Genomic DNA, 72,089 nt, shown 5'->3' on the forward strand with positions numbered 1-72,089 from the left:
GGTACTGTTATATAGTGGTTACCATAGTGGCTGTAAGAACTAGAAATTCTTTCCATAAGATCTCTTTCCCATCCCATATCTACAGATAGCTGACTTACCATTCCACTGGGTTTTTTTCCTCTCAGTTTTTGTTTCTTTATCTTAAAGAGTTACTATCAGAATGTCTCACATCATAAACCTGTTTTCATTTTTGAATGATGCCTTTATGTAATGTGCTGAAACTGCCATAGTCAAGGAGAGAAGCAGAACTCAGTTACTAGCTGCTGCCTGTTTTCTCAGAGGCAGAAAGAAGAAAGGGCTGCCCTTGGGCTTCCACCTGTGTTCTTTATTCTTTTTCCGTGATTCCTCCCTACCAAGACTCCTAGATTCCTTTACTTAACAGAAGGACCATGGGCCTATCCTTATCAGCTCTTAATCTGAGTCCCCTCAAACTTCTCATCACACAGCTGGAGCCTGATCCTGTATTTGTCAACTGGATCATCAAGCGTTTTCAAGAGGTGCACTTATGTTTATCATAGTTTGAAATGAAGTGTCTGGCTTTTGATAGGAACAGAAGAGAATCTGCATCTCTGAAACTTTCTGAGAAAAAGCCCTGCTGGATTGTGCGTGGGTGCTTAGTTGCTCAGTTGCGTCCGACTCTTTGAGACCCCATGGACTGTAGCCCGCCAGGTTCCTCTGTCCATGGGGACGTTCTCCAGGCAGGAATGCTGGAGTGGGTTGCTATGCCCGCCTCCAGGGGCTCTTCCCTGAGGCAATGGGAATGGTCAAATGGGTGTCTCATACTTCCCTCGCCTGGTGAAATGTGGGGACTGCGGGGAGGAGGGAAAAATAAACAGGTCAATTTTGTTTGTATCTACTCAACATTTTTCATTTTTTTTTGTTTTTTATTGAAGTATAGTTGTATTGTGTTAGTTTCAGGTGTACAGCAAAGTGAATCAATTATACATGAACATTTATGTGTATATAGTCTTTTTAAGATTCTTTTCCTTATAGGTAATTACAAGATACTGAGTATTTCAATAATTCTCTCTGCTATACAATACTTGTTTCTGCCTATTTTATATATAGTAGTGTGTATCTGTTAGTCCCATACTCCTAATTTATCCTCCTTCCCCCTTTAGTAACCATAAGTTTGTTTTCTGTATCGTCAAGTCTTTCTGTTGTGAAGTTCACTTGTATCATCTTTTAGATTCCACATGTAAGTGATATCCTACATTTGTCTTTGTCTGACTTGAGAAAACCAAGTGGATTTCTCTAGAACCATCCATGTTGCTGCAAATGGAAATATTTCCTTCTTTCTTGTGGCTAAGTAGCAGTCCCTTGAATATATATATATATATATATATATATATATAAAAGCTTATCCCCATGAACAGAGGAGCATGGTGGGCTACAGTCCATCGGGTCGCAAAGAGTCAGACACGACTGAGCGACTAAGCACACACAGACATTCTGGCAGGGCTTTTTCTCAGAACGTTTCAGAGAGATGCAGATTCCCTTTTCTGTACCTATCAAGTGTAGTGTCTACCAGTGGATGAATGGGTAGAGACGACGGAGTATGTATATACAATGGAAAGTTATTCAGCCTTAATAAAGAAGAAAACGCAGCCATAGGGGACAACATGGAATAAATCTGGAGAGTATTATGCTAAGTGAAATAAGCTAGTCACAGAAGGATATATGCTACTTGATACTACTTGTATGTAGAATTTAAAGGGTCAACACCATCACCTATGTTCTTTCCCAAACTCAATGAATTGAAAAAAAAAGAATCTAGTTCTTCAGCAAATTTAAAATTATACCTACACTGTGGCTTAGACATTTCTTAGAATCATTTAAACTCTAGTTCCCCCAGTAATCTCCTCGAGCATCATGACATTAAGTTCCCTCTGTAAACTGGTGATCCCCACATGTCCATCTCTGGCCTAGGCTCTCCAATAAATTCCAGACCCTATGTATCCTACTTCACATCATTGCTAGGATTTCTAACAGACGCCTCAGGACAGAATTTCTGATCTTCCCTCACAAAAGCCAACCCTCCAAAAGATATGTCCATGTCCTAACACCTGAAAGGATAAATGTGACCTCGTTTGGAAGAAGGGCCTTTGCAGTTGTCGATTGAAAAAAAAATGCACAACCTTAAAGTGGAGAATTCAGTTTTAGTCGGCGAACTTGTTGAAGACTTGAGCCTGAGAAGGCAGCTCTAAGATAGCTCTGAGAAACTGTTCTGAAACGGTAGAGGAGAAGCCGGGATATATAGTTTTGGGGACAACAGACAAAACAAAACCCCCAGGTAGTGGCATATCAAAAAGATTACCATTTATTAAGGAAAAATGAGACATCTCTAGTTACTGAATTTAGCCCTTTTGTTTAGGAAGATGCAAGAGTCTGGGCCCATTGAAATCACTCCCTTGATATGCACCTTAACTATCTAGGGCCAGTATCCTGTTTTCTCCTAAACCCTGAATCCCTTCGGCCTGCACGGTCAGGGGCGCCTGCTGACTAGGTGGCCGCAACACCCTTTGGTTACTGCTATGGCAGGTGACATTCTTTGTCCACACAGATGTGATCATGTTAAGGACCTAGAGATGAGCTCATCCTGGATGAGCCTTAAACCCAAGGAAAACCCTCTCCAGGTAACTTTGACATATCATCACCCCCACTCTCAGCCTGATGAGAACCACTGATCTCTGGCATTTTGTGGTGAAGGTAGTAGGGTAGGGAGGAAGGAAACAAGAAAAAAATAATCACACACTACTTATTCACATTCCTTTAGCTCTGGATTACATTTTCTGCCTCTATCCCATGAAGAGCATGGTCTTCTCTTATGGAAATAATTTAAGGAAAACAGGATAAAGATATTTCTAAGGACACAACTATGCCCTTCATGAACAGTGAAGTGAAGTGAAGTGAAATGAAGTCGCTCAGTCGTGTCCGACTCTTTGCGACTCCATGGACTGTAGCCTACCACACTCCTCCATCCATGGGATTTTCCAGGCAAGAGTACTGGAGTGGATTGCCATTTCCTTCTCCAGAGGACCTTCCCGACCCAGGGATTGAACCTGGGTCTCCTGCATTGTAGGCAGACGCTTTACCGTCTGAGCCACTAATAGTATTCATGAACAGTATGAAAAGGCAAAAAGATAGGACGCTGAAAGATGAACTCCCTGGGTTGGTAGGTGCCCAATATGCTACCGGAGATCAGTGGAGAAATAACTCCAGAAAGAATGAAGGGATGGAGCCAAAGCAAAAACACCACCCAGTTGTGGATGTGACTGGTGATAGAAGCAAGGTCCGATGCCGTAAAGAGCATAGGAACCTGGAATATTAGGTCCATGAATCAAGGCAAACTAGAAGTGGTCAAAACAGGAGATGGCAAGAATGAACGTCGATATTCTAGGAATCAGCGAACTAAAATGGACTGGAACGGGTGAATTTAACTCAGATGACCATTGTATCTACCACTGTGGGCAAGAATCCCTTAGAAGAAATGGAGTAGCCATCATAGTCAACAAGACTCTGAAATACAGTACTTGGATGCAATCTCAAAAACGACAGAATTGTCTCTGTTCGTTTCCAAGGCAAACCATTCAATATCGTGATAATCCAAGTCTATGCCCCGACTAGTAATGCTGAAGAAGCTGAACGGTTCTATAAAGACCTACAAGACCTTCTAGAATTAACATCCAAAAAAGATGTCCTTTTCATTAAAGGAGACTGGAATGCAAAAGTAGGAAGTCAAGAAATACCTGGAGTAACGGGCAAATTTGGCCTTGGAGTACAGAATGAAGCAGGGCAAAGGCTAATAGAGTTTTGCCAAGAGAACGCACTGGTCATAGCAAACACCCTCTTCCCACAACACAAGAGAAGACTCTACACGTGGACATCACCAGATGGCCAACACTGAAATCAGGTTGATTATATTCTTTGCAGCCAAAGATGGAGAAGCTCTATACAATCAGCAAAAACAAGACCAGGAGTGAACTGTGGCTCAGATCATGAATACCTTATTGCCAAATTCAGACTTAAATTGAAGAAAGTGGAGAAAACTACTAGACCATTCAGGTATGACCTAAATAAAATCCCTTATGATTATACAGTGGAAGTGAGAAATAGATTTAAGGGACTAGATCTGATAGACAGAGAGCCTGACGAACTATGGACGGAGGTTCGTGACACTGTATAGAAGACAGGGATCAAGACCATCGCCAAGAAAAAGAAATGCAAAAAAGCAAAATGGCTGTCTGAGGAGGCCTTACAAATAGCTGTGAAAAGAGAAGCGAAAAGCAAAGGAGAAAAGGAAAGATATACCCATTTGAATGCAGAGTTCCAAAGAATAGCAAGGAGAGAAAAGAAAGCCTTCCTCAGCGATCAACCCAAAGAAATAGAGAGAAACAATAGAATGGGAAAGACTAGAGATCTCTTCAAGAAAATTAGAGATACCAAGGGAACATTTCATGCAAAGATGGGCTTGATAAAGGACAGAAATGGTATGGCCCTAACAGAAGCAGAAGATATTAAGAGGTGGCAAGAATACACAGAAGAACTGTACAAAAAAGATCTTCACGACCCAGATAATCACGATGGTGTGATCACTGACCTAGAGCCAGACATCCTGGAATGTGAAGTCAAGTGGGTCTTAGGAAGCACTCACTAGGAATAAAGCTCGTGGAGGTGATGGAATCCCAGTTGAGCTATTCCAAATCCTGAAAGATGATGCTGTGAAAGTGCTGCACTCAATATGTCAGTAAATTTGGAAAACTCAGCAGTGGCCACAGGACTGGAAAAGGTCAATTTTCATTCCAATCCCAAAGAAAGGCAATGCCAAAGAATGCTCAAACTACCGCACACACTAGTAAAGTAATGCTCAAAATTCTCCAAGCCAGGCTTCAGCAATACACAAACTGTGAACTTCCAAATGTTCAAGCTGGTTTTAGAAAAGGCAGAGGAACCAGAGGTCAAATTGCCAACATTTGCTGGATCATTAAAAAAGCAAGAATTCCAGAAAAACATCTATTTCTGCTTTATCGACTATGCCAAAGCCTTTGACTGTGTGGATCACAATAAACTGTGGAAAATTCTGAAAAGATGGGAATACCAGACCACCTGACCTGCCTCTTGAGAAACCTGTATGCAGGTTAGGAAGCAACAGTTAGAACTGGACATGGAACATCAGACTGGTTCCAAATAGGAAAAGGAGTATACATCAAGGCTGTATATTGTCACCCTGCTTATTTAACTTACATGCAGAGTACATCATGAGAAACGCTGGGCTGGATGAAGCACAAGCTGGAATCAAGATTGCTGGGAGAAGTATCAATAACTCAGATAAGCAGATAACACCACCATTATGGCAGAAAGTGAATAACTAAAGAGCCTCTTGATCAAAGTGAAAGAGGAGAGTGAAAAAGTTGGCTTAAAGTTCAACATTCAGAAAACTAAGATCATAGCATCCAGTCCCATCACTTCCTGGCAAATAGATGGGGAAACAGTGGAAACAGTGGCTGACTTTATTTTGGGGGGCCCCAAAATCATTGTAGATGTGATTGCATCCATGAAATTAAAAGATGCTTACTCCTCAGAAGGAAAGTTATGACCAACCTAGACAGCATATTAAAAAGCAGAGACATTATTTTGCCAACAAAGGTCCGTCTAGTCAAAGCTATGGTTTTTTTCCAGTAGTCATGTATGGATGTGAGAGTTGGACTATAAAAGCTGAGCGCCAAAGGATTGATGCTTTTCAACTGTGGTGTTGGAGGAGACTCTTGAGAGTCCCTTGGACTACAAGGAGATCCAACCAGTCCATCCTAAAGGAGATCAGTCCTGGGTATTCATTGGAAGGACTGATGTTGAAGCTGAAACTCCAATACTTTGGCCACCTGATACGAAGAGCTGACTCACTGGAATAAGACCCTGATGCTGGGAAAGATTGAGGGCAGGAGGAAAAGGGGACGACAGAGGATGAGATGGTTGGATGGCATCACCGACTCAATGGACATGAATTCGGGTAGGCTCCAGGAATTGGTGGACAGGGAGGCCTGGCGTGCTGCAGTTCATGGGGTCAGAATCCGACACGACTGAGCAACTGACTGACACTGAAAGGGCACAAGTATAATTAAGTTGTGCGTTGTCATTAGAAGACAAACTTCCTATAAAAATATTCCCGACAAAGAGATTTGGGCTTTATTTTCTGGAAGCCCATTTCTGAAGTCAGCCATAATTAAAACAAGTTGAAGAACTGAGACGATGTGTGGTGTAGAATTTTTTAATCTTTTAGTAGGAACTAGAAACTAAAAGATATTATATGTATGTATATACAAACTCAGCAGGAGACGAATGGATACAATTATCACTTATGGAATTGATTGGATTGAAAAATGTCAAGAGGACTAGGGTAAATTATCAGCCATGAAATGAAGATAAATCAACCAACACAACTTCACACACTTCTTGGGTACTGAATTTGCCCAGGGCTGTCTCCATCTACAGGGAAAAACAGAGAGGGATGCAGGCAACCATTCATATTAGCAAAGGGTTCAACATCTAGTTAAAGAGAAAGATAGTGAGTACCTGTCATGGGCTCAAGGATCTGCATGAGGCATTTCTCCTTGAGAAGTACATGCAGGCAGAGGGGATGGGGGGTGGGGAGAGAAGCTGGTGGGTCAAATGTATTCTTTTTAATGGCTGAGTAATACTCCATTGTGTATATGTACCACAGCTTTCTTATCCATTCATCTGCTGATGGACATCCAGCTACAATACTTGAAAAATCCCCAAATCTGATTAGCTTGGGCATGGAAGAACAGAGGGTTTTCAACATTTTAAGGATTAGTGTTCCACAGAACTGAAGTGAGTGAATTGGACAATTACAAATAACTTCAATATTTCTATTTCAAAGTCCGAGTATCCTGCAGCCATACAATGGGATACAACATCAGGGTTAACGTGAATGGGGGTATTTCTATTATTTAATATGACAGGAAATTAGGTCCAGGGTACATAAAGTGAGAAGAAACAAGTTGCACAATATATCTATGTCAAATTTTAAAAAGCTCCATTACCCGTTTGGTATTTCTCTTAGTTTTAAGCAGACTCCCTCTAAAGGCAACAGGACTAGAAAGACCATCAGAACCCACTGAAAACATCAACTGCATATTCAGAATTGGACATCAAATATTTAAGGACCACGAAACACAGGAACTTGACTCACCCAGTGTTTGCTAACCCACAGCAGGCGGCAGAATATGATTCAGTCAATTCTTGAAATGTGTCTGGAAACCTGTGAATTCCCCATCTTACCAATTATTTCACTGAAGGCCTGCAAATCCACCTGCTCCCATTCTTTCCACACAGACTTAACCAGGGGAAAAATGGTATTTCCATGTTCTACCTTTAAGACCAGGGCTCTGGGTTTTACTGGTGGACCCTGGCATGTGTGGCCCGGCCATACAGGGTGCTATTTAAGGATTCCCTTAATCCCCCACCCCCAAAATTCTGTTGTCAGCCTGGGTTGGAGCCCAATAATTTGACTCTGACAAGCATCACCAGGTGATTCTAATGCAGGTGTGACCTGGACCCACTAAGAAACACTCCTGTAAAGCCTAGTTATTCCTCCTCATTTACATGGACCTCTAAACACCCAGCATTTCCTCTTTATAAAACATGAATATTCACGATCATTTCCTCAGAGCATCATTCGATTAGCTCACTTTCTCAACAGACCTGCCACCAAGGAAACCATCAGCATTCAAGACACGATCAACTCTGAAAGTAGTTCAGATTTAGCCATCACACCAAACCTTAAAGGGAAAAAAAAAAAGCTCAACAGTATGTTCATCTCACTCAGAGGTTTCCAACACATTTTATTTTGCTGACCACCAATTTGCAGCTTCTAAGGACCAACACGGTTATCAGTCCCTACCCAATGTCCAGTTAATTTCAGTTCTGCTGCAGCCCCTTGGTCCTACACACTGAAGTTAATGGCTTGAGTTCCAGTAACATGTGCAAAGAGGCTGCGCTTTGGCTCCTGAAGGAGGACGAGTCCAAGGTAGAGCCTCTTCCAGGGCTTTGCTCCCGCGTGGTGGTTTCCTTTGACAAGAAGTTGAGCCATTCTCGACTTTGGTGCCTGTAGGCAGGAAGCGCTCAGATGCGGGCGGTGGGACATGCGGGGACAGTGTGACACCTGAGGAGAGGAGCCTCTCCTACTGGGTCAGTAGGTGAAAATAAAAGGAAGCCTCTGTTTTTAAGGAACACGGATAAACACCTTTTTAGATCACCTATTTGTTCTAGAACTACAAAATTTAATTCAAGAAAATATAGGTCCCGTGAAAGACTTGAAAGTTTTATAAAACTAAAATCTAGTTTTCCCCCAATAAATTGTATTTTAGCCAAAACCCTCTTGATGCTTCTAAAATAATACTAAACGGGGCATCTGATTATACAAGAGCAATAAAAAAAAATTAAATATTTATTTGAATAACAAGTTGAAGTTCAAGCTGCATGGTTGGCCAATGCAGGTTTCCACACAGATCACAGGAAGCGTGCATGGAAAAGTACTGGCGCAAGGGACAAAATAATGCTAAGAATCAGGCTAAACAGCTGGATTTTAGGGAAACAAAAGGTCTGAAATCACTATACAAAATATAAAATGTATTAAACACGACTATCCACAGAACAGTCTTTATTATTGATTATATTTAAAAATTATTTGTGTAGTTAATTATATGCTGACTTGTAAATGAATATTATACATGAACCCCCTTTCAGAGGCAAATCCTTGCTGTGCTATTGAACATCTAATTACATTGCAAAAAGTGTCCTTTTTTGCTATCAATAAAGAAAACAGTTAATGATACTACTGTAAGTATTAGGAAGGCTACAAAAAAAAGAAAGAACATTTCTTTTTTGTCTTCAAAGTGCTTTCCATGCAGTTAAGCACTTGCCTGGTTTAGCTGAATGCACCCTTGGGTCAAAGAGATGCTCTTGAATTAGAAGACTAGAAGGATTCATGCAACCCTCTTGCTACTGGGACACCATTGTGTCACTCCCTCACCAATCCTGTCTTTCCAGAATACCATTTCAGACACTTCAAAAAGGATCGGGCGGATAATGATAAATACACATAAAATGAAAAGACACAAACTGCTATACACTACGACAGGTAATGTCTGTGCTACGTGAAAGCACCTTTAAAAAGAGCCTACTCGGCGAGAGATAAGTGTCTAAAGATTCAAAATGAATCAACAGTATTGGATAACAATATAATTCTCAACTCAGAAGCTGCCTCAAGATTAGGTGCATCTTCAGTTAATGTAACGGGAAAAAAAGGCAATGGATTTTATTTGATTAATTGCATCCACTCACAAATCGACCTAAGGTCACCAGATGTGTAGACACAATGAGATTTTTCGTTGTTGTTTATAGTCTTTAATTGAAATGATGATAAAGGAAATAGAGCTATTTAAAAACAAAACCACACAGCTGCCTTGGCCTAGATTACGAGGTGGCACCGGGTGTGGGGTTCACATTCTGGGTGGCCACCTGCGGTGCGACCTCAATAATCCGGGGCTTGTCTATGATCCTGGCTGTGCGGTTACCCTTCTCCACGATCCCAATAATCCATGCTTGGTGGCCTTCACCATACTTGGGGGACTTGATCTCTGCACAGAATCGAGCTGCTTGCTCACGCGGTAGACAGATCAGGAGGCCGCCTGGCAAAAGGGAAAGGGAGAAAAAAGGAGCACCGTTAGCGGCGATGCTGTCGTCTCCCCAGAAGAGAGGTCTGCACTGCCTGCGGCTATTCCGCAGACCGCGCTGTGGAGTCGCTGACTGATTCCTCGCTCAACTACTATTCCTCGCTCAACTACTGTATTTCAAAACACACACAACAACAAACTTTTAAGTCATGAAAACACCCTCCTTGTGAATCATCTGATGCTGTGTAGGAGCGAAGTGTCTGAGACGCAGCAACGTATGTGGTGCCAATCTTTCCCAGGCAATGCTTGAAAAGATTAACAAAAGAGAACCTTTCATTTTCAATCTGATTCTCTACATGGAGTCCTCAGTTTATCAAAAAAGGCTTTTCATTTTTTTTTTTTTTTATTTAAAAACTAAGGCCAAATAGGAAAAGGAGTACGTCAAGGGTGTATACTGTCACCCTGCTTATTTAACTTATATGCAGAGTACATCATGAGAAACTCTGGGCTGGAAGAACCACAAGCTGGAATCAAGATTGCCGGGAGAAGTATCAATAACCTCAGATATGCAGATGACACCACCCTTATGGCAGAAAGTGAAGAGGAACTAAAAAGCCTCTTGATGAAAGTGAAAGTGGAGAGTGAAAAAGTTGGCTTAAAGCTCAACATTCAGAAAACGAAGATCATGTGGCATCTGGTCCCATCACTTCATGGGAAATAGATGGGGAAACAGTGGAAACAGTGTCAGACTTTATTTTTGGGGGCTCCAAAATCACTGCAGATGGTGACTGCAGCCATGAAATTAAAAGGCGCTTACTCCTTGGAAGGAAAGTTATGACCAACCTAGACAGCATATTCAAAAGCAGAGACATTACTTTGCCAACTAAGGTCCGTCTAGTCAAGGCTATGGTTTTTCCTGTGGTCATGTATGGATGTGAGAGTTGGACTGTGAAGAAGGCTGAGTGTCGAAGAATTGATGTTTTTGAACTGTGGTGCTAGAGAAGACTCTTGAGAGTCCCTTGGACTGCAAGGAGATCCAACCAGTCCATTCTGAAGATCAGCCCTGGGATTTCTTTGGAAGGACTGATGCTAAAGCTGAAACTCCAGTACTTTGGCCACCTCATGCAAAGAGTTGACTCACTGGAAAAGACTCTGATGCTGGGAGGGATTGGGGGCAGGAGGAGAAGGGGATGACAGAGGATGAGATGGCTGGATGGCATCACTGACTCGATGGACGTGAGTCTCAGTGAACTCTGGGAGTTGGTGATGGACAGGAAGGCCTGGCATGCTGCAATTCATGGGGTCGCAAAGAGTGGGACACGACTGAGCGACTGAACTGAACTGAACTGAAGGCCATAAAAGTGTGTGTGCCTCAAAGTATCTAGGTTCTGTCACGGGCTCTGTCATTAACTTCAAAATAGAAAAATACAAAATATGTGAAAATAAATCTTCATTGGTACCCGAGTAGCTAGGCCAGAATAATTTAATGTATTTATAAGTAGAAGAAACACAATGGGAAAAAAATATATATGACCTTTTACAAAAAATGAGACACTTCTCATTTTTTAATAGAGACAAACTATATTAGTTGGTAGTATTCATTAGTTTATTCACACTGATTCTACACCTGCCAGGCAGCAGGTGCTGCTCTACCAACAGTTCAGCTACCCTCTTGTAGCATACTTCGAGGAAGTGGATTTCGTGATTTTGAGGTCAGGAAGCGGCAGGGTCCTCTCTATGGCTGAGAGGCCCACCTGAGACGACCCCCACCATCCCCATCCCCAGGGCTGGTGCATGGGTCGGGCTTCGTGGTCTTAGCTTCTAGGGGTCAGAATTTCTTATGACCACCAGGCCAACCTCAGACTGACTACCTAGGGGTTCAGTCTAGGCATGGGTACCAGATGTTTCAACTCTTTTACCAGGACAGGGAAACTTCCTGAGTTATAGAGGAAGTATAACAGAAGTAAGAGAGACTAGGGGGAGGAAGGTGCGGGGGGTGGGGGATAGAACTGAAAGGATGAAACAGAGTCCAGGTAAAGAAAAAAAAAAGGGGGGGGGGACAAAAAGAAAAATGGTAATTTGGAGATATCATATACTATTTCATTCTTAAAACACTAATTTTAGACTTTTTCAAGGAAAAAATACAGCCTCGTCAGTGTAACCTATGGATACATTAGCTATTTCTTGAGTTTCCAATGGAAACTAGGGGATGACCTATTTTCCCCTTCTTCCCATCCCATCACCAAACACTGGACTGAAAACAACGCTGCTCATCACAGGAAGGATGGCATGAAGACACTGTGGCAGACGGCAGCAGGCTGAAGATGCTCCCAGCCAAGACCTCACACCTTGGGGCCCTACTGCTGGACCTGGCTTCCTCCTCCTCAGGGAGGTCCCACTGGCCTCACTAGCATTAACCCCTGACCCGGGCCAGGGCCCTGGTACCTGATGTCTCTGGGCAGGTCCCGTGCATGAGCCCAAACATGTTTCCGCAGGCCTTGCTCACAGCTGCCATCTTGGCCAGGACGGGAAGGTTGTGAATCACAAAGGACACCTCGTTCCTCTGCTGTTTGGCCAGGTTCTGTGCGTGGCCCAGAATCCCGAAGCCTGTGATGTCGGTAGCCGCATGGGCGTTGAATGTGTGCATGAGTCCTGCCGCTGCCGGAGGACAGAGAAGCCTTTGTCATCTGGTGTCATGAACAGAGACTCCTAGAAAACACCCCTCCTCAACTCAAAATCTTACGATGCTTTGGTCTCAAAACTGCTAATTCATCAGGAAGATGGCATACAGGAATGATGAAAGCTGGATTTTTAAGATCAGTAAAACCTGGAGTGAAATTCTGAAAGTTGGTTTTGTAGTTCATTTTGAATCACTCAGAACAGCAGCTTCAACCAACAGTAAAGCCCTAGTAAACCAAAATATCTGTAGGGAGGAAATGCTACCTCAATGAAAGATAAATCTGTCATACTCTCCTAAAATCAAAGAACAAGACCTTTTAAGACTGTCTGATCTAAATTCAAGGTACATTCCTGGTATCTGAAAGGTTAATCTTTTATTTTTTAATTAAAAAAATTAGTACATTTTTTAGAATAGTCTTAGGTTTACAGAAAATTTAGCAGAAAGTTGCCATACTGTCCCTACCCCCCAGCCATCTCTCCTACAGTAACAGCCAGCATCAGTGTGCTGCCTTGACAGGTCAGGACTCATACGTTACTGTTAACTCCAGTTCACAGTTTACACTGGGGTTCACTCTTGATGTCTATGCGTGCAGCAGATGTATGAGCTCGTGTATCCAGTCATTAGAGTATCATAGAGTATTTTCACTTCCTTGGAAATCCCAAGTTCCACCTTTTCACCCACTCCTCCAACCCTTGATCTTTCAACTTTCTCCATCATTTTGCCTTTTCCAAAAGGTCAGAGTTGGAATTATACAGAATTTGATCTTTTTGGATTGATATCTTTCACTCAGTAATGTGTTCTTAAGGCTCCTCCATGTCGTGATAATTCTCTTCAGCACCGAGCAATATTCCACTGTTTAGATGGACACAGTTTATTTATATATTTACCAACTACTGAAGGACTTTAATATTTATATTAATTTATATAAATATAAATTTATATATTTACCAACTACTTCCAAGTTTTGGCAATTTTGAATAAACCTACGACAAACATCCATGTGCAGGCTTTTGGGTGGATAGAAGCTTTCAATTCATTTGAGCAAATACCAAGGCACACAACTGCTATATCATATTAGCAGATTTAGTTTTGTATGAAACTGCCAAACTATCTTCCAAAGCAGCTGTACCATTTTGCATTCCCATCAGCAATGGGTTGTCCACACCCTCGCCAGCATTTGGTATTGACTTTAGCTATTCTAGTAGATGTGCAATTCCCTAATGACATATGATGTGGAGCATCTTTTCATATAATTATTTGCCATCAGTATATCTTCTTTGGTGAGGTGTCTGCTCAGCTCTCTCCACCCACCCCCCCCAACCGTTTTTTAATTGGGTTTTCTTATTGTTGGGTCTCAAGAGTTCTTTGCCAATTCTGGATACCAGTCCTCTGTCACATGTGTTTTGTAAAGATTTTCTTCCAGTCTGTGGCTTGTCTTTTCATCCTCAGTCTCTTCTATAGAGAAGTTTTTTATATTAAATAAGTCCAACTTGTCCATTTTTTTTTAATGGATTTGTGCTTCTGGTGTTATCTCAGTAGCTATTATCAAACCCAAGATCACCCAAGTTTTCTCCTATGTCATCTTCTAGGAGTTTAGCATGTTTGCATTTAGGTCTACAATCCATTTTGAGTTTATTTTTATGATGGGTTTAAGACCTGTGTCCAGATTCATTTTTTACCTATGGATGTCTAATTTTTCAAGAACCATTTATTTAAAAGATTTATCCTTTGCTCCTTTGTCAAAAATCAGTTTAACTATACTTATTCAGGCCCATTTCTCAGCTTTCTATTCTATTCCACTGATCTCTCTTTTTTAACCAACAACATACTATCTTGATGTCTGCAGTTTTATATGAAGTCTTGAAGTCAGGAGGTGTCAGTCCTCCAACCTCAACACTGTGTTGGCTGTTCTGGGTCCACTGCTTTTCCATGTAAACTTCAGAATCAGTTTGCTGATACTCACAAAATAACTTGCTAGAACTGCAGTTGGGATTGCATTATACCTATAGTTGGGAAGAACTAACATCTTGACAATACTGAGTTCTATCCACGTGCACGGAATACCTCCATTTATTTACATCTTTAATTTGTATCATCAGTTTTATAGTTTTCCTCATACAGAAATTGGACATGTTTTTAGAGTCGCACCTATGTATTTCATTTTGGGGATGGGGAGAGTAACTGAATTTCTAATTTTTAAAAACTAAGTGTCTTTCTCATGAAATGAAATATGCCGTATGTTTACAGAAGTGTTCTGGGGTAAATGCTTTCTCTTTTTTTGGCTACACTAGGTCTTCGTTGCTGTGCTCGGGCTTCTCACTGCAGTGGCTTCTCGTTGCAGAGCACAGACTGTAGGGCGTGTGGGCTTCAGTATTTGTGGCATGCAGGCTTACTTGCTCCATGGCATGAAGAATCTTCCAGGACTGGGGACTGAACCTGTGTCCCCTGCATTGGCAGGCAAATTCTTATCCACTATACCACTAGCAAAGACCTGCTTTTTGATATACATTTTCTCTCTTTGGGCTTCCCTGGTGGCTCAGAAAGTAAAGAATCCACCTACAATGCAGGAGACCTGGGTTCGATCCCTGGGTCAGAAAGATCCCCTGGAGAAGGGAATGGCTACCCACTCCAGTATTCTTGGCTGGGAAATCCCACAGACAGAGGAGTGTGGCGGGAGGCAGTCCACGGGGTCCCAAAGAGTTGGACGTAACTTAGTGACTAAGCACAAGTTCATCAAATCTCTTGTTTATCTTTCCTTAGACCAGAATCTTTTACTTAGGTATATCCTCAACAACACACGCTGAGAGGAGAATTGACCCCATTCTGGTTCATAGTGCTAGCTAAGCAACAGGCCATCCTATTCACATACCTACACCTGGCACAGTGGGGCAGTCAAGGACATTTAGCAAAGCCATAACCTCCACTTCAGCTCTTCCCGACGCCGTCCTAGACAAGCTCTGAGTACCAGAGTGGACAGGAGGACACACTGAATCCTAAAGTCAGTAAGTGTGTGTCAGGCGCTCAGTCGTGTCCGACTCTGTGACCCTGTGGACTGTAGCCTGCCAGGCTCCTATATATCCACGGAATTCTCCAGCAAGAATGCTGGAGTGGGTAGCCATTCCCTTCTCCCTCCTGACCCAGGGATCGAACCCAGGTCTCTTGCATTGCAGGCAGATTCTTTACCACCTGAGCCACTAGGGAAAAGGGATTCTACTTTTAAGGTATTGGTCACCACTTCTCTTATATAGGGAATGACTGTTGCTAATTTTTATTATAAAAATTTCAGTGAAACACAAAAGCAGAGAGAGGAGCACACCACCATGAATTCCCACATACCTAACAATACCCAGCCTCAAGTGTTACCACCAGTCTGCTGGGGTCTCATCTTTTCCTGCCTGCTTGCTGGGGGATGTGAGAGGTGATATGGAAACTTTGAAGCCAACCCCAGTCATGTCCCTTAGCTATCAGTATTTCTATGTGTGCCTCTAAAAGATAAAAAAACTTGTAACAGCCACAATATCATTATCATACCAACAAAATGAACACTACATTTGATTGCTCTCTCTGAAACGTCACAACAGTTCCCTCTCAGTGTCATTTATTTGTGGAGACTGAGCCACTTTTTCCTACAGCATCTCCTCCATTCTGGATTTGGGGATCTTCTCCGATGCGAGCATGTTCTACCATCTTCCCTATTTCCTGTACTGGTGTTTAGGACTGAGGCTCGAAGAGACTCAGGTTCTTTTTTTCTGGCAAGAATCCTTCATGGGGAATGGGGGGAGAAATATCATCAACATGAACCTTTCACCAAAAGCTTCTAGCAGCCACTGATGTTTTTTTGTGTTGAGGTTCATTTAATCAAGGGACAGCAAAAATGGCAACTCTGTAATTCAACCATTCTTCCTGTATTTATATGATTTCGATAAATTTTTTAGAAAATTCGGTTTCCCTGAAAATCACTCTATACAAGACAGGTAAAATAAAAGGATGACCACTTTTATTTTAGAACAAGTTGGTGACCCAGGTGACCAAAAAGTTTTAATTATCATTTGTTTAGATACTTGATATGGTCACTCTGGTCTTTGATATTCAAACTGTACCCTCCACTCCCATGAAGTGGGAGCCCCCTGAAACTGTGGGGATGTGACACCACACTTCCAGGCACAGGAAATCAAGCTTATCTTCTGTACTTCCTGCCCCAGAGCTGGAACCTGCCATTTCCCCAGGGAGTCCTGGTACTTTTTAGTGGAAAACAGTAACTTTCCGACCAGGGGCAATAAGACTTCACCCTTCACTGCTTCTAGGTCTTTTCAACAGGTTCAGAAATAAACATTTTCAGAGAAAAAAAATAATTCTGAGTTCACACTGATAATTCAAAATTAAAGATGATAGTTTTTAATTAATTTAAAACTGTCTTACTTCTCTTACTTAGATCGTCTTACTTCTCTCTAAAAGTCTTTGTTCCTAATTACATTCACTTATTTATCTCAATATACAACATTCTCACAAACACAAACCCACTGACAACAATGAAATATTTTTGTGGATTTTTGTCTTAAGGATGTACACAGAAAATACCAGGCTCAAAGAGATCTGAAATAATTCTTCTTCATGTCATTTTGCCACTAGCTTAGACGTACGTTGGACAAGCTTAAAAAATTTGGTTTGGATTCATAAAATATGCTCTTTTCATTTAATTTTTAAGTATAGAAAACTACATAAAACATTTGTTTCCAAGTTGAACTTATGAAACAAAGCATGTTCAGAGGGTCTGCTTCCTCCCTGTTCTCTTGTATATGTAATAATTGTTGTTAATGACTTATTTTTCCAGTTTCTTTTTGAAAGTATAAAATACACATTATTACTTCGTATTTATTTATGAACACACAAAACGTAGCATACTACATATATGCTCTGTCCTTCGCTTTTTTCACTGGCCATATCCTACAGATAGCTTCCTGGTAATAAAGCTCTCTCATTCCTTTTTCTAGGGAATAGAATTCCACTGTGCATGGAGACTAGACAATCCCAGTCAGTCACCCAGTGATGGACCTTTAGAGTGCACCCTTCTTTTGCGTGTTGTACACATGTTATTTCATATTTTGGCCACTGTAGCTTTGGGATAGACTCACGGAAGTGGGAATTCTGGGTCAAAATAAACGTACACTTAATTTTGCTGCATACGACCAAAGTGTTCTGCCATATCCCTATCAAGAATGTCTAAAACTTAAGGATAGAGGACTCTTGAGTGCACAAATATAAGTAAACTAATAATCTATATAAGTAAAACTAAATCCATTACAAATCACTTTCTAAGTGTTAAACTACTTAATTTGAAGGACAAAAAAAAAAAAACTTCTTAAACATGGCACAGTAAAAGAAGTAGGAATGAAAAACCTTTAAGTGATGAGAATATCAGAGAACAAAGAATTAAATAATTACAATTCAACTTAATTTGGAATAAAGCTAAAGACATACTCTTGGAATGCAGGAAAAAAAAATTACAGAAAAATTTTATCTCAAAATAAATTGTTCAAAAGTAGGCAAAAGGCAAATTAGTTACAGCATATTGTTTTGATAGAACATCTAGCCATTAAAAATCATGTGTATTAGAATATATAATATGGAAAAAAGAATTTAGTAATATTAAGAATAAAAGCAAATTCCAGGGACTTTCCTGGTGGTCCAGTGGGTAAGACTATGCAATTCCACTACAGGGGGCATGGGTTCGGTCCCTCCCTGGGTGGGGAACTAAGATCTGGCATGCCGCTCCATGACCTGCTCCCACCAAATTCCAAATACAAGTAAAATGTATGCTAACCATTAGTTTACAACATCAACAATAAGATAAAAGTAAACTACCAACCAACCAAACCTGGATAAAAATCTTAGAAAAATACATAAAAGTATTAACAGAACTTATTTTGGGGTGGTGGGACTATGAACAATGTTTTTCTTTTACTTTTGATATTTTCTAAAAACTTTCCTATAATAAGCATATGATTTTTTTTCCTCTAAAGCAAATCACATTTACCCTGTGCTTATGTCAAGAACACGCAACGTGTCTGGATTCCCACCAGGGCTCTATGCACTAACAGAAGGGGCTGTGCAGTCACTGGCCAAACCTGGCTGATGGCCAGTTCCTCCAGCTAAGATTTTTTTTTAAAAAAACAATGTTAAAAGAGTCATGAGGGGAAAAAAAATCAGTGCAACTGAGACTGTGGCCCACAAAGCCTGAAAGAGCTCCCTTCCTGCGTCTTAGAAAGCTTGCTGATCCAGCCCAGCCGTACCTGTCCTGTTGAGCCTAGCCATGTTCATCATCGCCTCCTGGTACGCCAGCTCCACATCCTCCTGGGTGACCACTAGCTTGATTTTATTCCATTTCTCAGGCTGATGACAGGAACACAGATGAGGGAGCCAAGAGAAAAAATGTGATCAATCTTTGTTTCTAACCACTGAAACAGCCTGTTTTTTCCTTAGTCATCTTGAGGAGTTTTACTTATCTAATTCTGCACACAAAATTAAGTTTTCTAACTCCCCACTCCCCCAACCCCCATTATTATTATTTTAGGTGTCCGCTAGACGTTATTATCACGGCATCTTCTCTGCTCTCAGCTGCACCTCTGTAGTCCAACACTGCAGTTTACTGGAAACGTGAAACCAGGATAGTTGTGAATGTCCTTAGGTTCTCCTCTTCATCTCCCCTTGTAAGCTGATGGCTCACAATTTTCATGTTTTCGTGTTAACTGTGTTAATATTCTTACTGACTCTCCCTGAATTCTGAGAGCAAATGAATGGGACAAATGAATGGGAAAGAACTTCAACTTAGCATTGGCTCCAATGACGTTGAGAGTGAGCACACAGCACATCCTCTGAAACGCCACTGTCTTCCCTCTTCTTCCCAAGTCTGATAGTCAAAGAGCCTAGCGTCACGATGCTGGGTTCACGACATACAGTCATGGTACACTAATGGCCAGCATTCATGAATTCACTCATTTTTAGCAACACTCAATAATCTACCGCCCAATGGAAATCTATTTCTGTGTACCTCCCTTATTCCCTGTCCCTCAGCTCTCCCCAAGAGGTAACAACAATTCTGAATTTTATACTTGTCATTTTCCCGCCTTTTGAAAAGCAGTATCCTCATACATACAGACGCCCAAACAATACTCTTTGGTTGCTTCCGACCTTTATGAAAGGGTATCACTCTGTTACTTAGTCTTTGAAACTTGCTTTTTTCCAGTTCTGAGCACCTTTAAGAAATTGGTAAAAAGCAAAGTCCTGTGGTCTGATTGACAAGTGATCATACTAGATGGGAAATGTCCCCATCATTGCTGAATAAGAAGGGAAAAATATCTAAAGAATATGGCCTCCTTAGAGATTCTCTCTGCTGTGTGTCAAATTAAGATCTATCCGATTGATGAGTAACATAAAATTACTCTTTTTCAATTGTTTCTCAGGACTAGTGGTTTCAGATGTCAATTGCAGAAATTGAAAGCACTGCGATATGTGAGAATATACCACAGTCATTCATTTTTGAGTTGCTACAGCAATGAAAAAAGTCTTAAAGGAAGAATGATTGATCATACTGCAGTAGAAAGTGACTCAGGATAAGTATCTTTATATTCTAGATGCTTTCTCCATAAGATGATTATTTATCAAAAGGTTCTGATTCACTAATTAGCTTAAAAAGATAAAACATGCAACCAGAAATGACCAAAAAACTCATGACTAAAATAATTTAAATTGTCAATAAGCCTGGCCTTATTTATACCTCAAATATCAAACTTTGCACACATTCTCTTATGTATTAATTTTCAGTGATAAGATACAGCCAGCTTAGTAACTAATGAACAGATAAACTCAACTGTTTCCTATATTCTCTTCATGGAGTAGTCTGAACTTTAAGCACTTGATACATGAAACTTGGATTTAATATAAGAATAGGGACAACTCCCAGGATTTCTGTAAGGTCTAGATTGACACTATACTCTCTGGTACTACAACTAGAAGAGTGCATTAAAAAAAATTTTTTTTTTAACTATGTATGAATTTATTTGCCTGGCCAGGTCTTAGTTGTAGTACATGAGATCTTTAGTTGCAGCATGCAGCATCTCTAGTTGGGGCATGTGGGATCAGGTTCCCTGACCAGGGATCGAACCCAGGGCCCCCTACACTGGGAGCATGGAGTCTTAGCAATGGGACCACCAGGGGAGTCCTCAAGAGCTCATCTGAGAAGACACACTGCTGACACCGGAAGGTGAAGGTCACTTACAATATCCAGCCACTGGTGCACAGCCACGGCCACTTGCGTCCCCAAAGGTTTTGTCAGGACAAGCACGTCACCCGGCACTGCATTATCCGGCCTGAAGAAGAGAACACTGGCAGTTTCTCATCAAATTAACCAAGGAGATAAGCTCACCATCGGTCAAACAAAAGAAAGAAAAGGCTAGGAAAACCACATGTGTGTTTGCAGTCACTTACTCATATTTAAGCCAACTTCTGCCATGTATTGACAGGAGAGCTTTACCATTTACTATTGGGGCGACTGATGAACAAAACAAAGCATTCAATGAAAAGTGGAGAGGCCACGACTTCAACACTCAGGACAATGACTTCCTAGTTTCCCAAAAAGGCAAACTGCTTAGACTTCAAAGACATCATCAGGCCCTGATTCAGTCATGCTCTGTACTTTTCAACACAGATCCACCAGGGTTCTGGGGCAACAAGACTTCTGAAACAAACACTGTTCTTTCTTTTTTACAATCACTTATATAGCAGAGATGCGGGTGGGCTTTCTCAGGCTGCTCCATTATGGGTCTAATGTTTTGGTAATTCTACCATCAGTGCGTCAAATTCACAGTTATGACCAGTAAGTTTCCTTGGTACCCAGGGTCCCTGGTTAGGCCCTGTCTTAAAGACAGAAGGCAAATACCAAAAAAAAAAGGCACCCCTAAAAACACAAAGATTGCGCCCCTGAACAAAACTCCTGTCTCATTAAGTACCCTCATGACTAGCACTCATGTCTTTCTTGTCCTGGTTCAAGGAACTGTCCACACAGTCGTCTGGTCCCCCGACAGTGGACAACAATCATCCACGTGGGTTAAAAACCTGCAGGCACACCCTTTCACGCTTCTGGAATTGTGAAACACATGGACCCGGCACCCGCTCACAAAACTCACTCCACAAATGGAGCTTCTGATTCCTTCAGAGAACAGGGCAAGGTGGTTTTCTCAATAAGATTTTAATAATTTTCTTAATTAGGTTTTCTCAAACACAAAAAGTGACAACTTGTGTTAAGAGAGAAACTTCTCCAAAGACCTGGCAATGGCCTGAAGGCACATGAAAAGATGCTCTTAGCATTAGCCATCAGGGAGATGCAAATCAAAACCCACTGAGGTATCATCTCACACCCACTAAGACAGCTATTATCAAAAACAACAGTAAAGAAGCGGGTGATGCTGCTATAAAAATACATGTGCCAGCTTTCGGTGTGGGCATACATTCCAGTTCCCAGGCGCAGATATCTAAGAATTACTGGGTCATGTGGTGACTACTGAACCTGAGGAACAAAACCAGCCGCACCATTTTACATTCCCCACAGCCATGGACAAGGTCTGCGGTGTCGCCACATCCTCACCAAGACTTGTTTACTGTCTTTTTGATACCTATGTCCACACAGGAAACTTGCACAAAATGTTCACAGCAGCATCACTCACAACAGGTGGAAATAACCCAGAGGCCTGTGGCCTATGAATGGATGAACACACTGTGGTCTGTCCATACAATGGAGTGTTTGTTATTCAGCCATACACAGGATTGAAGTACCCAACACACGTGCAACATGGGGAACCCTGAAAACAGGCTAGGTGAAAGAAGCCGGACATAAAACATCACTTGTTGCATGGTTCCATTTATATGAAATGTCCAAAACAGGCAAATCCATGAGACCGGAAGTAGATTTGTGGATTTTAGGGAATGGGCGAGGAGGGAGTTAGTAGTAGCTGCTATGAATACGAGGTTTCTTTTTCAGGAGATGAAAATGTTCTGGAATTGGACAGTGGTGATGGTTATGTAAGTCTATGAATACTAAAAACCAATAACTGTATACTTTAAAAAACTGCATTTTATGTTATGTGAAATTTTGGGAAGCGAACCAGGCCAGGTGACATGAAACAAAAAAACGACTTACATGATAAACTCGTTGGGCTGGCAGACAGTCGTAGCCACACCTCCTAAAACAATCCAGGGGTTTAGCACTGTTTGGCCGCCTGTTACAGACGTTCCTGCCTCCTCTGCTGCATCTTTAAAACCCTGTATAATTAGGGGCATCACTTTATCCCTTTCCTAGGGTTTAAAAGGAAAATTAAAAGTCACATCACTCAGCTGAAAACCTGGAAAAGAGAGTCTATACACTTACAGCTATGAAAAGATCATAAACCAGAAAAGATCATAAAACCAGAGTTTCCAGAAGAGGAAGGGAGTAACAGAAAGAGCTCACTTTTGTTACAGAGTGAGTAACAGCTCACTCTGTAGCCCTTTTATCACAAGTTGGAAGAGGCTGCAGGTTACAATGTGAATGGAGCTTGGACAACAGAAGTGAACTCTGGAAATGGGCTGGGTGTTCAGGGCTGCCTGCATCTGAATGGGCTCTCTACATGGTCCTCAACCACCCAAGACCAGCTCACGTGCACCCCCACGTCTGCCCCAGAAGGCTGTGTCCAAGCAGAGGCCCAAGAGCACCTTGTGGGGGCAGACAAGAGCCTACTGAACGCTCAATTCTTATGCACAGGGCGAACTATGGCAGGGCGTGGGGATGAAACCAAATACCTGTCAAAAATAATCTAAACAGGAATTCACCTCTGAGTCAAAGAACAGGTCAGGCAGGGAGGCCACAGATGCTCCAGGTGAGCAGTGGGACACCCCGACCCCACCACTGTCTATGTCACCATCCAGTGACCAAAGGGAAGGGTGACGGCCTTGGTGCCACAGCCTGGCTGGAAAGCTCCTACTCACCCTGTCAGTCATTTTATTACTGACTCCAAGGAGCATCAGCATGTTGTCGCACTCCGTGACCCCCATGGCGTAGAGGTCACTGAGGACGTTGGCACAGGCTATCCTGCCCTGGAAGAGAAGGGAGATGTGAGTGGGGACCCCAGGGGACTTTCCGGGGCAGGCACAGAGAGCTGAGCTGCCCAGAGGCACCCGGGAGGGGACTTTCCAGGATGTGGGCCTCAGCAGCTGTGCTTCACACACTCGCTGCCTTTCCTCCACCACAGAACCAAGCTCAGACATTCCTGCCACCACCTCTCCTCCATGCAGCACGGAGCATTTCCATGTTCTTCACCATTCTAAAACATCAGGAGAAAGCTGCCATTTATTTAGGTGCAGAACCCAGAGCAGGGAGATGGTGGAGAGAAGTGGGCATGAAGCAGATGGTTGCAGAGGAGCCAGACTGGAAATGCTGGGGAACAAACATCTTAAAGAAAATGTGCAAACAGTCACTTACCCTGAACAGATTCTTAAAAAGGGCCAACTTTTATTGGTTACAGAGAAGATGGGTTTTATGTACTCAGAGAAATTTTTGGACTGCTTTCCAAAGTTGTATGAGATAAACAGGAAAATCATCTTGGTTAAAAAAAAAAATAGAAGAAATGAACAACACCTAGCCCTGAAACCAGATTGTTTTCTAAGAAAAAGGGAGGCAATTCCTAGTAAACTATATAGTTTTATTGAGGAACTTTGAACTAGTACTCAATAGAAAGGTGGAAAATAAAATAGAAAATAATTTCTAGTTATTTTAATAATTATTAATAATATTAATAATTATTTATAAAAAACAAAAGATTTTCTACTGCCGACGGAGATTGAAAAAGGTTTTTAAAGTTGCCTTTCTCTAAATAGCAAAGGAGAAAATGACAAACTTTTCTTTTGACATAAGAGTAATCAAACTGCAAGTTACTATATCACTTCCAGTGGCCATTTCATTGCTGGTTTATCGTTATGTTGTCTTACAACTTCCAGGCAGGCTGGCAGGGAGCTGGATCGCCTCCTGTGACTCACTCACGAGGCAACAGGGGCAGTGTGGTTGGCATGCTGGGAGGTGCCAACCACAGGCCAGGCTGCAGAGGTGTGCTGCCCCCTCTGTGCTAGGCTCTCAGGTCCTTCCGCGAGATGCTGGGAGAATGCATTCTGGTTCCAGCCACCTGGGCCCCCAGTCAGATAGGACTGCCTAACTATGGCATGTTAGTCATAACATGCCATAGCGCATGACTTCTGGATGATGGTGACTCCCGTCTTTGCAGGCATCGGGACGGACACCCGTGGCGTGCATGGGAGCACTGCTTTAGAGGAGAGACAGCTGGCTATGTGGGTAGGAGACAGGTTTCTGGGAGCCCATGTGTTTCTTGTTCACCTGAGTGGTGAACACTCCATCCTCGCCTTGTTCCCAGTGCCCTTGGCACCAGGAGGGGCCTTTGGCACTTTCCTACGGATAAGATGTTCCCAATCTCTTCATTGGCTCCTCCCAGCTGCCAGGGTGCAAGGAAGGGTCCAGCTGGGTAGATGGAGGGGCTGCTGGCAGCAACCCCACAATGAGCAGGTGGGGGATCTGAGCGGAGCGTGATCAGCAGGGAGACCCATGGGTTACCCTATGGAATACAGACATGGTGAGAGGCGTGACCAGAATTAGGATCAATGGTTAAGTTCATTGTGATGAGATGCTAAGCTCAATTTCTGGACAGAGACATGCAGGATCTGTCCTATTACAAAGGATAGTGAAACACAGGAAAAGTGGAGTTTACAAATGTCAAAGAAAAACATGGACAAGGAAACAAAAGGAGAAAACTAGAAACACATCATTCCATAGACAGACTGAACAGGTGCTTTGGCAGAAAGACGTGCGCAGGTACGAGAGCAGCAGGGGACACCCCACATCCGCCCTGCCTGCCTCACGCACGGTACCAAGTGTGAGCAAGGGAGCAATCAAGTCAGACCCTCAATGGCAGAGTCATGGTGGGAGGAATAACAGTCTGTACAGAACAAAAACAAAAACAAACACACACACACACACACACACGTACAAAACCCAGCCACCACTCCAAACCCAATGAGCAAGCAATTCCAGATGTAAAAGTACATAGGGTCAAACTCACCATCATGTAAGGGTCATCAACGATGGGATAAATGTAATCTGTGGTTTGAACCAAGGAAAGGCCGCCATGCCTCAGAGGAATGACACAGGTGTCCATCCCGATGCCTGCAAAGAGGGAGTCACCATCATCCAGAAGTCAACAGGAGAGTGGGGTCATTTTGTACCTTCAGTGCTCTGACAGGAGGGGTTTTGCACAGGACTCTTATGGAACACTGCTCACTGCCAACAAAGCAATGTGTTTCCTATCAAGAAGTGTAACCGAAATAAATGTGAAACAAAACCAGCTTAAGATAGCAAACGAGAAGACAATTTGTTAGTTGTGAAGACTCAACTTCAACATGGTACAATTTTGAGACTCTAATGATGCCTTGAAGACAAATTTTCCTTTCTTTTACTGTTATCATGTGATTGGCACCACGGAGAATTTCCGTAAAGATGAGAACAGCACAGAAGGAACTTGGGTTGTCTTCTCCATAGTTAGCCAAGAGTACATCTTTGGGTATCATTCTGTTTTTCCAACAGAAAATCTGTAAAATATTTTACACATATAAAATGCTAATCCACATTTTAGTAAAAAATGACGGAAAAAGGACAAAGCTAGAACAAGTATTCATCGACTCTAATCAAGCACGCACATGAGCACTGTGGTGCCCACGGGATCTTACACTTGATGGCTATTTAGAAATAATTCCCCTTTTCCTGAGATTGGTTTAGAAACAGTCAAGACTAGTTACTGTAGGTCATATTTCTTAAAAAAAAAAAAAAAATCACTTGCAATGCAAACACTACGTGCTTTCCCAACACATCTATCAAGGGGACACCCCCCGGCCCTTAGGAAGCATTTCGACTTTGCAACACAATGGGCAAAGGACAAATCAGGAGGAAGTACAAAAGGAGGCAGGTAGATTCACCCAGAATCCCAAACGAAACAAGAATAAATCACACCCAAATCCCACAGAGACGACCACCTGTGAGCTTTCACAATTGCCCCCGCAGACAGGCTGAGTCCCAGGGGCAGTCTGTCAAGGTCTGATCCATTATTACTAATACAGAAATAAAATCAAGTTTAGTAAAACATCACTCTGTGATGGCAGGCTGATTTTTTTATTACCACACTAGATGGCAAAGCAGAAACTCTTGGTGGAAGATCCAGTTAGGGAATAGAAGGTTTTGTTTCAGAATGGCAAGCCTTACAAATTTGTGACCATGGAACACTCCTTACCAGCGATCAGAAAGTGTGCAACAGTTCATCTCATTCGGTGCATGTGCACAAAAATGCCCACTAATGATACTCTGCAGCACTCAAGTGGAAACAGGGCAAGAACCACAATTAAACTCACATGATTCTCCTGAAACCGATCATTCCAACAACTGGGTATTCCAAATACATTACTATTCACTTTGGAAAAGAGGGAAGGTTCCCTTTTAGGTTTCCATATAAACTACAGGTCTATAGAAAGAGACACTAAAAAAGAGTTGCTGAAAGTTAGCTTTAAATATTTCCCAACATGGGAATCTTAAACTTGAATTCAATCTTGATTTGTAGAGCAGTTAATTTCTCTGTCTATCCAGCATCAGAGAGTGTGACCATGACTCCTGAGCACACTCCTGGGGCTGACAAGAAGCTCCCATCACCCACATATCCTCTCTCCACGAGGACACCACTGCATGCTTAGGAGGGTCTAGCGCTGTCCACATGGGAACTGCCAGCCACACATGGTAAGATATGGCAATTTCAGAGTGACACGCGCTGCCAAGTGTAAAACACACATTCAGTTTTAAACACTTGGACCTGAGAAAAATCTCAGCTAGCATCTCGTTAGCAATGTTTTATATTAATTATGCATCCAAATGACATTTTTATATATAAAGTTAAAATATAGTAGAATTAAATTCACCTGAACTGGACATGGAACAACAGACTGGTTCCAAATAGGAAAAGGAGTACGTCAAGGCTGTATATTGTCACCCTGCTTATTTAACTTATATGCAGAGTACATCATGAGAAACTATGGGCTGGAAGAACCACAAGCTGGAATCAAGATTGCCAGGAGAAATATCAATAACCTCAGATATGCAAATGACACCACCCTTATGGCAGAAAGTGAAGAGGAATTAAAAAGCCTCTTGATGAAAGTGAAAGCGGAGAGTGAAAAAGTTGGCTTAAAGCTCAACGTTCAGAAAACTAAGATCACGGCATCTGGTCCCATCACTTTATGGGAAATAGATGGGGAAACAGTGGAAACAGTGTCAGACTTTATTTTTCTGGGCTCCAAAATCACTGCAGATGGTGACTGCAGCCATGAAATTAAAAGACGTTTACTCCTTGGAAGAAAAGTTATGACCAAGCTAGATAGTTTATTGAAAAACAGAGATATTACTTTACCAACAAAGGTCCATCTAGTCAAGGCTATGGTTTTTCCAGTGGTCATGTATGGATGTGAGAGTTGGACTGTGAAGAAAGCTGAGCGCCAAAGAATTGATGCTTTTGAACTGTGGTGTTGGAGAAGACTCTTGAGAGTCCCTTGGACTGCAAGATCAACCAGTCCATCCTAAAGGAGATCAGTCCTAGGTATTCACTGGAGGGACTGATGCTGAAGCTGAAGCTGAAACTCCAATACTTTGGCCACCTGATTCAAAGAGCTGACTCATTGGAAAAGACCCTGATGCTGAGAGGGATTGGGGGTAGGAGGAGAAGGGGACGACAGAGGATGAGATGGCTGGATGGCATAACTGGCTCAATGGACGTGAGTCTGGGTGAACTCCGGGAGTTGGTGATGGACAGGGAGGCCTGGCGTGCTGTGATTCATAGGGTCGCAAAGAATCAGACATGCCTGAGCGACTGAATTAAACTGATAGATTTTTTAAAACTATTTATTTACTTATATGACCGTGCTGGGTGGTCTTAACTTTAGCATCAGGATCTTCTGTCGCAGAATGTGACTGCTTAGTTGTGGCATGTGGGATCTAATTCCTCAATCAGGTATCGAACCCAGGCCGCCTGCATTAGGAGCAAGAAGTTTTAGCTACTGGACCACCAGGGAAGTCCCTGATTCTTTTTTTTTTTTAATGGAACTACCTGTAGTAGAAAAATTTAAATGACACAGCGGGCTTATCTCATCTTTCTTTGGGACAGCACTAGTCTGTAGTGAGTGGTTTACAAATCCCCTATCAAATTTCAAGAAAAGAAGACAGAGAGGGTGAGCCTAGGATAGGCCATGGGATTTGAAAAGGAGTATATCAAGTATGAGAGAGCAGGACAGAGGCACAGCATAGGTGGAAATAAAGGAAGATGCCAGAGTGGAGGAAGCCTCAAATACAGAGCAGAGTGTGCTTAATCAGTGGCTGAAGGGGAATTCTAGAAGGTTTCAGCAAGACTGAAGCCATCCAGCAAAAAAATTAAAAATAAATTAAAAAAAATAACCTAAATCATCAAACTACCTCCATAGCCAGCAGCCGTCAACATGTGACAAAGCTCATGCATCAGCAACAGATGTACCAAGTGGTTTTTTTTTTTTTAAGAATTTTGAAAAAATTATTTATTTGGCTGAGCTGGGTCTTAGTTGCCATACATGGGATCTAGTTCCCTGCTGCTACTGCTGCTGCTGCTGCTAAGTTGCTTCAGTCGTGTCCGACTCTGTGCAACCCCATAGATGGCAGCCCAACAGGCTCCCCCATCCCTGAGATTCTCCAGGCAAGAACACTGGAGTGGGTTGCCATTTCCTTCTCCAATGCATGAAAGTGAAAAGTGAAAGTGAAGTCGCTCAGTCGTGTCTGACTCTTAGCGACCCCATGGACTGCAGCCTACCAGGCTCCTCCGTCCATGGGATTTGGCAAGAGTACTGGAGTGGGTTGCCATTGCCTTCTCCCTGAGCAGGGATCAAACCTGGGCAGAGTCTTAGCCACTGGACCACCATGGAAGTCCCACATGTACCAACTTCCAATACATACTTATCATTAACAGTTCGTCAGATACAATAAACATGTATCTTTAACAACTGTTATGGCTTATCCTTAGAATGCCGAAAATACGACACTTTTAGAAAAAATTTAAAAACACGTCAACAGACTTATGTGTATACATACATACCTTATACGTAAAAACATGTATGTATTATGTATGTGGGTGCAGATATGGTGCACATACATACACAGATAATTTCTGGTACTCAGAACAGTTGCAAACTACAGGTATTATTAGCCGATATTACAGATGGGGAAACTGAGGCTCAGGAGGGTTAAGAAGAGTGTACAGAGTAACACTTATTATCTCTTTCTCCTGGCCTGTTCCCTTGCTGTCACTGCTGAGTTACAGCTGATGCAGCTTCTTTCCCCACAAACATGTCTGGACTGAAAAATCAGATGACAAGCAGTATGGTGAGCAGAGGAATGGAAAAATGTGGATTTCAAGTTCTGACCCCCACCAAATGACAGGAAACAGGCTACCCAGCTTTCCTGAGCACCACAGGGCTGCTGGAAGGACCAACTGCCTGAGTGCTCAATAAGTCAACGAGGGCAGTTACAGAGGGGAATTACTGCTTTATCCATAAAGTTGCTGCTGTTGTTTTTATTTAATTATTTATTTGGTTGTGTTGGGTCTTAACTGCGGCACTCAGAATCTTCACTGCATCACGCAGCATCTTTTGCTGCGGTGCATGGACTCCAGAGCTCATGGGCTTCAGTACCTGCGGCACACGGGCTCGAGAGTGCGCCAGCTCAGTAACTGTAGGCTGCAGGCTTAGTTGATCCGAAGCATGTGGAATCTTAGTTCACCCACCAGGGACCGAACCTTTGTCTCCTGCATTGCAAGGGGGATTCTTAACCACTGGACCATCAGAGAAGTCCCATCCATGAGGTTTTTACTGCATTTGTTGGTGCCCAAAGTTATCTAACGATTTTCTCAGTGTATTCTCATTCCTTGACAAGTAAGCTGACATCCACTCCACCTCATTCACATGTTATTTTTCCACACTGAGACATTAGATAGATGAAGACGGTTTTCTTTTTCTATAATTTATTTGGCTACACCGGGTCTTAGTTGTGGCATATGGGATCTAGTTCCCTGACCAGGGACTGAACACGGACTCCTTGCATTGGAAGCTCGACGTCTTAGCCAAGGATCCCCAAGGAATTCCCAAGGGCAGTTTTCTAACTGAGCTCCTAGGAGCCCTTACAGGCCCTGAGAGTGCAGGAAGTGAGTTTTCCTCTCTTCCACCAAAAGCAACTCTGCTTTATACAATCAGGAAAGAAAGGAGTACCCTGGGTTCAAAACCAACGTTATGAGACAGTGTGATCATATATAGGCAAAAAGAAAGGCAATTAAAACCTTATGCAGGAAAACTAATCAAGTCACACACTGTAACTACAAAACATCCACAAGCTCCTAAAATATACAACTAACACTCAAAAGGCAAAGTGATCACAAGTCTTGCATCACATACTGAACAAAGCACACACAGAAGCTAACAGACATCCCAGCAGCTGAGACTTTCTTTCTGAGCTCAATGTTTAGGGAAGGGTAAATCACTAAGAACATCAGGAACTGGATCAAGGAAACACAGCTCTCAAGTCCAGATGTCAAGCTGGGGTCAAGTATAGACCCAGTCCAGTGTTCCCGCCTTCTATGTTTGGAGCACTTTTCTTCTCCCTCCTCCCATGGGAACTTTTCTAGTGATGCCTATTGCAGAGGAGCCCTGAGTTCCCCCCAACCCAGTCACTGTTCTCCCAGTCCTGTACAAGGATGCAGAACCACTATCTTTTCTAATCTGATTGAATAAAAAATACCTTAACAGTTGTCTCAATCATATACTTTAAAGTTTAAAAATGGTTACAGCACATTCCTTGATGCTTTTCAAGTAGTTCCTCCAAATAAGTTATAAGGTAAGTTACCATTGCTTTGCTCTGAATCCTTCTTGCAGAATTTTTTTTTTTTTAAAGGGACATGGGAAAAGAGAACTCCAGTTTTTGACTCACTAACAATGCATCCAAGATGCTCTACTTGGGAAATATGAAAGAAAACAGTGGTTCACATACCAAGTCTTGGCATAACTGCTCCAAGAAACTGCTCATCTTCTTGGAAGTGGTTCTCCTGTAAGGACTCCAGCAATTTCTGCAGGACATCTTGGGGCACTTTGCAGCCAGTGCCCTTCAGTTCAGTGAATCTGGTTAACCGGAAACTCTTGTCCAATTCATAACTTTCCGGGTTAAAGGACTCCCGTGCAGACATGGTTCTTGGGCCCACACACCTCACGGCCGGGCTCCTCCCCTCCCTCTACTACGCAGCTGGTTTCTTTATAGATCCACCTGGGTAGCACCAAAACACAAAGACACCATTGAGTTCTCACCAGTACTTGTCAAGAATCAAGTGAATATATGACAGTGAAAAGTAAACATGAAATGGGCTGAAATCACCAAGACCATAGGAAAATAGCCATCTGGGGCCAGAATGGTTTGACACAGTGATGTATAAGCCAGGTAAGTCTTAAAAAGTGACTGTACCATTAGAGACACGTTCTGCGTCTGTGTTGTTATAATTGTGGCTGCGAGGGGCAGCCAAGAAGACAGAACTATGGGCCAGCTGGCTTACAGGACACAGTGCCATCTTGAGCAAAAAGTCCCAAACGTTCTTCTAGCTGGTGGCATTACAGGAAAACGAGTCACTTCACCTATCAACCAGGAAGTACTATGGTTTAGAAATGAGATGCCCTGGCTAACGTGACTTTTCAGGAAGACCTTTTGCTATCTAAAAGAAAAATAAAATACCTAACAGGCATTTTTGGTGAAATGGAAGTTGATGGATATGCATTTGATGAAATTCTTTATGATGCTAAATTCGATTTTAGAAAAATAGATTTTGATTCTAAGTCAGAAGTACACAAAATCATCCAAAACTAATAGGAAGCCTGTCTAAAGAACACAATTTGAAACCTGGAATGGCTGTTTTAACACAGCAAGGTTCATTTTCTACAACAGAGCAGTGGAAAGTTAGTTCTCTGATGTTTTAATTCAGTGCTATTTCCTAGAAAGCAAATGCTGCCCAACTAACTAGTAAACACACATCATTGACAAAGTATACTACTCCTCCTTAGTGTTTCATTGCAGATCTATAGTGATAAACTGTACTAAATCACTAGCATTTATAGTTCGGGTTACCACTGGAGGTTTCTGGAACAAATCTTTCTAAGTTTGAAGCCTTGGGGCTAAATGAAAACCTTTCCTGCGCTCCCGGGGTTTATAAACTTCCAGATTGATGCTTTATTGGGCACAGAATAACAGACACCCCAAGTTTTAAGGTCAGTTTCCCCTATAAAATTCATGTTTAAGAACATAATTCCCATTTATAGAGTTTTCGATCCCTTGGGAAGCACATCACTCATTTAAAATAAATCTCACAAAGCCTGAGTTCAGGCAGTCATCCAAACTGTCTTTACAAAACCATGTTTGGGGTGAGCAATGATTTTGGTTTGCAACCTACAACTAACTGTAAAGGAGTGAACCTTCCGACAGTCCAAGAAAACACTTGTGCAAAAGGAGGGCGCGAGGCTAATCAAGTTACAGACATGGGAATTCTGAAGCCATTTTACAGCTGGGAAAGTCCAAGAGCACTTTGACTTGGAAGGGTTTGCAACAAAAACAACAGTCCTTTCCTCACCAAATGCCTCGCACTTAACACCGCCTCACTCCTACCAGGGGCAGAAAAAAATCCAACTCACGAGGCATCCAGTTATTTTCCTACCTCCAATCCCTATCCAAAAATAAAGGCGGGGAGGGGAATCTGGAATTCAGGAGACTAGCTTCCTTTTAAATCTTCCAAGATTTTTAACGGCAAAAAGTTTAAAACACCTTAAGCCCAGAAGGCACTCAGGAGTTTCAAAATTCCAAATAGAATGAGGGACGTAGATCACACAAATCTCAATCCAAAAAAAAAAAAAAAATCTTACTTTTTTTGGAGATGGGGGGGCCCTGCAGAAAGGTGAAATTAATGGCGGGGCGGGGGGTGGGTTGCATAATATGCAGTCCACTAGAACCCCAAAGCCGCCTGTTTACACCTTTAAAAAACAATGACATGAATATTTAAAGCAACGGTTAACCCTTTCTTTCCCAGCCACGTTTTAATTTTTTCAAACGAGGGCGCCAAGCGGGCCGCAGAGCCGGGGGAGCGCGGTGAGTGGGGGCGGGAAAGAGGGCAGCCCCGGCCCGGTACCTACCTCCCCCAAGGTCCCCAAGCCCCGGAAACAAACAACGGGGAGGACGCGGCGACTTGGGCGCAAGGGGCGCGTGCCCAGCGGGAAGCACACGTCGGGGCGGCGGAGGGCAGCGCTCGGGTACACCTTAAATCCCTGGCTGCCGCCTCTAAAGGCCACCCGGGCCCAGATTCTTTGTGCGGCGCGGCCAGGAGGAGGCGGAGCGGGGCAGCCGACGAGGCCATGCCCGCCCAACCGCTCTCTGTCCCGGCGGCAGCGGGAACCGCGCGGCCCAGGCCGCGGGGAGGGCGCGAGGCCCGCACGGTCCCACTAGCCGCGATGGGTCTTCGAGTTCGCGGGCCGGCCAGGCCGGGGCGCCAGGCGTCAGGAGGCGCCCGCGGGGCCGAAGAGAGGGCGCGCGCGGGCGGGGGGGAGGCGGGGAGGGCCTGAAGGCGCCGCGCCCCGGGGACCGGGCTGGGCTCTCTCGCCGCGCGCGCGGGCCGCCGCCGCACAAAAAATGTCGGCGGGCGAAAAAATTAACCCCTGCGTCGCCGCCGCCGCCCTCCCCCTCCACTCCTCCCCCGCCCTCTCCTCCCTCCCTCCTTCCCCGGCCCCGCGCGGCGGCCGCGGCGCCGGCGGCCGCGGCGGCGCGGGCGGTGCTTCTTTTTTAAAGCGGCCCCACCAAGCCCTGGCTCGGCCCCTCTCCAGGCAGCGCTGCAGAGCGCCGGTCGTGCACGGCTCCCGGCGCGCCCGGGCGGCCCGCGGGGGGATCCGCACGGCCGCCCTGGGCCTGCGGACAAATATTCCCCTTTAAGCCTGGTGTCTCGCCCCCCCTCCCCGAGCCAGGCGCTTACCGGTTCGCTTTGCGCCCTCCGCCTCCTCCCGCGAACGGGACTCCGCCGCTCCCACAATGCACCGGGCGCGGCCGGGCTCCCTTAAGCGTCGCCTGAATAAAAAGGCCTCTCCCGGCGGCGGCGCGGAGGGCGGGAGGGCCCCGGGCCGCGCCTGGGCGCCGCGGGGGCTCGGCCTGGCTCGGCGGGCCCCTGCCGGGAACCAGGGCCGCCGCGCTCCGCCGTGCGCCGCGCGCTAGGGGCCTTTAAGGGCCGGCTCCCTCCCTTTAAGAGGCGGCGGGCCGCGGCCGGAGCGGCTCGGTGGCTGCGTGCGGCCCGGGAAAGGGGGCGGGGGCGATGTGCAGGCCCGAGCGCGGCAATGATTGGTCTCGGGGGAGGGGTGGGGGGTTGCAAGCCCGAGGAGCGGTGGCATCCGTTGCACGATGCAAAAAGGATTGATTTCAAAAGTTGCGAGTTGCATTGGCAGCAGCCTTTGGCGCCCGGGCCACCTCCTTTTCCTTGACCCGCTGGAAGGGCCGGGAATGTTTCCCAAAACCTGGCGGGGTTCAACCGTGCTGCGTTCTGCGGGACGCTGTACCTGCTCCCCGAGCGCTGCCGTCGTTCCTACCGGCAGACAATGAGCACGGAGACGATTTGAAAGTCGGGTGAGAGCAGAGGGAATGCCCCCTCTGCCGCGACGAAAGACTTAGAAACACAGACGGCGCGTTTGATTAATAACGACTCTCCCTTCTATTGTTCAGCCTGGCTCGGGAGATCACACGAGCCTTGGTGAACACGCACACGTGCTGCGAAGTTTCTTGAACGTTTCATGCGTTTGGTAGGAAGTCAGAGATTAAGGTTCCTCAGTTACATTGTTTGCTCTCCACAGGTCCAAGTCAACATGGCAGCCTAGTACCGCATGTGTTTGAATGAACACCCAAGGGAGAGATTCAGCTTCTGAGATTACTTTTTTCAGGTTTTCAACTTTCTAATACGTTGCTGAAGACAATAAAGTAAAATGCTTTCCTACGACGCCTTTTCGTGCTTCCCTTGAAACCGAGAAGTTGGAAACTGACCAATCTTTTCTAGAGTGGTTCAGCATTTTCCAAATATATTTCGGAGCAGGAGTGTTTTTTGTTTTTTTAACCAAAAGGTGCTGTAGGTTCTGTTGTCAGGTTTGTAGGCTACGCAGATGCCTGTTTCATTCTTAAAATTTCTGCTTGGCAGTTCCCCAGGGTTTTGATCTGGGTGCAGTCTAGGAGACTGGGCTGTTGCAGGTTCCTCGCGGTCTTTTCTCCGTAGCATTTCGGGAAGTTAGGAAAGAACACAGTAGTCTAGATTCTTTAATGTGATGTGTTGGAGTTTTGTCAGAGTGACATAACCTACTGGTTGACAAACCTAGATTTGCCTCTGAATCGCCTGGGGTAACCCACGTGCAGGCACTCCCCAGGCAGCACTCCAGATGTCCAGAATCTGGAAAGGGGGATGAATGTCGCTTAATTCCTCTCATCTCCGCCCTTTTAAAATCGATTTTGTGAGTTGTCCGAGGCATTTTGGTATTGTGTGTTTACTTTTTAGCAAAAAAAAAAAAAAGTCACAACTGAAAAAAAAATATCTTGGGAGATTAAGGGTAAGGTGGCTTACTCAAGAGAGGTGAGTAGGACCCTCTCTGAAGATTCATGTCTCATGCTGAGTTTGGTTTTTCTGCCGTAGTCAGCAGAGTTTGGCAGATTTGGTTTTTACAAGCTTAGCTTGTAAAAGAAGGCTGTACCACATTTGGGAGGACATCCTCTCTCTGCCAGAAGGGAAAACAGGGCCACATCTACAGTCAGGAGGGAATTATGCAAGTCAGTCGTAGAGTCGAGGCCATCTGACCCAAAGCTGCAGGAATTCGGACCTACGAAAGAATTTCAGATGATTTAGTGTGTTATCAGAAGAAGTGTAAGATGACCTCCAGATTTCTGGTTTGGGGGGAACAGGGTAAATAGTGAGGCTACTAGTTGAAACAGAAACTATTAGCATGCAAACAAGTTTGAGGTGAGTTCAGGTTTGGAAATGTTAAATTATAGGTGCTCAACTGATATTCTAGGCAGAAGGCAATTGGTAAAATGAGGTCTGCCACTTGGGGTGGGGGTGGACTCTGAGTTTGAGATGCAAATGTGGGGACCATCAGCATGTAAATGGGGTTTGAAGCCCCGGAAGGGGTTGAGATTAACCAGGAATGAGAGGAGACGGGGAATAAAAATGAAAGAGACCTTGGACAGAGCCCGGCAGAGCTTCAAACCTGAATGGCTGGGCGAGTCTGAGGCTGATCCCTGCTTTGTGTGGGAGGCAAGCGTTCTCAGAAACCGCTCCTTCCTCCCCAGCCCCTGGGGTTGGAGCCCTTTGGCAGCTCCAGCACACCTTGAGTCAAATTCTGCCAAGCAGAGTTTGTGGACTCATATAAGCCACGATGCCTTGATGTCTCGGGGTCATGTAATCCACCAGATCTCTCATCCCTCCCTTCCTTTGCCCTAAACACAAGCCTCTCTCTGTGCTTCCCCTTCATCAGCTTTCTATGAGTCTTCCCCAGGGGGTTCATCAGAGTCACATCCTGTTGAGAACCATCCCCCTGTGGTCTCAGGTCCTACCAGCTCCTACTGAACAGATGGTTCTCCTGGGTTATGTTACCTGCTGGAGGCTTGTTACAACTACGAATTTACCAGCCCCACCCCAAAGATGAGATCTATCAGGTGTAATGGGTGGAATTGTGACAAAGATTCTTTGCTTGGCCGAACCTGTAGTGGGTCTCCTGAACTTCCTCCTAGACCCATCCATGCACTTCCTTGTAAAATCCAGTCCTAGCAAATCTGACGGAGAAGGCAATGGCACCCAACTCCAGTACTCTTGCCTGGAGAATCCCAGGGACGGGGGAGCCTGTTGGGCTGCAGTCTATGGGGTTGCACAGAGTCAGACACGACTGAAGCGACTTAGCAGCAGCAAATCTGATCACCCTCTGTCTGAACAGGGTCCTTGTCCTCCACCATCGCCCAGGCACTTGATCACCTTGGCCTGCCTTCAGCAAGTGCTTCTAGAGCCGTGCTGTCCAATGAATACTATAACTACTCTTCATAGTCCCTTTTGAGAGCTTGGAATGTCCCACATGTAATGTGCTCTCTGTGGAAAATGCACTGGATTTTGAAGACTTAAACAAAACAAACAAAAAATGGAAAATAGCTCAATGATTTTTATACTGATTCATCTTGAAATAGAATATTCTTTTGAAGCCAAATGGAGTCCAGAAATAAACCCACACATAAATGGACAACTGATTTTTCTTTCAATTAATTTATTTTGACTGTGTCGGATCTTAGTTGAGGCACTATCTGATTGTGACGCTCAGGCTTAGTTGACCCATCTGCTGTGATGTGGCATCCCAGTTCCCTGAGCAGGGCTCGAACCCAAGTCCCCTCCTTTGGAAGGCGCACTTTCAACTACTGGACCACCAGGGAAGTCCGTGAAATAGGATATTAGGGATATGTTTGGTTATATAAAATATATTATTCATTTCCTTTTTTTTTAACGTGGTCATCTGACCATTTAAAGGGACACAGATGGCTCACAGCCTGTTTCTCCTGGACTGCTCAGCTCTGGACAATGCCCCAGTCCAGAGCCCCAGACACAGGTGTTTCTGTACTTACACGAGTGTTCCACAAACACTTTGACCATGTTCCAGACCAAAGCAATTATTTCTCTTCCAACCCTGCCCACTCCTCCCCGCCCCACCAACTCCCCCTCTATTTGCCATCTTGGCGGACAGACGATTATCTGCTGAACTGCACGTGCCAGAACCCTGGCATTCTGCATGTGCTGTTATCCATCAGCTCTACCACCTTCATATTGTTCATATCCAAACCCTCCGCTCCCCTCCCACAGTCCCTGTCTCTCTGTTTATTTCTCGTCTCTCCCCTCAACTGTTGCAGAAGTCTCACGTTTGGCATTTTCACTGATTTCCATTCAGTTCAAAGCGATTAATGCTGTGAGAATGATATTGATCCAAGGCAAACCTGATCGTGTTCCTTCCCTGCTCCAAACCTTTAGGTGGTTTCCGTGCCTCTGGCTCCGTTTCTCAGAGTATGGCATTCATTCATGGGTGTGTGTGGATGATTTTAAGGATACGGGGAGGAACATCTTATATACACATCTTGACATACACTGGAAAGATATAACAGATAAAACCTGTGATTTATGAGGATTATTCTTTAGGATAAAAAGTGTGTCAGAGAAAGTTTTTCTGATTTGTTTATTTTTGGCTGCGCTGGGTCTTCGTTGCTGCACATGGAATTTAGTTGTGGCGAGCGGGGGCTCCTCTCTAGTTGTGGTACAGCCTTCTCATTGGGGTGGCTTCTCTTGTTGCGGAGCATGGGCTCTAAGGTGAGTGGGCTCCAGTGGTTGCAACCTGTGGATGCTAGAACCTGGGCTCAGTAGTTGTGGCACACGGGCTTAGCTGCCTTGCAGCATGTGGAATCTTCCCAGGCCAGGGATCTAACCTGTGTCCCCTGAACTGGCAGGTGGATTCCTAACCATTGGGCCACCAGGGAAGTCCCTAAAGTTTTAAAGAAACTATAGCACAGTCTAAAGTAATGGGATCGGTCAAGTAAATGCATTCCCGATAAATTTCAGACTCAATATGGTTTAAAAAAAAAATCTTCACAACCCAGCTTCTAATGTCCTCTCTAATATAATGTCCAGAAGGTATCCCCTTTCTATTCTTCAGCCATACAACCGTGCCACGTACTTGCAGGGCTCCAGGCTCAGTTTTTCTTTCTCCACATAGCATCTCATCAGGTGCTAGTTCTTTGTTGTACCACCACATCCCCCCCTTCTGGCAAATAAGAACTAAACCTGTAAGACTCTTCTCTGAGAGTCTTCTCTCTCTGAAGAGTTCTCTGGCAATGCATGGGGGAACCCTACCTATGGTATGCAGCATATCTTGGTTGGCAAAAGGGATTTTGCAGAGGTGATCAAATTAAAGATTTTTTGGGGGGTGGTGGTGGTGAGATTTTCCTGGATTATTTGGATGGACCAATGTAACACCAGGATCCTGTCAACTTAAAAAATATTCACAACCTAAAAGTTGGGAGTTATATTTTCTTGGGTAGGAATATTTAGGACTGGAGGCAGCAACTCAAATAACCCTGAGATAACTGCTCCAAGAGGTGAGGGGGTGGGGGGCAGCCAGGTTATATAGAAGCTTTGCAACAAAGGGCAAGTAGTCTGAATGTCAAAAGATTATTGTTAATTAAAGGAAAACCAGACATCCCATGTTAAGGAGTTTAGTGCTTTTCTACGTATGGGAAGATACAAGAGTGTGGACTTAATCATTCCTTCTGCATGCACCTCAGCTGTCTGGGGCCAGTATCCTGTTTTTTCACATCCTGAGTTTCCTCAGGGCTCACCATAGGGAGTGGCTGCAGACTGATGGCTAAACTAGACGGCAGGTGTTCTTTCTTTCCAGAGTTTCTTCAGGGCTCGCCAGCTCACACCGGAGGGCTGCAGCTGCCGAAGACTGAGACATCCTTTGTTTATTGATATGAAAGGATACGTTCCATTTCTCAGTACTGTTATCATCCCTATGTTATACTTGAGGAAATTGAGACACAGAGAAGGTAAGCAACTTGTCCAAAGTTACAATGGCGAAAAGTAGAGGACTTGGATTAGAACCTGGGGGTCTGTCTCCCAAGTCCACACTCAAAGAGGCAGGCATTCACTGAGTGAGTGGCTGAGAAACAGAGCCCACTTCTATGCTCCCCCTGAAATAGCAGGATGGGTTTACTCTCCTGCAGCTGCCCCCTCCCCCAAGTTGGGCATTATACATCTGAGTTATCCGCACACACAAAGAGGCCTGACTGAAAGGGTGGCAGTTGGCCGGACCATGGTTGAGGCCACAGAGGTGCCTGACATATTATCCCTTATCCTCCACTCTTGACAGGAGCTATGTACACTCAGGTTTTTTAGGAAGGACACCTCATTCTCCCCTCTTCTTCCCTCTCAATCCAGGTCAGGACTTAAGATTCCCAGGGGTCCCCAACCTCCGGGATCTAATGCCTGATGATCTGAGGTGCAGTTGATGTAATAATAATAGAAATAGAGTACACAATAAATGTAATGCATTTGGGTCATCCTGAAACCATCCCCCTTCACCCACCCACAATCCGTGGAAAAACTGTCATTAACAAAACCATTCCTTGGTGCCAAAAATGTTGGGGACTGCTGCACTCAACCATCACTTGCTTCCCCAGCAGATGACAGGAGATTTCTTTCCAGGCCCTTCACTGCCTGCAGACCTGTCTTTGCAGCCCTAGACTTCTCTGCGAGCAGGGCTTAGGGCCCGAGGGCAAGTATGACAGTCCTACTGAAGGCAGGCTGCTATGGGGGGTTGAGGAGGGCAGAAATTCAAATCCAGAGGCAAGAGTGCCAGAGGTAATAGGTTCAGAGCCTAGAAAGGATAGATAGAGTCTTGGCAGCCCAGGTGGGAAAGCAATTTAGGAGTCTGTGCCTGGAACCACTCATTGTTGGCCCCTCTACTCCCAGCATCCTAGGGGGGTGGATTCTAGAAAGGAGCATGATTCCTAAGGCAGATTTTAGGCTGCATCCTGATATTTTGGGGCCCCTCCCTACTTCCCCTGGGGCTTCCCTGGTGGCTCAGTGGTAAGGAATCCACCTGTCAATGCAGGAGACTCGGGTTCAGTCCCTGGATTGTGAAGATACCCTGGAGAAAGAAAGGCCAACCCATTCCAGTATTCTTGCCTGGAAATTCCATAGACAGAGGAGCCTGGTGGGCTAGAGTCTACAGGGTTACAAAGAGTCAGACACAACTTAGCGACTAAACAACAACAACTCTGCTCCCCTTAGGCCCCTCTCTAAGCTTACTCCTGTCGTCCTGTACAGATATGAGAGCTGGACCATATAGAAGCCTGAGTGCAAAAGAATTGATGCTTTCGAATTGTGACGCTGAGAAGACTCTTGAGAGTCCCTTGGACAGCAAGAAGATCACACTAGTCAATCCTAAAGGAAATCAATCCTGACTATTTATTGGAAGGACTGATGCTAAAGCTGAAGTTCCAATACTTTGGCCACCTGATGTGAAGAACAAACTCATCAGAAAAGACTCTGATGCTGGGAAAGATTGAGTGCAGGAGAAGGGGGCAGAGAGGATAAGATGGTTAGATTGCATCACTGACTCAATGGACATGAATTTGAACAAGCTCCAGGAGATAGTGAAGGACAGGGAAGCCTGGCATGCTACAGTCCACAGAGTGGAAAAGTGTTGGGCACGACTTAGCAACTGAACTGTTGCTGCTGCTGCTGCTGCTAAGTGGCTTCAGTCGTGTCCGACTCTGTGCGACCCCATAGACGGCAGCCCACCAGGCTCCCCCGTCCCTGGGATTCTCCAGGCAAGAGCACTGGAGTGGGTTGCCATTTCCTTCTCCAAAGTAGCAACTGAACAACAACTTGAGACTATACAGCAAGGCCCCGGATTCCTGTCTATGTAAGAGAAACTGGCTCTTTTTTTACACTGTGAACGTTTCCAGTGATCCAAATCCCCTCAAAACAGGGAAACAGCTTAAAGGCCAATCTTTTTTTTCTTGCATGACATAAACATGCTTTCTTCTTATTTTTAAATATCATTTCTCTCATTTCACCATTCTTGCCTAAAAAGTCAGGTCAACAATAAGCCTTACTTTCGAGCAGCTGCTGCTTTGCGGCACTGTGCTCAGTATTAGAACACTGTGAACAGGTCAAGATCCCAATCAGTGACAGAGAAATGCTGTAATGCCAAGTGTGAAGTCAAGGTCTCAGGGATTTTTTTTTTTTTTTTTTTTTTGAGGAGCAGGGATCTATGAACCTTCTGCAATGATGTGGAAAATTCTATCTACTCGTGCATTTCTGGAAAGAGAGTTCCTAGCTTCTGTCAGCTTCCCAGCTAGGATAATAGCTTTTATCATATTCCCAAACTGGGTAATATGGGGACAAGTGCTGTGGGAGAACAGAATATGAAGGAAAAAGTGGAACTATAGGGAGTGCATTATTAGTCCATTAATTTATTAATGCTACTGTCCTTACAAATAATCATCAATTATCTTCTTCAGGGGTCTTTTACAATCTTCAGTAAAAGATTTTATGGTAGTTTTTTGGGTAAGAAAAAAAATCACATGACATTTAAGTCATGGTGTTTGACTTCAGAAGGAGTGACTTTTTTTTTTAACTTTTATTGGAGTACAGTTGCTTTACGATGTTGTGTTAGTGTCTGCTGTACAGCAAAGTGAATCAATGGTATGTTTATATAGACCTGCTCTTTTTTGAATTTGCTTCCCACTTAGGTCACTGAATTGGTTATTTCTAAAGGAAAGGAGCTCCTTGGAGTGGACCATAGTTAGCAAGTCCCCTGAAAGCTCAATGGAGGGCCTCCCCTCCCCTAATCAAGCCTGGGGCTCCCCTCTGAGACCTGCTTTCTGCAGCATCCCCGTGCATGGCTCTTGAGTGGTGGGTCCAGCAGGGTACCCTCTGCTGAACTACAACTAACACCATCTTGCTTTCTGAAATTTTGGCTTTGCACTTCCCCAAATGTACCCACATTCCCCCAAATCCCACTGTGCTGTGGAGTTATCCCTGGTGAATCCCCCTTTTCCTCAGCACAAAAGTGATTAATCTGGTGCTATATAAAATGAAGATTTTATCGTTTGCACCCAGAGAGTAGCAAAAGTTACAAAGTTAGTTAGGTTTTCTCTTTGTCTCTTTGATACAGGGGTGATAACTAGGGGTGAAGGGGGAGAAAGCCAGTTTATTTTCTTCAATTACGTTTTCACATCTCTGTGTTCCTGCCTTCACTCATTAAAATGAGTGAGGTTTTGCACACAATTTCCAAAAATGCATAGACTACTCCCCACCTCCCTCAAATCCTGAGACCCAGAGAGCCAGCCCCTCCAGATTCATTGTGTAGCTCCTCCCTTGACCCTTCCATTCCCACTTGTGTTGAAGAAAACTGCCCTTGCCTTTTAGCCAGAGATCCTAACCCAGCCATTTCTAGCTTCCTGTCCTTCAGGGGTTGATTCTGCAACATAATAAACAAAGGGTGAATTTCTTCCCCTTTTTTCTGAATTGTATATAATTGGTTCTCCGCCCCGCCCCCTCAGCTAAGACCCTCTTCGAGGGATCATATTGTAATGAACAATGAGTGTTAGATGCCTGATCCCCCCTAGTATTTGGTGGGGGAGGAGGAAACGGAGAGGTGAGGAGGGGAAGAAGCAGAGAAGACAGGTAGAGAGGATGTGTCTGTGAGAACATGAGTTTCAGGCTTACTGTCTATTTCCTGCTGTCTGAACTGTTTAAATAAAAATTGGCTCCATGGTGGTCCAGTGGCTAAGACTCCGTGCTCTCAATGCAGGGGGCTTGGGTTCAATACCTGGTCAGGAAACTAGGACCCACATGACGCAATTAAGAGTTTGCATACCACAACTAAGACCCAGTGCAGCCAAATAAAAAAAAAATTGGCTCCAGAACCAAGCCCTCCATGAACTGAAGTTCACTGTTCTGCCAGCAAAGGAGCAGCTATTTATTCACATTCTTTGTTCTCCACATTTAATTCATGGCCAGCTTTGCCCTTCGCCCCCAAATACACCATCTTCCTTAATTATCTCCTCTGGTCAGAGGCCGCTTGGGAAAAGAATTACTGATTGAGTTCTTCCTACCTGAGGGTTCCTGTCCTTGTCCAGCACTTGCTCTGTGCTGCAGCCCAGGCCCAGGCTCAGGAGTGGACCTGGACTCAGGACCTCTAGACACAAAACTAGACAGACAGGATACAAGAGAGGAATAATAAATAAATAATGCCGGAGACAAAAATCGGTTTTAGTTTAAGTCTTTTGGGGTACCCCACTGTGGAATGCAGGGGCCGTGTCCGATTTGGGATGAAGTTCAGGTTTGGCTCTCCTTGGCTTGACCTGCTCTGAGCAGAGCCAGTCCTCTGGCTGCGGCGGTACTGTTTCTTTCAAGGAGAGTGAGCAGCATGTTTCCTTTTCCAGGCTTAGCAGGCGGTCCAAGCAACACGTGGGGGGTTGGACTGGATGAACCTTAAGATCTTTTTCCGCCTGGAGGTTCGGTGATTCCTTTAAGGTGAATGAATTGTCAGCACCCCTGACGATTTGTTGTTGATGGTGGTTATTTCCTCTGCTGGGTCTGCATTGTCAGGCGGATTCTTTCCCCCCTCGACACTAGGTGTATATGATAAATACATAAAGACAAGGATGAGAAGGAGTCACGCCAAATCCAAGATACACTGACCTTTGGAAGGGAGAGGAGGAAATTCTGAGGAGGTGGCAGTAGAATTCTACTTGTGGTATTTTATTTGAAGAAAGATCTAGGGGATTCCCTGGCAGTCCAGTGGTTAGAATTGCCACTTTTCACTGCTCAATGCTCAGTGTTCACTGTTCAATGCCCGGTGGGGGAACTAAGATCCTGCAAGTCACATGGTGCAGCCAAATTAAAAGAAAAAAAAAAAAACTAAGAAAACTCAATAAATGTTAAAACAAAATAGATGTTACACTCATCTCAATATTTTTCCATCTGGTTAGGGGAGGAAGGAGAGGGTGAGATGTATGGAGAAAGTAGCATGGAAGCTTACATTGCCCTATGTAAAATAGATAGCCAATGGGAATTTGCTGTATGTCTCGGGGAACTCAAACAGGAGCTCTGTGACAACCTAGAGGGGTGGGACGGGAAGGGAGGTGGGAGGGAGGTTCAAGAGGGAGGGGACATATGTGTACCTATGACTGATTATGCTGATATTTGACAGAAAACAGAAAAATTCTGTAAAGCAATTATCCTTCAATCAAAAAATAAATAAATTTTAAAAATTCTTCCATCTGAAGACCAAAACAGTCTCTTTTTTGTGATTGGGGTATATGGGTCATGTGCTCTCTGGCCTTGCGTTTGTTTAGGGCCAGGTCTCACCATGTATTTCAGGAGGTCCTCTTATGTCTCAGGCATGTTCCTAGGTGATAGGAACTCCGTGATGAACAGGACAGACGTGGCTCCCACTCTCAGATAGCGTTTTCCTCCCAGGAATGCTCTTGCATGACGGTTTTCACTGGGCCAGCAGCGTCAGCCTCACCTCAGAACGTACTGGAAATGCAGATTTGGGGTCCCTACCCAGACCTGTAAACTCAGGATGCTATGGGGTTGGGGCCCTGAAGGGGGCACTTTCACAAGCCCTCCTGGTGATTCTGGTGCACCCTCAAATTTGGGACCCGCTGCTCTTGTATGAAAAAGAGAATGCTCTCTCCTTTTTACACCCAATTTGGGAGGGGGGAGGGGTGTCCCTCCAAAAGTTGCCTGTGTCCCAAAGTGTTCCAGAGGTGAAGAGAACACTGTCGACTCCCGCATGCAGCCCTTTCCTCGCGCGTGCATACGCCACCCCAGTTCTGGCGCCCACTGCTCTGGGGCGCCTGGAACCCTTCTCCACCCCTCCCTCAGGCTTGGCCTCGGGACTGTGCCAGGTTCGTCAAATCAGACTCTTTCCAAGTCAGACTCGTCCTCCGTGGAGCCTCCCCACAAGCTGCTCGCACCAGGTCCTGTGTCTGTGTATGTCTAAGCTCCTGGGGTGGACTGAGTTCAAGTCATTTTCCCAGAAGAACTACAACTCCCACAGGAAAGTGGGGCGCAGCTGTATACCTGGGTACAGGGGGCGCTGTGGTCCACCAGCTCCCTGACACTCTACCCCAGCTTCCACCTGGTCAAGATATCCTCCTTAATTTGGCACTTAAGACCCTCCGTGAAAGATAACTGTGGAAAAAAAGCACTTGTCCTTGCTCATAGAAGATAGTCACACTTTCTGTCTCAGAGGCTTGTATTTTATTTTATTTATTTTCTTCTGTCTGAAGTAGTTTCTGTATATGACAGCTCCACTGCTCCCACCTCAGCCCCTCCATGCTTATCAGTTCAGATCAAGCTCAAATGCCGTTTCCTCCCTCTCTAGCTGGAGGCAGTTGCTTCTCCTTTGTGTTTGCCTTGTCCAAGGCTTTATTGGCTTCCATAACCTGTCATGTATCTCTCCCATTTCATCCTGTATTCCAATGTTTTCTGTGTATGTCTTATTAAGTCATGAATCTCTTAGACATCTTAGTCGAGATAATTCCTTAATAATGCTGAGCATACTTCCAAGCTCAAGTGATATCAGTAAAGGTGTTGCTCCAAAGTGTCTGAGACATGGTCTTCTGTCCTCAAATTACTGTAAGTCTAGAGGGGAAGACGGATATTTTGTTTATACAAGGCGACTGAGCTCAGAACAGGGTGATGTGTTTGCCTGGAGGAGAGAAAGGCTAATTCTGCTTGCAAAGGCCTTGGAGGTGGGAAGGGTTTACGGAAAAGGTAGTACTGGAAGCTGTTGGAGGGAGGAGTTCTCATTACAAGAAAGTATAAGAGAGGCTTCCCTGGTGGTCCAGTGGCTAAGGCTCTGCGCTCCACATGCAGGGGGCCTGGGCCAATCCCTGTCAGGGGACTAAATCCCACATGCTGCACGCAACTAAAGATCCTTCATGCCACAACTAAGACTCCTGTGCAGCCAAACAAGTAAATAAATATTTTTAGAAAATATATTTAAAAAAAGGACTCTCTGGCAGTCCAGTGGTTAAGACTGTACTTCCAGTCGGGGCATGGGTTTGATTCCTGGTTGGGAAACCAAGATCCTGCATGCCAAGTGGTGTGACCAAGAAATAAATAAAAATAAATTTTAAAAGTTTTTTTAAAAAGAAAGTGTAAGAGGATGAGAGACTGAGATGGGGCAAAGACACTCTCTCCTGTTTTCTGGGGAAAAAAGACAGAAAGGTATAGACGGTAAAGAAAAGTAAGTACAGCTTCACAGAAGCCAAGGTAAGAGTTTGTTCTGTGGGAATAGAATTAGAATCAGCACCAGAAGTGAAGTTGAGAGATGCCTTTGATGTAAGGTCATCATTACTGCCAGCTTTATTCAGGAACCGCAAGAGGTACATAATCCTGAGAACAAACTACCATGCAGGAGCTCTCATGGAAACTGAAGGCACCTCTTTGAGTTTCAGGCTTGGTTACTATTTGAACTTCCTCACTTGCATGATTTAGGGTGGTGTTTTTCAGTCCAGGGACTGTGTTGTTGTTCAGTCACTCAGTCATGTCCGACTCTTTGCAATCCCATGGACTGTAGCACACGAGGCTACTCTCTCCTTCATTATCTCCCGAGTTTGCTCAGACTCATGTCCACTGGGTCAATGATGCCATCCAGCCATCTCATCCTGTCATCCCCTTCTCCTCCTGCCTTTAATCTTTCCCAGTATCAAGGTCTTTTCCAATGACTTGGCTCTTTGCATCAGGTGGCCAAAGTATTGCAGTTTCAGCATCAGCCTCGGTCCTTCCAATGAATATTCAGGGTTGATTTCCTTTAAGATTGACTGGTTTGATCTCCTTGCAGTCCAAGGGACTGTCAAGAGTCTTCTCCAACACCACAGTTCAAAAGCATCAATGCTTCAGTACTCAGCTTTCTTTATAGTCCAACTCTCGCATGCACATGACTACTGGAAACACCATAGCTTTGACTAAATGGATCTTTATCAGCAAAGTAATGTCTCTGCTTTTTAATATGCTATTTAGGTTGGCCATAGCTTTTCTTCCAAGGAGCAAGCGTCTTTTAATTTCATGGCTATAGTCACCATCTGCAGTGATTTTGGAGCCCCCAAAATGAAGTCTGTCACTGTATTCATTGTTTCCCCATCTATTTGCCATGAAGTGATGGGACTAGATACCATGATCTTAGTTTTCTGACACTAGAAAAACTAGATCTTAGTTTTCTGACATCTAGTTTTTTAACACACTAGATATATTTAAAAGATTTTCCCCCCTTTGCTGCTGCTGCTGCTAAGTCGCTTCAGTCGTATCCGACTCTGTGCAACCCCATAGACGGCAGCCCACCAGGCTCTCCCATCCCTGGGATTCTCCAGGCAAGAACACTGGAGTGGGTTGCCATTTCCTTCTCCAATGCATGAAAGTGAAAAGTGAAAGTAAAGTCGTTCAGTCGTGTCTGACTCTTAGCTACCCCATGGACTGCAGCCGATTAGGCTCCTCGGTCCATGGGATTTTCCAGGCCTTTAGAAAGAGTCTATAGTAATTAAATTGAGAAGTGTTGAATGACCATTTCCTCCTGCTGTGTTTCATGCAGAGTCTCCCTCTGGCCAGTAGGAGGCAGCATAACCTAATGCTCTGAGTCAGGATCGTTGCTCCAGTGGGCTCTGGCCCAGGGGAGGAGGCTTGTGGATGGTTCTGTACTTTCATTTCCTTCTCTGCATCCTGAGAAAGGTAGGAATTAATAATAATTCATTAATAGCCAAGTATCTTCAAAATGTTAAATGATGTGGGCGAGCTGGTCATCACTGCAGGAATCAAGGCTGAATAAACACCAGTCTTGCCAATGTGGCCCTGAAATCTGAAAAGCTCAAAGCTTTTTACTTTGGAGTAAATATAGGAGTCTTGTTCCTATTTCTGCAAATGGAAACTCTACTATGTAAATTCACAAAAGACATGGATGCCCAGTATGTAGCTATAACTAAACTAAAATAAGCATTATAGCCAACTTCTACCTATAGGTATGAAAAAAAGGAAAAGCAAGGGTTTTCTGGCCATATGCTCTAAAATTGTTTAAAATGATTATATTACTTTTGAGTATATTAAAGCAGTCATTTGTCTGTTGCAAACACTGTATATTACTACCTGCAAGACCTGAAATATTAGGTCTGATGTATTTGCAAGTCTTTCCACTTCCCAGAGGCAGCAAAGTATAGTGGAAATGCATACCAGCCTTTCCCTCCAGCTGTGTGACCTCAGAGAGTTGGTCCAACCTCTCTGCTCTTCCCAGCACCTATGAAACTGGCCTATCATGATAGTACCAACTGGCTAAGCATGTTGAAATAAGAGCATGAAATAAGAGCCTGGAACATAGTGGACACTCAGTAAAATATTCAACATGTTATTAGTACCTGGATGTTTGGTCCCTAAGCTAGACTATGATGTGGGGCACTGGGTTAGATACCTTCCAATGTCAAGTTCTATGATTCCATGGGATATGGTGAAATGATAAAATGGGCTTTTGTTTCAGTTTTGCTAAAACCACCCTCATGTTGAACATGAACAGGAAAGTTACTCTGCTGATCTTGACCGTGTTAAGGTTGTCAGGAACACGAGCTACATTCTCAGAATGCCCCAGCTGCTTTCCTCCCCCCATATGTTAGTTTTTTGGAGGCAGGCCTCTGAGCTGAACACTGCAGCTACTGCCGTTCACTGAGCATGACTCTAAGTATCTTGAGGGTATTAATGGACATGATCATGTTTGGGGGGACCCATGAAGGAGAATCAACATGGAACTAGAGCAAGATGCCATGTGAAAAATGGCTATATGGCCATATGTGCTTGGAAACCCTGCTTACCACAGCCGCCTCCTAGAGATTTCCCCACTGTAATGTGGAAACCCTATCCAACAGAAATGGAATGCAAGCCACAGGTGCGGTTTATTTATTTTTTTTTTTATATTGTATTGGTTTTGCCATATATCAAAATGAATCTGCCACAGGTATACATGTGTTCCCTATCCTAAACCCTCAACCCTCCTCCCTCCTCCCTCCCCATACCATCCCTCTGGGTCGTCCCAGTGCACCAGCCCCAAGCATCCAGTATCGTGCATCGAACCTGGACTGGCGACTCGTTTCATATATGATATTATACATATTTCAATGCCATTCTCCCAAATCATCCCACCCTCTCCCTCTCCCACAGAGTCCAAAAGACTGTTCTATACATCAGTGTCTCTTTTGCTGTCTCGTATACAGAGTTATTGTTACCATCTTTCTAAATTCCATATATATGCGTTAGTATACTGTATTGGTGTTTTTCTTTCTGGCTTACTTCACTTTGTATAATCGGCTCCAGTTTCATCCACCTCATTAGAACTGATTCAAATGTATTCTTTTTGTCACAGGTGCAGTTTAAAATTTTCTAGCAGCTACGTTAAAAAAGTGAAAAAGGAACAGACGAAATTGGTCTTATTTACCCTTTTCTTTTTCCTTTTCAGTCGCACCCAGTGGCTTGCCAGATCTTAGTTCCCCAACCAGGGATTGAACCCGGGCCCCTGGCCTTGGAAGCACCAAGTCCTCACTGCTGGACTGCCAGGGAAGTCCCTGAAACAGATTTTAATGATATATTTTATTGAACCCAATTTACCCAAAATATACCCAATATTTTTAAGTTATCTCCCTAAATCTTTGATAGTTGGCGTGTATTTTACAGCTAGTGCAGTTCTCAGTTTGGGTTAGTCATGTCTCAAGTGCTCCGGGCCTCATGAAGCCAGCAGCTACGTTATGGGATGGCTCAGGCTCCAAGAATCCATGCTTGGAGGGAATCCCAATATAAGCTGAAAAGGCCCCATGGAGTGACAGGGGAAATAACGGAAAAGAATAGAAGGTGCATTTAGGTTAACCTAAAAGCTGTCCGTCTAGTCAAGGCTATGGTTTTCCCAGTGGTCATGTATGGATGTGAGAGTTGGACTATGAAGAAAGCTGAGCGCCGAAGAATTGATGCTTTTGAATTGTGGTGTTGGAGAAGACTCTTGAGAGTCCCTTAGACTGCAAGGAGATCCAACCAGTCCATTCTAAAGGAGATCAGTCCTGGATGTTCATTGGAAGGACTGATGCTAAAGCTGAAGCTCCAATACTTTGGCCACCTCATGCGAAGAGTTGACTCATTGGAAAAGACTCTGATGCTGGGAGGGATTGGGGGCAGGAGGAGAAGGGGAAGACAGAGGATGAGATGGTTGGATGGCATCACTGGCTCAATGGACGTGAGTTTGGGTGAACTCCGGGAGTTGGTGATGGATAGGCAGTCCTGGCGTGCTGCGATTCATGGGGTCGCAAAGAGTCGGACACGACTGAGTGACTGAACTGAACTGAAAAGCTAAGATCTTGGAAGAGAGTCTGTCCTGAAAAGGCCTAAATGACATAAGTTAGGGTTTAAAATTTCTCATCGTACATTAATGACCAATATCAGCATTTCCCCTAAAACCCCTGGCAGAGACTAACAGAGACACCTGTGGTCCAGGCAGAGATGGGCAGAGGCGCCTGTAGTCCAGTCCAGGAGATGATATGGTCTTGTGTTTACTGACTGTTTGAATTCTTATTTAATCTTGCATTTCTCTGCTCCTGGGTGTCTAGAGGTTGAGGCTGTGTGGTGGGCAATTTTTTTTAAAATCTGCAAATCATGTACGTTAGCAGCAACCACTTCTCAAACTCTTTGGCAAGAGACAACTTTTGCTCTGTGTCTCATCCCACTGTTCTGGTCCCAACCTTTTCACTGTGTTTGTGCGCTGGCCTTCTCTTCACTCTCCAGCCTGACTCCTCCACCTTCGTCTCATCTTCCAGCCAGCTTTCTTCCTCCAGATGGAAGAAGCCACAAACTTGAAATATTTGGTCCCCTCCTGACCTGCTGTGAAATACTTCCTCTCACATACCTCTGTTAAAAACGTTTTATGATCCCGCATATTAATCAATGTGGTTCTTTATCAGCGTCGCATAATTGTGCCATGAACCGCAGCCATAAGTCAAAAGACCTTCTCTAAACTTTCAGCGATTGCTCTGGACAGTTTTGTAGGAGGGAAGACGGGAGACGTTTAATCAGACTAGGAGTCTTTCAGGAGAGCATCCAACCTACCTCAGGACTCATCCAAAGGCCATTTGCTTTTCCCTCCCAAGCATTTCGCTTGATCCAAGGTCTGTTAACAATTTGAAAGTCAAACTCCTGTCTCGGGTTACGGAATGGGTATCTCCTTTTGTTGTGTGGGATCAGACACCTGATCCCAGCTGGTAGATCCCCCAAGGATGCTCCTTCCGCACGAAGCTCCAGAACTACCTTCTCAAGTGGACAGTGCCACGTAACCACACTGGCCATCCGATCGCCCCTCCTGGAAGGCAGCAGACATCTGCCAGGATCCCAGGACCATGTTTTATATAAACAAGCCCAGCTCACTCCATCATTCGGAGATGTGTGTGCGGAGGCAGGCAATCGCCTTGGGACCACATGCTTTTGATAATCTTTTGGCAAGTGAGGACTTCCCCAAGCCAGGATTTGTCATCATCTTTTCTCTTTCTTAGCGGTGAGAGAATAGATACATGTTTTATTGGTTCCACTTTTTTGAAAGTCACTGGTCTGTTTTTTGCTGCCTGACTTTCAAGGCTAAGAATGTCAGTTTTGGTTACTTTCCATCTCTCAGTGGAGGTTACGTCCCTTCTGAAGTTGGAGAGGAAAGATGCACAGGAAAGACGACTTAAAATGACGAAGATGGAAAGAAATTTAGGGCGAAGTGCCCATTTTCCTGTCTGGGTCTATCTACTCCACCAGCCTGGGATGCCTGCCACTTCCTGCTGCTTCACCCTTACCCCCCAGCTAAGGTGTGTGCTCAGAAGCTGATAAAGGTGATTTATACCCTATATCATGAAACTCATGCATTTTAAGTAGTTACTCCATTCCAAATTTGTGCAACCATTACCACTAATTCCAGAACGTTTTAATCACCCCGTAAAAGAGACTTGATGTCCTTCAGCCATCATTCCCTTCACCCCCATCACTAATCTACGTTCTGTCTCTAGAGATATGCCTCTTCTGGACATTTCCTATACAAGGAATCCTACAGTCTGTGAGTTTTGTGTCTGACTTTTTTTCACATAAAACAGTGGTCCCCAACCTTCTTGACACCAGGGACTGGTTTCATGGAAGACAATTTTTCCACAGATGGGGTGGGGGTGGGGGGATGATTTCGGGATGGTTGAAGCACATAACATTTATTGTACACTTTATTGTTACTACATTGTGATACATAATGAAATAACCATGCAGCTCATCACAGTGCAGAATCAGATCATCAGGCATTAGATTCTCATAAGGATCTTGCAAGTTAGATCCTTAACATGCTCAATTCACAGTAGGGTTCACACTCCTTTGAGAATCTAATACCTCTGCTGATCTGACAGGAGGCAGAGCTCAGGTGGTAATGTGAGTGACGGGGAGCGGCTGTAAATACAGATGAAGTTTCACTCGCTTGCCCTCTGCTTACCTCCTTCCAGTTCCTAAGAGGTCATGGATCGGTACTAGTCTGTGGCCCAGGAGTTGGGGACTCCTGACTTAGAAGAATGTTTTCAAGGTTCATCCGTGTGTGTAACATGAATCAATACTTCATTCCTTCTTATGGCTGAAGAGCATTCCGTGCTCCTCACTTGGTTCATCCATTCATCAGTCGATGTACATTAATGTTGTTTCACCTTTTGGCTAATATTAATAATACTGTGATGAACATTCCTGTACAGGTTTTCATGATATAAATGTTTTCATTTCTCCTGGTTATATACTTTGCAGTGGAATTTCTGGATCACATGGGAACTCTATGTTTAACTTTCTGAGAAACTGCCAAACTGTTCTCCAAAGTGGCTGCACCATTTCACATTCCCACCAATACCACCTGAGGATGCCGTCTCTCCACATCCACATCTTGGTTATTTACTGCCTTTTTGGTCATGGCTATCTGTGTGGATGTGAAGTCCTAGTTTATTGTGGTTTTCATTTGCATTTCCCTAATAACTAACAATTTTGAACAGCTTCTCAGGTGTTTATTGACCATTTGTACATTTTCTGAGAAATGTCTTTTCAAATCCTTGGCTCATTTTCCAATCAGTTGGGTTATTTGTCTTTTCATTGTTGAGCTCTAAGAGTTTTGGGGGTTTTTTTTAGATTTTCTTTTTTGATTTAGATGATTTTTGAAGTCTTTATTGAATTTGTTACAACACTGCTTCTGTTTTATGTTTTGGTTTTTTGGTCGAGAGGCATGAGGGATCTTAGCTCCCCAACCAGGGGGTTCAATCCCTGGAAGGGACTGGAAGGCAAAGTCCTAACCACTGGACCACCAGGAAAGACCCTAAGAGTTCTTTATGTATTTTGGATATTAGACCCTTAACTGATATAATATTTGCAATTTTTTTTCCCATTTTGCAGATCACTTTTTCACTTTCTGGATAGCTTTCTTTGAGGCAAAAAAATTTTAATTTGGATGAAGCCAATGTATCTATTTTTTAAAATCTGGTGCCTCTGTATAGGATATTTTTTTGGCTATGTCACCTCTTTGAGTGTACTTATGTTTTAAATTTTAGCTTTAGTTATAGACTGTCATTCTCTGCCTTTGGGTAGAATAACAGAAGCCCAAGAATCAAGTAGGGAAGGATTCTGAGGGGCCAGGAGATCACTCAGATTACCTGCATGTTAGAAAGCACTTGGTCACAGCTTAATACTGAGACAGGTATCTTTGGGTGTGTGTGTGTGTGTGTGTGTGTGTGTGCGTACAAATTGGCATTGCTTGAGGGCCTGATAGATACGACATAGGATTAAAGAAAGTCGACTCACAGACTAGGGTTGAAATTGAGGGTGAGAACACCACCTCTCACACGTGTGTGGTTTACCCCACTGCTGATTCTTCCCAGTCCAAGGTGGAGATGACTTCTCTAAACAGATGACCCCTCTAAACAGGGCCTCCACATTTATCATGTTGTCCTTCTGCCTGTACTACTCACGTTACCACCTTCATCCTGCTTGACCCCTCTCAAAAGCAGAGGGGCACTGAAGCCTAGACCCTTGGTCAGACTATGTTTACACTTTTTATTTGCTCACTTATCATATTCTGTTTTGTACAGTTCTGTGTGCACACCCTCCTTGAGAATCTCAAGTTGGAGGAGGGGAGGCTGGAGTGTTCTTTGCCTCCCCATTGTGCTGGGGATTGGGTCTTGAACACTGGGTTCTCAGTTAACACTTGTGGCCTTGACCTGAACAACTGCTGACCAATTCTCAGAGCCACTTTATCTAATGTACACTTTTGTCAATTATGACTTTCATCTTTATAGCCTTCTAGTTATTTTTTGACATGCAGGATCTTAGTTCCCCAACCAGGGATTAAATCCATGCCCCTGCAGTAGAAGTACAGAGTTCTAACCACTGGACTGCCAGGCAATTCCCTCTTCTAGTTATTTTAGAAGCACACACACAAAACCCTTTTAAAGGTGTATGGCAAGAATTTCAGATCATATATTACTTGGGTCCATTAAAGAATTAATACAAAAATTAAAGATCAATATCAGGTGAGCTCTTACTCCCTCTGTCTTTCTCTATATATACATATTTTAATTGAAGTAAAATTCATATAATGTAAAGTTAACCACTTTAAAATGAACAATTCTGTCATTTAATATATTATCAATGTTGTGCAAATACCACTTCTAATTCCAAAACATTTCCATCACTCCTCAAAGAAACCCTACTCCCAGTCACTTTCCATTCCCTCCTCTCCCAGCCCCTGGCAACCACCCATGTGTGGGCTCTTTCTGTGAATTCCCCAATTCTGGATATTTCCTATAAATAGAATTATGTCATCAGTGGCCTTTTGTATCTGGGTTGTATCATTTATTAATAACTTACTATTTTGAAGTTCATTTACGTTGCAGGATGCCTTAGTACTTCATTCCTTTTCATAGCTGAATAATACTCCATTGCTTTGCCCTCCTAATTTTTAAAAATAAAGTTCAAGTTAATTACCTATATCCATAAACAAATAGCCCAACTGTCTCTCCCAGGCCCCCATAGTGTTATGTAACCACAAGCTGACAGGCAGAATGTTACACTAACAGGATTGGACCTTTTCATCACTGTAGACAAAGCTGAGTCTAATTAATCAGATAATGTAAGCTCTTCCGATTTAATTCCACTCAAATAACATCATGAAATTTGGGCACTAGGAAGGATTAGTGGCAGAAGAAAATAAATATGAATAAAGCTTCTGAACAGATTTGATTCCTGTTGGAGGCATGTCCTGCCCTCATGGTCTACCAGCCTGTCCCCATCATCAGTAAAACTCACCCAGCCTGCACACTCTTTCAGTGGGGAAAATACTCCTGCCCAAGGCTATTCCAACTCTAAAAAACTGTGATTCTGTAGGTCCTTAGTTTGTTTCTACCCCCAAAGGCTCACATATCTTGATATTGGAATGTTTCAGTTCAGTTCAATTCAGTTCAGTGGCTCAGTCGTGTCCAACTCTTTGCGACCCCATGAATCACAGCACGCCAGGCCTCCCTGTCCATCACCAACTGCTGGAGTTCACTGAGACTCACGTCCATCGAGTCAGTGATGCCATCCAGCCATCTCATCCTCTGTCGTCCCCTTCTCCTCCTGCCCCCAATCCCTCCCAGCATCAGAGTCTTTTCCAATGAGTCAACTCTTCGCATGAGGTGGCCAAAGTACTGGAGTTTCAGCTTTAGCATCATTCCTTCCAAAGAAATCCCAGGGCTGATCTCCTTCAGAATGGACTGGTTGGATCTTGCAGTCCAAGCGACTCTCAAGAGTCTTCTCCAACACCGCAGTTCAAAGGCATCAATTCTTCGGCGCTCAGCCTTCTTCACAGTCCAACTCTCACATCCATATGTTTAGAGAGAATCAATTAAGATACAAAAGGCCACTGATGACATGATTCTATTTATAGGAAATATCCAGAATTGGGGAATTCACAGAAAGAGCCCACACATGGGTGGTTGCCAGGGGCTGGGAGAGGAGGGAATTGGAAAGTGACTGGGAGTAGGGTTTCTTTGAGGAGTGATGGAAATGTTTTGGAATTAGAAGTGGGGAGACTCAGCTGGACCATCAGCTCAGGATCACTCCCCTGGAGGCAACGAGGACAGGTTTTGGATTCTGTGGAACCCTGGAGACTAAAGCAGAAGATGGTCACAAGCGCAAGCTTGTGGATGAACTACGGGGTACAGAGATCAGGGGCATAGGTTGTAGGTTCTAATTATGGCTGCAAGAGTTGAGTTTCCTTTGGGTCTCTCCTTGTTTCAGTGTCTTTCATTCTTCTGCTCAGGGAGATGAGGAGAAATCAGAGAAGAAGCCAAGGGGTCCCCACTATGAAGGTTAAGGAGTAGAATAGATCTTTTAAAATTATTTCAGTGGTGGCTACATGAATAATATGGCAAGGGGAGAAGAGTGAGATTATAGAACTGACAAGTTCTGAATGGAATCATTTGGAGATCAGATTAGACAAGGAAGAGGGTTACCTCTCAAACCCACAGTTTACTTGACAGAAAAATGGGCCTGCTGATCAGAAAGTAGTGTTCTCTGTAAGGCACCAGTAGAAAATGTTGGCACCATGCCCTTACTGGTGGAACCACTGAAGGGGATCAGGAGGTGCTCCTTGCCCAATATGCTGCTTTAGCATAAAGATTATTTTGAGCTGAAGGCAACTGAGAATCAACAGGTACAGGAAGAGTTTTCTTGCTCGCTAAGTCACTCCAGCCAACTCTTAGCTACCCCATGGACTGTAGCCCACCAGGCTTCTCTGTCCATGGAATTCTCCAGGCAAGTATACTGGAGTGGGTTGCCATTCCCTTCTCCAGGGGATCTTCCCAAGCCAGGGATCAAACCCTGGTCTCCTGCATTGCAGGCAGATTCTTTACCATCTGCACTTCCAGGGAAGCCCTAAGAATTCTCTGGCCTCCCCTTATCCACCTAAGAGGCGAACATAAATTTCCCTTGGTGACCAAAGTCCCTTTCTCCTGTACCAAGAGGAGGAGAATGACTCATATCATCAGAGACAAAGAACTGGCACCGAGAAGAGTCTGCATAAACAGACTTTACTGAAATAACCCTTATTTTCCATTAGCTCTTCTGTCCATGGGATTCTCCAGGCAAGAACACTGGAGTGGGTAGCCATTCCCTTCTCCAGGAGATCTTCCCAACCTAGGAATTGAACCTGGGTCTCCTGCTTTGCAGGCAGATTCTGTACTGTCTGAGCCACCAGGGAAGCCCCATATCCCAGCCACTTCCCACAATTTATTGTGCCTTGAAGCCCAAAACCCCCTTCCCTTCTTAAAGTGATATATAAGCCCTCAAATCTGATAACCTCTTTTAAGTTTTATTCTTTTCTATAAATTCCAATGCATGTGAAATGTTAGTAAAAATTGTATGTCTTTTCTCCTGTTATTTTGTCTTTTGTTAGTTTAATTTACAGGCCCATGTGGACAAACTTTAAGAGGACAGAGGAAAGGTTTTTCCTCCCTGACACCATGCATCCTACATGATGTGTGGATGGGGTGGATCCAGAAGGGTGCTGGGCATTTTGTGATTACAAGTGAGGGAGACTCCTCCCAACTTTATTCAGTGCCTTGGCATTGTGGGATTTTGCCAAGGCAATTTTTGTGATGACTGTCCACGAGAATAGCTTGGTTAATACCTGGTGACTGAACGGCTGATGGCATACGAACAGCAATTCACAGAGAATAGTTTTCTCCTGATGAGTTTTAGCTACAGACCTAGAACAGAAAACGGATGGAAGCAGTCAGATGTTAAGGTGGGACTTGGGAGAAGATGAAAAATTGTGCTTAATAAAAGTCATAGAGAGGAAAAAAGTGATACTGCGTTTCTTGTTTTCCATAAGGAGAAAGGACTTAATGGAAGTTGTTGACTGATTTGAGAGGAACTGATCACCCAGTCATTCAAAAAGGGCATTTTGTCATCTGAAAAACATTCCAAGGCAGGAATTTTGTTTAGAGAATTTAGAGTACAAAGTCTTCCACTATAATCCCAGAAGACACATTGGTGAAATTTAGTTTCCCTAGAATAAGTGGTATTGAGCCTTCAAAGGAAGACAATACATGACACATCTGAAAAAATATTTGGGGATTGAAATGGGTGCCTGTGACTTAATTTTCCAGTGGCATTACACCAAGCAGGATGAGAAATGTCTAAGATGAGAAATAATGTGGTTATGAAAGATGCTAGTTTGGTATGGCTAATAAGCCAGGACCCATGAGATAAGCCAGGGCAATGAAATGAAATGTATGACAATGAAATACCAAGTGAAATACTGGGCCAGACTGGGGAGAGGACAGAGGAATGTTGCACATGGCAGAGAGATGGCAGAATGGCCCTTCCACCTTTGAGAACAGAGTAGGGGTATATGATTATGAAGAACCGGGCACTTAACCTGCAAAGGCGATTGAAGGAGCTGGGCTCCTGAAATCGACTGATTCCTGAAGTTGACCGGCTCGGGTGTGCAGACGGCTGGGGGAAGAAGGGAACCACCTTCCACGAGGTGGTACCTGTGGGATGGAAGGACGACTGGTTTGCCGAGATTCAGAGTCAAAAAGGTGGGAGGGGGGAGCTCCTACCATGGAGACCAGATAGCAGAGAAAAAGGAAACAAAGACCACCGAATGCTGAGTCCGGACACGGAAGGAAAAGTTAGGTCAGCTAACAGGGAAGGCAGAACAGGGGGAAAGAAAAATGCAGCGTGGCCCCGCCTTATGGTCAAAGGCGAGAAAAGGACGGAGGCTCGCTGGAAACCGGTCCTCCTCCTTTGTGGCAGAAAGTTCCCGCCGGGCCGCGGGCAGATAAAGGAATCTGAGGCTGACTGCCAAAGACCGGAGGTAAGAGACGCAAGAAGAGTTCAGAAGTTCAGGAAAATAAAAGAGGATTATCATTCAAGGGTTCTGTGGACCAGAGAAAAGGTGAAATGACAGGAAGCTCTGAGAGCGGCGGGGGAGGGGGAGGCGGGGGGGCCCGGGTTGGGGAGGGGAGGGGGCGGTCACTAGGTTGAACTCCGCCTGGTGAGGCTGGGAAGCCAGCTAAATAAACAGACTGAGGTGCGCCGGCGTTCTTGTCCCGGAGCACCTCATCAACCAAATAAGCTCCTCACAAAAGACCAGACAGTGGAGGACTGGTTCTGAGCAGCCTCCATTTTTATAGTCTTGGGGAGAAAACCTTTCTGCCTTGGCGTTTCAATTAAAAAAAAAAAAAAGTTTAAGTGTTGTGTATATATATGAATGTGTATGTATACGTACATATATACACGCACACATGTATATATATTTTCTATTTTAAATAAAGCCACAGCAGATTTGAAAAAGCATTCATAGGGTTACATGTAACAAAGGAAGACAGAGGGATGGGAGATATCAGCTGGGATGCCCTGGAGCCCCCCTTTCCATGAAATAGAGGGTGACAGAAGATAATGAAAAAGATGTAAAGGAAATCAGAAGTACAGTGAAGGCAGGGCAAATTAGAGAAATAAATTACTGCCCCAAACAGGAGACAAATCTAGGGAAACATTGACAGCAAGGAAGGAAGAGAGAAATCTCTGTAAATGATGGGGATGAAAGAACAAATGAAGACATATGTTAATAAAATCCAGAGGGGAAAAGCAAGACATGTTCTGATGAATGCCTGAAGCATGAAGGATCGTAGAAAGAAAGGAGTCAAAATGTTGGTTAAAATTAGGATAAATAAAACCAATGAGCAGAATTTTTTAAAGTTATAATTTTTAAACATTTATATTGAAGTGTGGATGATTTACAATGTTATGTTAATTTCTGCTCTACAGCAAAGTGATTCAGTTATGCATATATATATTCTTTTTCATATTCTTTTCCATTATGGTTTATCATAGAATATTAAGTATAGTGCCCTGGGCTATACAGTAGGATCTTGTTGTTTATCCGTCCTGTATATACTGGTTTGCATCTACTAATCTCGAATTCTCAATCCATCCCTCCCTTACCCCTCTCCCACTTGGCAACCACAAGTGTGTCCTCTGTGTCTGTGAGTCTATTCTGTAGATAAATTCATTTGTGTCATATTTTGATTCCATGTATAAGTGGATATCATATGGTGTTAGTCTTTCTGTTTCTGATTTACTTCACTTAGGATGATAGTCTCTAGGTCCATCAATGTGCTGCAGATGGTATTATTTCATTCTTTTTTATGGCAGAATAGTACTCCACTGATATATATGTACATCTTTATCCATTCATCTGACAATGACATTTAGGTTGTTTTCATGTCTCCGCTTTTGTGAATAGTGCTGCTATGAACATTAGAGTATATGTATCTTTTCAGATTATGATTTTCTTCGGATGTATGCCCAGGAGTCGATTGCTGGATCATACGGTAGCTCTATTTTTAGTTTCTTGAGGAACTCTATACTGTTCTCCATAGTAGCTGCACCAATTTACATTCCCACCAGCAGTGTAGGAGAGCCCCCTTGGAAAGTTATAATTTCTAGTATACTCACAGGTTTTGAAACTTTGTTAAGACAGAATATTTAGATTTTTAAAGGCCAGAATTAGAGAATTAGAACATAAAGAATCTGTTTCTCCTTTGGATAGACTTACAGTTGGTTTAAAAAATGGTGTTTGTTATATTTGGTCATAGGGTTCTGATGCACTCTTGAAAATTTGAAATGACTGCAAATAAGGAATTCAAAGATCATTTTGTAAAAATGGTATATTTTCTCTGTTTCTTCCTTTCAATTTCTTCCTGTACACACACATACATACACAAACTTGAACATTCTTTTTCCTAAACATTTGCAGACATCATGATACTTCAGTATGCATTTCCTATTAGAACATTCTCCTACCTGCTCACAAAACCACTATCACACCTAAGAACACAAAAAATAATTCCATAATATCTAATAGGCGGGCAGTCATATTTAAATATCAGCAATGGCAGAAACTGGAGAAGGAAATGGCAACCCACCCCAGTATTCTTGCCTTAGAAATCTCATGGACATATGAACCTGGTGGGCTATAGTCCATGGGGTCACAAAAGAGTTGGACAGGACTGAGCATGCATGCATGCACACATCATTTCTGACATGAGAAAAATACTGTTGAGACAAGGTGATTTGCCTAAGGCTGATACACAGAACATTTGCTCCATTTCACTTAAGTAGAATTTCATAGTAAGATGGCTTTGCATCTTTAAATACTTTTAAAATGATAAGTATCAAAGTTGTCATCATCGTGCAGGAATTATCACTCCTTCCTTAGCTATACTGAGCCCTCAAGACCAGTCAACTGTTGTCATGGGCATTTGCATTCATTAGCTTAGTTGAAAAGTGAAAGTTGATCAGTCATGTCCAACTCTTTGCGACCCTATGGACTGTAGCCCACGAGGCTCCTCTGTCCATGGAATTCTCCAGGCCAGAATACTGGAGTGGGTAACCATTCCCTTCTCCAGGGGATCTTCCCAATGCAGGGATCAAACCCAGGTCTGCCACGTTGCAGGTGGATTCTTTACAGCCTGAGCCACCAGGGAAGCCCTATAAACTTAGTTAACATATCACAAACCCCCACAATGATGACTCAGAGACCCTCTCCTGTCACACAGCAGAAGCTCAGAGCTGATGCCAGACTGTGCTGTGTCTGGAAGCTGGCAGAATACCCAGATGGGCCCCATTGAGCTCTTATACCACTTTCCTGCTCTGACACCCCAGGGCATCAACACACACTGCCTCTGAGTATATTTCAAGACTGCACTTGTGCCTCTGTACTCACGGGTTCTGCACCCTTGATGCGTGAAAATACTCAGAAAAAAAGAGAAAGTTTTGAAAAGCAAAACTTGAATTTGCTATGCCCTTGCAACTCTTAATGTAGAATTTACATTGTATTAAGTAGTATAAGGGGTGTCCCAAATGGTGCTAGTGGTAAAGAACCCGCCTGCCAATGCAGGAGACATAAGAGACAAGGGGTTTGATCCCTGGGTCAGGAAAATCCCCTCGAGGAGGAAATGGCTACCCACTCCAGTATTCTTGCCTGGGAAATCCCATGGACAGAGGAGCCTGGAAGGCTACAGCCCGTGGGGTCACAGAGAGTTAGACACAACTGAAGTGACTTAGCATACATACACTCAAGTAGTATAAGTAATCTAGGGATGATTTAAAGTGTACAAAGGATTATGTGGTAGTTTGTTTGCAAATAGTGTGCTATTTTATTTATTTTTAAAAATATTTATTTTTATTTATTTGGCTGTTCCAGGTCTTAGTTGTGGCACACAGGATCTTTAGTTCCCTGACCAAGGATCGAACTTGAGTCCTCTGCATTGGGAGCTCGGATTCTTAGCCACTGAACCACAGGTAAGTCTGAATAGTGTGCTATTTTATATGAGGGACTTGAGCATCCTCGGATTTGGGTATCCGTGGGGATCCTGGAAGCAATCTCTCACTGATACCAGGGGATGACTGTATGCAGGTCAAGAAGCAACAGTTAGAACCGGACATGGAGCAACAGACTGGTTCCAAATTGGGAAAGGAGTACATCAAGGCCATATATTGTTGCCCTGCTTATTTAGCTTATGTACGGAGTACATCATGTGAAATGCCGGGCTGGATGAAGCACAAGCTGGAATCAAGATTGCCGGGAGAAATATCCATAACCTCAGATATGCAGATGACACCACCATTATGGCAGAAAGGGAAGAGGTACTAAAGAGCCTCTTGATGAAGGTGAAAGAGGAGAGAGAAAAAGCTGGCTTAACATTCAAAAAATGAAGATCATGGCATCTGGTCCCATCACTTCATGGCAAATAGCTTGGAAAACAATGAAAACAGTGACAGACTTTCTTTTCTTGGGCTCCAGAATCACTGCAGATGGTGACTGCAACCTTGAAACTAAAAGACACTTTCTCCTTGGAAGAAAATCTATGACCAACCTAGGCAGCATATTAAAAAGCAGAGACATTACTTTGTTGACAAAGATCTGTCTAGTCGAAGCTATGGTTTTTCCAGTAGTCACACATGGATGTGAGAGTTGGACCCTGAAAAAGGCTGAGCAACGAAGAATTGATGCTTTTGAACTGTGGTGTTGGAGAAGACTCTAGAGAGTCCCTTGGACTGCAAGGAGATCAAATCAGTCAATCCTAAAGGAGATCAATCTTGAATATTCATTGTAAGGACTGATGTTGAAGCTGAAACTGCAGTACTTTGGCCACCTGATGCGAAGAGCCAACTCACTGGAAAAGACCCTGTTGCTGGGAAAGATTGAAGGCAGGAAGAGATTGAAGGAGATGACAGAGTATGAGATGTCTGGATGACATCATCAACTTGATGGACATGAGTTTGAGCAAGCTCCAGGAGATGGTGAAGGACAGGAAAGCCTGGCATGCTCCTGTCCATGGGGTCACAAAGAATCAGACAGGACTGAACAACTGAACAACAACAATGTAACTTTTCAAATGAAGTCATAAAAATAGGTGGTGCCCTCTCCCCAGCTGATTCCTTGCCAGTGTTCTCAATAGTTGATGTTTGAGGGGGTCACTAAGTTGCCACTTTGAAGAAAATAAAATGGCAAAGAAAGCAAGATGAAATCTTCAGTCTTTCATGCCTTGGGGCAACGCAAACCCATGGGATTCCTAGGACATGTTTTGACAATAAAGGGAGACTGTAGAACACTTAGCAACAGTAAGTGAAAGAACAGATCCTGCAAATGAGAAATATTGCTACTTAATGAACCTAGATTAAAAGTAGAATGAATGAAAGTGGATCTTTCTCTTGCTTTTTGTTATAGGAAGATTCCAGGAAGGTTAGAGTAGATACCTTGGTCCATTTGCCCTTGTATTCCACAAACGTCATGCATAGTTCGGAGTATACGTTGATCTCCAGATAATATTTATATTAATTCAGCAAATATTTCCTGAATGCATTCTATGTGCCTGGTGCTGACCCTGCCCCCAAATAAGAAACAGACCACATCCATCCTTCTTGGTAAGCATGATGGACAGTGGGGCAAACGCCTAGTGTTTCAGGCTTGGGAGGGACAGGAAAGGCTTCCAGGAAGAGGTGTCATTTAAGTTAATACTGGATTGGAGAAGGAAATGGCAACCCACTCCAGTATTCTTGCCTGGAGAATCCCAGGGACAGAGGGGCCTAGTGGGCTGCCGTCTATGGGGTCGCACAGAGTTGGACACGACTGAAGCAACTTAGCAGCAAAGGTGGATTAGTGATTCAAGCTGGCTGAGCTGAATGGGTGAATTATCTTTGAAGTAACTTGAAGACACAGGGAACAGTAAACTATATACACAGATCTTTATTGTTTGAATTAGCAAACCAACTGGTGAGGGTGGTGGCCTGTGTATAGAAAGCAAGGAACTATGACAAGGACTTATACCCTTTTAGCTCTTAAAAAAAATTATTTATTTGGCTGCACTGGGTCTTAGTTGTGGCATTTAGGAGCCTACCACGTGTGGGCTCAATAGTTGCCACATGCAGACTCTTCAGTTATGGTTTGCAGGCTTAGTTGCCCCGAGCCATGTGGGATCTTAGTCCCCAACCAGGGACCGAACCTGAGTCCCCTGCACTGCAAGGTGGACTCCCAACCACTGGATCACCTGGCAAGTCCCCCCTCTTAAATTGTCTTCTAATTTGTTTGAGTAATTAAAATGATTTTTTTTTTGTATCCCTTGGCATCCCTTTGAGAAAAATTTTTTAAAATAAAATGATAAATTTACGTTCTGGATAGAAGATCACTGCAGGGAAGAGAACAGGAAGGGTATAAACATACCCCTCTTCAATTGAGCAAAATTTCAGGATGCTATAAACTGGACAGTGGTCTAAGGGAAGGGGCTATGCTTTCCAATCTGTGAGTGTCTTGTGGGCTTATCCAGGGACCAAAGAGAGGAGACCAGGATGGTGAACCTGCTAAGAGGGAGGGAATGAAAACGAAAGGGAGGACTTCTCTGGTGGTCTAGTGGTTAATAATCCACTGCCAATGCAGGGGCCACGGGTTCCACCCCTGGCCCAGGAATATCCCACAAGCCTCAGGGCAACTAAGCCCACATGCCACAACTACTGAAGACTGTGTGCTCTACAGTCTGTGCTCCACAACAAGAGAAGCCACCACCATGAGAAGCCCAGGCTTGGAAACAAAGAGTAGCCCCTGCTCACCGCAGCTAGAGAAAGCCCGCAGCCCATGAAGGCCCAGTGCAGCCAATAAATAAATAAATAATATTTTTTAAAAAGAAAATGAATGGGTTCATTAAAACCTTGGTAATTTTTTTTTCTGGTACTTTATTATTTTTTAAGTTAATTAATTAATTTATTTTACTTTACGATATTGTACTGGTTTTGCCATACATTGACTTGAATCCGCCATGAGTGTACATGTGTTCCCCATCCTGAACCCCCCTCCCACCTCCCTCCCCATCCCATCCCTCTGGGTCATCCCAGTGCACCAGCCCCGAGCACCCTATATCATGCATTGAACCTGGACTGGCGATTCATTTCACATATGATGTTTTACATGTTTCAGTGCCATTCTCCCATATCATCCCTCCCTCGCCCTCTCCCACAGAGTCCAAAAGACTGTTCTATACATCTGTGTCTCTTTTGCTATCTTGCATATAGGGTTATCGTTACCACATTTCTAAATTCCATATATATGCATTATTGTACTATATTGGTGTTTTTCTTTCTGGCTTACTTCACTCTGTATAATAGGCTCCAATTTCATCCCCCTCATTAGAACTGATTCAAATGTATTTTTTTAATGGCTGAGTAATATTCCATTGTGTATATGTACCACAGCTTTCTTATCCATTCATCTGCTGATGGACATCTAGGTTGCTTCCATGTCCTGGCTATTATAAACAGTGCTGCGATGAACATTGGGGTAAACGTGTCTCTTTCGATTCTGGTTTTCTTGGTGTGTATGCCCAGCAGTGCGATTGCTGGGTCGTATGGTAGTTCTGTTTCCAGTTTTTTAAGGCATCTCCACACTGTTCTCCATAGTGGCTGTACTAGTTTGCATTCCCACCAACAGTGTAAGAGGATTCCCTTTTCTCCACATCCTCTCCAGCATTTATTGCTTGTAGACTTTTGGATCGCAGCCATTCTGAGTGGTGTGAAATGGTACCTCATTGTGAAAACCGTGGTAATTTTTTAAAAAAGGAAACCTCCAGAAACAGAAATGGGGAGATAATCTGGGAAAAGAAGAAGAGAAAAGAAGACGACATGGCAAATCCCTGAAGCAATTGTTCCATGTTTTTGGGTGACCCTTCCTTTTATACAGTTGTTGCATTTTACATTGTGAAACAGACAAAGGGTAGTGTTGATGAGGAAAGTTTGTACAGGTGACACAGCACATATGTTTACAATAGGGTTAGTATTACTGGGCGAGAGTGTTCAGGTGTGAATTTATTTTCTTTTACTTTCTTACTGAGGTATAATTGATTTACAATGTTGTGTTTGTTTCAGGTATGCAGCAAAATGATTCAGTTATGAAAAAACAGTCAGATAGTCATGTCCGACTCTGCAATCCCATGGATTGTAGCATGCCCAACTCCTTTGTCCATGGAATTCCCCAGGCAAGAGTACTGGAGTGGGTTGTCTTTTCCTTCTCCAGGGGATCTTCCCGACCCAAGGATCAAACCCAGGTCTCCTGCACTGCAGGCAGGTTCTTTACCAACTGAGCCACCAGGGAAGCCCCCGTGTATATATACACAGATATATTCTTTTCAGATTCGTTTCCGATGTTGGTTATTACAAAATATTAGGTACAGTTCCCTGTGCTATACACACTTATTGGTTATCTGTTTTATATATCAGATCAGATCAGATCAGATCAGTCGCTCAGTTGTGTCCGACTCTTTGCGACCCCATGAATCGCAGCACGCCAGGCCTCCCTGTCCATCACCAACTCCTGGAGTTCACTGAGACTCACGTCCATCAAGTCAGTGATGCCATCCAGCCATCTCATCCTCTGTCATCCCCTTCTCCTCCTGCCCCCAATCCTTCCCAGCATCAGAGTCTTTTCCAATGAGTCAACTCTTCGCATGAGGTAGCCAAAGTACTGGAGTTTCAGCTTTAGCATCATTCCTTCCAAAGAAATCCCAGGGCTAATCTCCTTCAGAATGGACTGGTTGGATCTCCTTGCAGTGCAAGGGACTCTCAAGAGTCTTCTCCAACACCACAGTTCAAAAGTATCAATTCTTCGGCGCTCAGCCTTCTTCACAGTCCAACTCTCACATCCATACATGACCACAGGAAAAACCATAGCCTTCACTAGACGGACCTTTGTTGGCAAAGTAATGTCTCTGCTTTTGAATATGCTATCTAGGTTGGTCATAACTTTCCTTCCAAGGAGTAAGCGTCTTTTAATTTCATGGCTGCAGTCACCATCTGCAGTGATTTTGGAGCCCAGAAAAATAAAGTCTGACACTGTTTCCACTGTTTCCCCATCTATTTCCCATGACGTGATGGGACCGGATGCCATGATCTTCGTTTTCTGAATGTTGAGCTTTAAGCCAACTTTTTCACTCTCCTCTTTCACTTTCATCAAGAGGCTTTTTAGTTCCTCTTCACTTTCTGCCATAAGGGTGGTGTCATCTGCATATCAGGTTATTGATATTTCTCCCAGCAATCTTGATTCCAGCTTGTGCTTCTTCCAGTCCAGCGCTTCTCATGATGTACTCTGCATATAAGTTAAATAAACAGGGTGACAATATACAGCCTTGACGAACTCCTTTTCCTGTTTGGAACCAGTCTGATGTTCCATGTCCAGTTCTAACTGTTGCTTCCTGACCTGCATACAAATTTCTCAAGAGGCAGGTCAGGTGGTCTGGTATTCCCATCTCTTTCAGAATTTTCCACAGTTTATTGTGATCCACACAGTCAAAGGCTTTGGCATAGTCAAGAAAGCAGAAATAGATGTTTTTCTGGAACTCTCTTGCTTTTTTGATGATCCAGCGGATGTTGGCAATTTGATCTCTGGTTCCTCTGCCTTTTCTAAAACCAGCTTGAACATCAGGAAGTTCACGGTTCACATATTGCTGAAGCCTGGCTTGGAGAATTTTGAGCATTACTTTACTAGCGTGTGAGATGAGTGCAATTGTGCAGTACTCTGAGCATTCTTTGGCATTGCCTTTCTTTGGGATTGGAATGAAAACTGACCTTTTCCAGTCCTGTGGCCACTGCTGAGTTTTCCAAATGTGCTGGCATATTGAGTGCAGCACTTTCACAGCATCATCTTTCAGGATTTGGAATAGCTCAACTGGAATTCCATCACCTCCACTAGCTTTGTTCGTAGTGATGCTTTCTAAGGCCCACTGGACTTCACATTCCAGGATGTCTGGTTCTAGGTGAGTGATCACACCATCGTGATTATCTGGGTCATGAAGATCTTTTTTGTACAGTTCTTCTGTGTATTCTTGCCATCTCTTCTTAATATCTTCTGCTTCTGTTAGGTCCATACCATTTCTGTCCTTTATCGAGCCCATCTTTGCATGTTCCTTTGGTATCTCTGATTTTCTTGAAGAGATGCCTAGTCTTTCCCATTCTGTTGTTTTCCTCTATTTCTTTGCATTGATTGTTGAAGAAGGCTTTCTTATCTCTTCTTGCTGTTCTTTGGAACTCTGCATTCAGATGTTTATATATTTCCTTTTCTCCTTTGCTTTTCGCTTCTCTTCTTTTCACAGCTATTTGTAAGGCCTCCCCAGACAGCCATTTTGCTTTTTTGCATTTCTTTTCCATGGGGATGGTCTTGATCCCTGTCTCCTGTACAATGTCATGAACCTCATTCCATAGTTCATCAGGCACTCTATCTATCAGATCTAGGCCCTTAAATCTATTTCTCACTTCCACTGTATAATCATAAAGGATTTGATTTAGGTCATACCTGAATGGTCTAGTGGTTTTCCCTACTTTCTTCAATATATAGTAGTGTGCATATGTTAATCCCAGACTCCTAATTTATCCCTCTCCCCCCTTTCCCCTTTGGTAACCAAAAATTTGTTTTTTATGTCTGTGGGTCTGTTTAAGTTTTATATATAAGTTCATTTTCATCATTTTTTTTGATTTCACATATAAGTGATATCATATGATATTTGTCTTTCCCTGTCTGGGTTACTTTGCTTAGTATAATCTCAAGGTCCCTCCACATTGCTGCAAATGGGAGATGTGACTTTTTTTTAATTAATTTTTTTTTATTGAAGGATAATTGCTTTACAGAATTTTGTTGCTTTCTGTCAAACCTCAACATGAATCAGACATAGGTACACACATATCCCCTCCCTTCTGAACTTCCCTGCCATCTCCCTCCCCACCCCACCCCTCCAGGTTGATACAGAGCCCCTGTTTGAATTTCCTGAGCCATACAGCAAATTCTTGTTGGGTATTTATTTTACATATGGGAATGTAAGCTTCCATATTACTCTTTTCATACATCTCACTCTCTCCTCCCCTCTCCTCACATCCATAAGTCTGTTCTCTTTGTCTGTTTCTCTACTGTTGCCCTGGGAGTAAATTCTTCAGAACCATTTTTCTAGATTCTGTATGTATGCATTAGAGTACGGTATTTATCTTTCTCTTTCTGACTTACTTCACTCTGTATAATAGGTTCTAGGTTCATCCGCCTCATTAGAACTGACTCAAAGGCGTTCCTTTTTATGGGTGAGTAATATTCCATTGTGTATATGTACCACAGCTTCTTTACCCATTCATCTGTCAGTGGGCATCTAGGTTGCTTCCATGTTCCAGGTATTGTAAGTAGTGCTACAGTGAACAATGGGATACATGTGTCTTTTTCAATTTGGTTTCCTCAGGGTATATGCCTGGGAGTGGGATTGCTGGGCAATGGCACCCCACTCCAGTACTCTTGCCTGGAGAATCCCATGGATGCAGGAGCCTGGTAGGGTGCAGTCCATGGGGTCACTAAGAGTCAGACACGACTGAGTGACTTCACTTTCACTTTTCACTTTAATGCACTGGAGAAGGAAATGGCAACCCACTCCAGTATTCTTGCCTGGAGAATCCCAGGGATGGCAGAGCCTGGTGGGCTGCCGTCTATGGGGTCGCACAGAGTCGGACACGACTGAAGCGACTTAGCAGTAGCAGCATGGTGGTTTTATTCCTAGTTTTTTAAGGAATCTCCATACCATCTTCCATAGCGGCTGTATCAATTTACATTCCCACCAACAGTGCAAGAGCGTTCCCTTTTCGCCACACCCTCTCCAGCATTTGTTGTTTGTAGACTTTTTGATAATGGCCATTCTGACCAGTGTGAGGTGATATATCATTGTAGTTTTGATTTGCATTTCTCTAATAATGAGCGATGTTGAGCATCTTTTCATGTGTTTGTTAGCCATCTGTATGCCTTCTTTGGAGAAATGTCTGTTTATAGGTCTTTTTCCCACTTTTTGATTGGGTTGTTTGTTTTTCTGGTATTGAGTTGTATGAGCTGCTTGTATATTTTGGAAATTAATCCTTTGTCAATTGTTTCATTTGCTATTATTTTCTCCCATTCTGAGGGTTGTCTTTTCACCTTGCTTATAGTTTCCTTTGCTATGCAAAAGCTTTTAAATTTAATCAGGTCCCACATGTTTACCTTTGTTTTTGTTTCCATTACTCTAGGAGGTGGGTCATAGAAGATCTTGCTTTGATTTATGTCATCAAGTGTTTTGCCTATGTTTTCCTCTAAGAGTTTTATAGTTTCTGGTCTTACATTTAGGTCTTTAATCCATTTTGAGTTTATCTTTGTGTATGGTGTTAGGAAGTGAACACTTCTAAACTCATTCTATGAGGCCACCGTCACCCTGATACCAAAACCAGACAAAGACAACACAAAAAAAGAAAATTACAGACCAGTATCACTGA

General features: G+C 43.8%; 1 protein-coding gene across 3 annotated transcripts; it reads right to left on the minus strand.

Moving 5' to 3' along the window:
* Window positions 1-7,832: 7,832 nt before the first annotated feature.
* On the minus strand, window positions 7,833-34,814 carry SEPHS1 (selenophosphate synthetase 1). Of its 3 annotated transcripts, none has more exons than XM_055543851.1 (9): window positions 34,566-34,782; window positions 31,562-31,831; window positions 25,530-25,633; window positions 23,392-23,499; window positions 22,568-22,722; window positions 20,651-20,741; window positions 18,666-18,765; window positions 12,141-12,353; window positions 7,833-9,710 (listed from the first exon to the last, which is right to left on the minus strand). In XM_055543851.1, the coding sequence occupies exons 2-9, from the start codon at window positions 31,752-31,754 to the stop codon at window positions 9,496-9,498; spliced, it is 1,179 nt and encodes a 392-aa protein (XP_055399826.1). In that variant the 5' UTR covers window positions 31,755-31,831; window positions 34,566-34,782; the 3' UTR covers window positions 7,833-9,495. The 3 variants fall into 3 exon arrangements, with proteins under 3 accessions (XP_055399826.1, XP_055399827.1, XP_055399828.1); XM_055543852.1 differs by lacking the exon at window positions 34,566-34,782 and adding an exon at window positions 33,736-33,870; XM_055543853.1 differs by lacking the exon at window positions 12,141-12,353 and having other exon boundaries at window positions 34,566-34,814.
* Between the last annotated feature and the right edge of the window lie 37,275 nt (window positions 34,815-72,089).

The sequence above is a fragment of the Bubalus kerabau genome, chromosome 13 (assembly GCF_029407905.1).
Source record: "Bubalus kerabau isolate K-KA32 ecotype Philippines breed swamp buffalo chromosome 13, PCC_UOA_SB_1v2, whole genome shotgun sequence".
Classification (NCBI taxonomy): domain Eukaryota; kingdom Metazoa; phylum Chordata; class Mammalia; order Artiodactyla; family Bovidae; genus Bubalus; species Bubalus kerabau.

Excerpts from the sequence above, each read along its gene's own strand:
- SEPHS1 (XM_055543851.1), bottom strand. The coding sequence starts at position 31,754 with ATGTCTGCACGGGAGTCCTTTAACCCGGAAAGTTATGAATTGGACAAG. Across the intron at positions 23,500-25,529 it reads TTGATGACCCTTACATGATG|GGCAGGATAGCCTGTGCCAA; the intron begins GTGAGTTTGACC and ends CTTCTCTTCCAG. Across the intron at positions 20,742-22,567 it reads CAGCCCAACGAGTTTATCAT|GCCGGATAATGCAGTGCCGG; the intron begins GTAAGTCGTTTT and ends TCTCTTCTTCAG.